This window comes from Salvelinus sp. IW2-2015, linkage group LG33 (genome assembly GCF_002910315.2).
Source record: "Salvelinus sp. IW2-2015 linkage group LG33, ASM291031v2, whole genome shotgun sequence".
NCBI classification, from domain to species: Eukaryota; Metazoa; Chordata; class Actinopteri; order Salmoniformes; family Salmonidae; genus Salvelinus; species Salvelinus sp. IW2-2015.
In genome coordinates, this window is record NC_036872.1 from 23,927,499 (window position 1) to 23,999,430 (window position 71,932).

General features: G+C 43.2%; 4 protein-coding genes and 1 pseudogene across 7 annotated transcripts in view; all 5 read right to left on the bottom strand.

Moving 5' to 3' along the window:
- Window positions 1-2,498, bottom strand: part of LOC111958174 (tricarboxylate transport protein B, mitochondrial) — a 32,941-nt gene extending 30,443 nt beyond the window's left edge. For both annotated transcript variants that reach the window (XR_011474686.1, XM_023979359.2), the window contains exon 1: window positions 1,051-2,498. Coding sequence is in view for 1 of the 2 variants with exons in the window: in XM_023979359.2 (XP_023835127.2) it covers window positions 1,051-1,171 (121 nt within the window). In the remaining variant the exon portion in view is untranslated. The remainder of the gene's footprint in view (window positions 1-1,050) is intronic.
- Window positions 2,499-6,634: 4,136 nt separating this feature from the next.
- On the bottom strand, window positions 6,635-36,444 carry LOC111957903 (clathrin heavy chain 1-like). Of its 3 annotated transcripts, none has more exons than XM_023978995.2 (32): window positions 35,988-36,444; window positions 29,945-30,152; window positions 25,508-25,776; window positions 25,150-25,311; window positions 23,634-23,747; window positions 23,086-23,259; window positions 22,640-22,837; window positions 22,155-22,355; window positions 21,659-21,811; window positions 21,291-21,413; window positions 20,442-20,579; window positions 20,201-20,365; window positions 19,943-20,123; window positions 19,100-19,263; window positions 18,883-19,008; window positions 18,574-18,716; window positions 18,159-18,393; window positions 17,948-18,070; window positions 17,709-17,854; window positions 17,364-17,547; window positions 16,967-17,159; window positions 15,964-16,121; window positions 14,068-14,232; window positions 13,860-13,967; window positions 13,558-13,725; window positions 13,299-13,448; window positions 13,020-13,151; window positions 12,776-12,886; window positions 12,524-12,637; window positions 11,655-11,876; window positions 11,063-11,086; window positions 6,635-6,852 (listed from the first exon to the last, which is right to left on the bottom strand). In XM_023978995.2, the coding sequence occupies exons 1-32, from the start codon at window positions 36,027-36,029 to the stop codon at window positions 6,754-6,756; spliced, it is 4,893 nt and encodes a 1,630-aa protein (XP_023834763.1). In that variant the 5' UTR covers window positions 36,030-36,444; the 3' UTR covers window positions 6,635-6,753. The 3 variants fall into 3 exon arrangements, with proteins under 3 accessions (XP_023834763.1, XP_023834761.1, XP_023834762.1); XM_023978993.2 differs by having other exon boundaries at window positions 12,524-12,694; window positions 35,988-36,443; XM_023978994.2 differs by lacking the exon at window positions 11,063-11,086 and having other exon boundaries at window positions 12,524-12,694; window positions 35,988-36,442.
- A 524-nt stretch (window positions 36,445-36,968) lies between these two features.
- On the bottom strand, window positions 36,969-51,577 carry LOC111957417 (B-cell linker protein). Its single transcript, XM_023978231.2, has 19 exons — window positions 51,426-51,577; window positions 47,989-48,014; window positions 47,831-47,866; window positions 47,530-47,569; window positions 47,176-47,269; window positions 46,828-46,922; window positions 46,665-46,716; window positions 46,276-46,359; window positions 45,925-45,953; window positions 45,705-45,741; window positions 45,020-45,098; window positions 42,254-42,281; window positions 42,079-42,109; window positions 41,565-41,670; window positions 40,703-40,740; window positions 39,995-40,026; window positions 39,745-39,813; window positions 37,907-38,065; window positions 36,969-37,630 (listed from the first exon to the last, which is right to left on the bottom strand). Exons 1-19 carry the CDS (start codon window positions 51,432-51,434, stop codon window positions 37,514-37,516), a joined length of 1,161 nt encoding a protein of 386 aa, XP_023833999.2. The 5' UTR covers window positions 51,435-51,577; the 3' UTR covers window positions 36,969-37,513.
- An 11,087-nt stretch (window positions 51,578-62,664) lies between these two features.
- On the bottom strand, window positions 62,665-63,176 carry LOC111957475 (myosin regulatory light chain 2, skeletal muscle pseudogene; annotated as a pseudogene).
- Window positions 63,177-71,046: 7,870 nt separating this feature from the next.
- Window positions 71,047-71,932, bottom strand: part of LOC111958175 (tissue-type plasminogen activator-like) — a 10,648-nt gene continuing 9,762 nt past the window's right edge. The window contains exons 11-12 of the mRNA XM_070436900.1: window positions 71,492-71,640; window positions 71,047-71,242 (exon numbers count right to left, since the gene is read on the bottom strand). Of these exons, the coding sequence (XP_070293001.1) occupies window positions 71,075-71,242; window positions 71,492-71,640 (317 nt within the window). The 3' untranslated portion in view covers window positions 71,047-71,074. The remainder of the gene's footprint in view (window positions 71,243-71,491; window positions 71,641-71,932) is intronic.

Here is a 71,932-nt window from a genome sequence, read left to right on the forward strand (position 1 = left end):
TTGGGTGGTTTTACTTCAAAGACATTCCAGTCCAATTTCAGGGTTATTCATTTTAATTTCACTGTGTGGAGGGGGCAGTCCAGAGGAGAAACATGTAATTTCAGAGAAGGATACACCCGAGAAAGATGACTGTGTCTGCTGCCTAAAAGAACAGGGCTGCAGAGTGGGGAATACATGCCTTGGCCTGCTAAAAGTCGACCTGTTAATTCCTCTGAACCAGATGGAGATGCAACAGATGCTCTTTGTCATCTCAGGTAAATTGCACAGTAACATGAATGAAGGATCTGTATATCCTAACATATGCAGGAGGTAAACATTTCAGCATTCCCCAGTCCTTCTACCTGAGTAACTACTGTCTGCCGCTAAGGGGGGGAAATGAGGGGTGTTGGCTTTGTGGTGTCCTTTCATAACCAGGCAGTTGTTTTGCAATACAGTATTAGAAGGCTAGTGTTACGACAGTCAGTTACAGAAAAGATCATAAGATAATTTCATAATCATCTATGTTAAAGTATATTCGAAATCGTATTCATTAGAATCTAAATAATATTAAGTGAATAATAATAAAGCCTACAATTCAACAGTTCCATGTAGCCTACTAGTCTAAAAAGAGTTCCACTATTTTGTCATGCGCTCTACAGGCAGCTAAGCAAATCGCCTCTTTATTGAAATGCAAACATACAGCGCATGTTAAACTGACAATAATAACACCGAAGACTAGCATATTCCAGTTTTTGTTGTGAATTAACTGTTGAACACAATACAACACATGACAGTTGACAGTTCTAACTTATTCAAATGGACGCTCTCGCTTCGTGCACGGCTTCCAATGAAACATCATCAGTACATAATTTACAACAACCCCTGGCTGTCAAGTGAAAGTGACATGATCAGAAACAATGTTACTTTATTCAGAAACAATGTTACTTTATTATACAGGCTAATGCTTTCTCTCCACGACGATGCGCTATACAGTAAAGTCACTTTAGTGTGTATCTGAAAAATGTTAAGTCATCTCTATTGGCAATAGGTGGTGTCTGAACAAAGGATGACAAAACTTACCTGCTAGAATTGCCTTCCCTGGGTGAGTTAATTTCGCTTTTCCTCCAGGTGCCGCCGCCGCCAGACACCTGGGTCTGTGAAATAGGCTGGTGAATTTACTGTTTCCTTCCATTGTCAAGAAATAATTAAACCAATATCTATCTAGATATAAACTAAGTCTACGAAAGTCCTTAAACTAGTTTCTAGTTGATATAACGTTCAGTGCATACCATGGATATCATGTCAGACATCCACTGTATGTGGACAGTAAGCTACTACACAGCTCGCAGTTGCGGGGAGAAAGCCTATCTATCCCTGGAGCCGAGGGAGGAGAGACGGGGCATTTTCGTTCCACACCACGAGAAGGGCGGGGCTGTGTCTCTCTCTCTCTCTAGTCTAGGCGCGTCACATCCTTGTACGCGTCAACCCGCAAAAAGGAATACATTAGCAAAGCAATACATTTCTCAGTTCAGCAAACAAACACACAGCGATGTAAATTAAAGTATCAGCCCCAGTAGAGAGCGTCATGTTGAAATAGCACCTTCCTCCACCCTGCTCCCACCAGAGCAAGAGCGAGCCGTGGTACAAAGGCGCCTCAGACCCAAAACACCATCAATCAAGTGGTGTGCCTCAGTGACATCCATCCCCCTTATAGGCTACATCCATGAGAAGACTGCATCCACAACAATATTCATACAGATTGCTGTCTTGCTATGAATAGAAAAATCATATCAAAATAAAGTTTAAACCATCAACCATTTTCTTTTGTTCCAAACCTCATTTACAAATAAGACCTATGCTTACATCATTTTTTATTTTGTTACCATAACCAATTTTTCACTTATCTATTCTGATTATCAAGTTGAATAGATGCTGCTTTGCATTGATGTAGCCTGTACAGAAGGCCTAGTACAACAAGTGTACAAAAAGGCAGTTTCTCCATCAGTAGTAGTTCCCAGAATGAGGACAAAGTGCAGCAGTACATTTCAKCTCCACTGATCCAGGGCCAGTTTCTCCYTCWGTAGTWGTTCCCAGGATGAGGACAAAGTGCAGCAGTACATTTCAKCTCCACTGATCCAGGGCCAGTTTCTCKGTCWGTAGTWGTTCCCAGGATGAGGACAAAGTGCAGCAGTACATTTCAACTCCACTGATCCAGGGCCAGTTTCTCCATCAGTAGTAGTTCCCAGGATGAGGACAAAGTGCAGCAGTACATTTCAACTCCACTGATCCAGGGCCAGTTTTGCTCCTCAGCTTCAGCTGGTGATCCTCAGGACTGTGGCATCAGAAGTTGAGGGCACAAGTCACAACACTCTCTCCACTATTTATTGTAAATCCAAAGTTAAAAACATAGCCTGACGTATCGGTCAGAGACCTTCATCAGACAGACCCTCAGGACTGGTCCTGGAACAGTTCTAGTAGAGTGAAGTCTTGCCATGGAGTAGTCTGGCCTGGTTACAGACCTATATGTGCTTTTACAAACTCCCCTGACTTGTCATTTCATAGGAGTAGCTAGGCTGCTAGAGGATTTCTGCAGTGCAAGACAAAGACCAGTTGGATAGAACAGAAACAGGTACGTTCTGGAGATATACAGTCCATTGTATAGTATTGATTGCATTGTCAGAACTAAAAGAAGCAAGAACATCCTTGAAGTGGAGAAAACCGCTCAACACCAAACCTGATCTCAGACGTTTGCTAATGACCAATGCCCCCCAAGGCAGTAAGTCAGATTGCATTGTCAACTTACTCCATACACTTTGCTTGCACTATTCATCATAAGGGCCACACAACATATCAATGACATAACACTTCATGAACAGCCGGGAGGGAGTGTTATAAGCTGAGATTAACCATTGTGACAGTCTGTGTCAGTGTTATGTAGGCCTTATGACCAAAGGTTCTTAGGAAAACCCGGAGTTAATAGTATGACAATGCAAACACATGGTATTACCAGACATCCAAGTTCCCTCTGGGGTTACTACTAGGAGCATTGTGAAATGATCAAAGCCAGATAATGTGTGTGTAAACTTTATTATCCTTGAGAGGTCAGATTTCAGTGTTTTCTACAAACCTCAATTCAACATTTGTACAATGTCGTGGCACAGCTCCGGATGCATGAGGCCAGATTTACCCATAAACTGTGGCGGTAGTTTTCCAGAACATTCTCACTAGCCATGTGCTACTTGAACAGGAAGAAAACAAACCCCAGAATGATGGCTGCTGCAAGCAATCGTGCTGAAGAGTTTAATGTTTGTATTCTGCTCTTTTTGTATATTGTCAATTTAATTTTTAAAAAGTATCATGTTTATGACTAACTACAACAATACACTATAGACAATGCATACTGTATGGTATTCCATCATACTGAACTTCTTTCCTTAAGTATCACAACATATCTTAAATTCTACAATGTTTTTTCAGTACATTAAATAGCTCTGGACCACTGGCCCAGGGATATACAGGAGTTCTATTCCCTCATATGTTTTTATTCTCCTTTGTGTAATATTGGCATTTCTTCACCATTCTGTTAGTTGGTGTCAGTGGTGGGACAGTAAAGGCTTCAAAATACATTTGTTCAGCCTTGAACACAACATAGGTAATACTTATTATTAAATGAATAACATGGAAATTGTGCTCCTGGTTGCATTGTTACAGCATTATATGTTTGGCAGCACATGCACAGACATCAGCATATAGCAGTTATGTTTCACATCATCATCATCAACTCCAGAGCTGTGGGATCGTGTACCATACATCACAGTGTTAAGTGGAAAGACCCAAACGTCCATGTTGACTTGGATATTATCAGCTAGCACAAGAGCATTGGAGAGGAGAATCAATGCAAACCTTCCCAGTCTTGGTGTTGTCAACAGATCCCAACATGCTTGATAAACTACACACAGTAAGTACACCATAATCCCAATAACGAGTGTTCCTAGTCCATAGTACTGTATAGTGTTGCATCTTCAACATAGTACCTGTTCAGATGGACAAACAAAAACTATTGAACAGAAACAGTTGTGAAACAAACGTAGGAGACAGTCGTGAAACAAACGTAGGAGACAGTCGTGAAACAAACGTAGGAGACAGTCGTGAAACAAACGTAGGAGACAGTCGTGAAACAAATGTGAAAAATGACTCAAAGTTGACACCTCCTGTACAAGGCCTAGCTGTGCTCAGAGGGCGGGGGCACTCCGTGATGAGCCCCTCACCCACTCCCTCTCTGGCTCCTCAGTAACAAAGTCTTCACTACCAGTACTCTATCATCTCTATAAAAACAAATATTTAAAAAATATGCTCTATGGTTGATACAGTCTATGGAACAGTGATAGAATATACCTGGACAGAGTGGTGTACGTTAGCTTTTATCTGTTAGCTATTTTCTCTAGGAGCTAAGAGCTGTCGCCATGCTGTGCAGTGGTGAATGGGGGGGGCTGGTCAGGCCAGCCTAAGTAGAGGGGTCAGTTAGCCTTGCTCTAGTCCATTGGAGAGGGAGGGGGAGCAAGAGGAGGTGGGGATTGAGAGGAGATGGGAGCAAAGTGGAGGTCTTTTCGGTTGAGAGAGTTGGGTATGGTGGTGTTGAGGTTTGGAGTGTTCAGAGGTGGACTAGGTGTGTCTCAGAGTAGAGAGATTGTGTATCAGGGGTTTCAAGGCAGGGAATCCATATTGAATCCGAAAGCAAGCTGCATCTGTAATGTATTTGATCCCCGTGTAGGGTAAGTGTGATTCAGGTTGGGTAAGAGGGGTTGGGATGTGGGGTTACTGGGGCCTTATGCTCTACATAATCTGCAACCCAAATGGACACCTTATAGCCTATATAGTGCACTACTTCTGACTGGAGCACTATTGGCCCTGGTCAAACGTAGTGCACAAAACAGAGAATAGGGGGCCCCATAAGGGGGCTGGGTGGGGTAGAGGTGGTCTACATGTTGTAGCTGTAGGGAGGCTGGGTGGGGTAGAGGTGGTCTACATGTTGTAGCTGTAGGGGGGCTGGGGTGAGAGGATAGGAGGTGGTCAAGATCAAGTTGTAAGCGTAAGGGGGGGCAGGGGGGGAGGGAGAGTGGTCGGACATCGTAGCTGTCAAGAGGGGTGTGGTGGGAGGGGTCTACATGTTTAGCTGTAGGGCTGGGGTGGGGTGACATAGCACATGTGACAGCTGGTAAAGAGAACGTAGGGGGAGGGTGCTAAACGAGAGGTGTGTGAGGAGCAGTAAAGCGTGGGGCGTAGGGTGTAGAGTAGCGAGGGTGTCTAACATGTTGTAGCTGTAACGGTGGCTGGGTGGATCTACAGCCTGCGAGCTTGTAGCTTAGGTGGGCTTGGTTGTGGGATAGTCTACAGTTGTACCGCTGTAGCGGAGCTCTGGTGGGGTAGTCTACAGTTGTAGGCTGGATGGGGGGCTGGGGGGGGTTGAGGTGTCTACATGTTGTAGCTGTAGGAGGCCTGGGCTGGGGTAGAAGTGGTCCTACAGTTGTAGCGGTAGGGGGCTGGGTGGGGGTAGCTACATGTTGTAGCTGCTAAGGGAGGCTGGTGGTAGAGGTGGTCTAGATGTTGTAGCTGAGGGGCTGGGGGGTAAGCTGAGCAGCGTATCCATAGCCTCCTGGATATCCTGGCTGGGGAGCCACTGGAGCGGAACCTGCTGTCAAGCATCAGCTGTGCGACACTGTATGTGTACACACACACACAGTATCATACATCACACACACAGTATATACATACATCACAGTTATACACACACAGTTATCACATTACACATACACAAGTTATAACATACCAACTATTCACGTCATAATGACATCACACACACAGTTATACATATCACATCACACAGATAAATAACACACACAGTTATACATACACAACAAGTTAACATACACACAGTTATACATACACCAGCATCTACCAACATTATACATACACACATACAACAACACCAGTTATACCACACACAGTTATACATACACACAGTTAATATATACATCAAACACACAGTTATACATACACACACACACACTATAAATACATACACACACACACAACAACACAGTTATACACACAGTTACATACACACACAGTTATACATACACACACACACAGTTATACATACACACACACAGTATACATACAACACACATTACATAACAACAGTTTATACATACACCACACACACAGTTATACATAAACACACACACACAGTTTATACATACCACACAGCACACAGTTATACTCATACACACCACACAGTTTATACATACACACACAGTTATACATACACACACACAGTATATACCAACACACACACAGTTATATCATACACACACACAGTATACATACATACACACACTACATACACACACACAGTAAATACATACATACACAACCACACAGTTATACATAACAACACACACACGTTTATACAACTACATACACACACACACAGTTATAACATACATAACACACACACACACAGTTATATCATACACACACACAGTTAATAATACATACACCACACGTTATACATACATACAACACACCCACACAGTTGATACAACACACACAGTTATATACATAGCAGGTTGTCTACATCAGTTCAGTAAACACAGCCTGCTTTCTAGCGGTACATTCAGATTCCCTGACTCATCCCCACCACAGAGGATTCCTTTAACAGGCTAGAAGGAACCGGAGCAGAAGGACTGGAGACAGTTTGGGATTTTAGAAGCATCAGACTGCACTACCGAACCTACCAAACACTATGGGGGTGGGTTCTGTGACTTTTTCCTCAGTCTTCCTTTGGCTTTCTGACACCTCCAGTTTCTCCACCTGACAACAAGACAGGGGTCAGAGAGAGGAGTCCGTCAGTCGCCTAATGGGTGGGCTCACTAGACAAACAATTTTTCATCAACAAAAAAAAGACAAATCTTAATGTTCTGCAGACAGAAATTAGGACAATTTATTGGTGTTAAATTTTTGTCATGAAGACAACACTACACACAATATTATACACTACACCTTATAGACTAGTATCAATCTCTACAGTTTGGATGCCTTAGAGAAGATGTCATGCGGAATTGGTGAGAAGCTTTCTTTACAGGTGAGGAAGTGTCTTTAAAACTACTCTAAAAGCACTGTTTACAGCAGGGCTTGTGTAAATGTACTTCTTATTAGCATTTCATTGCGTCTCCTGTTGAGGAGAAGCTCAGTCCATGCCAAGATACTGACAGTCCACTTTAATCCAATCTTAGAAAACACATCTCAGTCCAGGAGCAAAACAGACAAACCTAATTCATAACTTAGCATGCTTCTACTACAGGACACTCCTCCTTGCCTAGCAAAATGCTAGATGTCATCAACGCATCTAGAGCTGTTTATCAAAGATATTTTGCTTGGTTAAGAGCATGCATCTTTTTTTTAAACTGTAAGTGGTACACTTAACTGCTATCTTATCCAAGGCTAGTTTGTGGTCATTATGTTAAAGTAAAATGTGCTGCGATCTTCCCAGGCAATGCTTTAGAAGTGTGAGAAGCACATGGTCAAATAAAGGCTAATATAACATAAATCAAGCAAGGTTTCTGATGTATTCAAGAGTCAAACAGAAATGTTTAATTTACYTCATGTAATACTCTTTGTATACGTCTTAGAAATCACTCCATCTACAGTTAGTTCAAAATGCTGCAGCTCAGCTTTTAACAGGCACCAGGAAATGTAACCATATCACACCTGTTTTAGCTTTTCTATAGTGGCTACCAGTCACTTTTAGAATCGATTTTCAAATTGTATTAATCACGTTTAAGGCTAGGAGTGGTTTAGCCCAATCCTATATCTTAGATCATTCATCTCCCTACGAGCCAGGACACAGCCTGAGATCCTCTMGCAGGGCAACGTTGACCATTCCAAAGTCTAGGTTGAACATAAAAAAAACTGGGCATTTGCCATTAGGGCCCTTAGACTTTGGAATCTGCCAGAGATCAGATTTGCAGATTCAGTGCCTCTTTCTAAATCCCCACTGAAGACKCTTTCATAAAGATACTTTTCACGTATGATTTATTAGCTATCTTGTTTCATTGTCCTTCCTCCGGTCTTTGTTTCTTTGTTAGTACTTTTATTGTATTATTTTATGATGGGAAGGACTTTGTTGCCTCCATTGAAAAGCGCTATACAAATAAAAGTATTATTAATAATAAATTCATGCAATTAAATAATTTTGAAGTTATTCCAAACAGGAAAGGCCATTTGGAATCTCTTACGAGTAATAGCTCCAAGTGATGAAGATGTGCCTTGTCTGAACAGCCAATTAACTAAAACCAACTGAACAATTACATTGGAATAACTACAACAAACTGCCAAAATCAAACTGATTCAAATCATTAGTGTAGAAAGCTAGTAGGGAATATGGTGCATTTGGTTGTCTGTATACCTAGCGGATGCTTCTCACCATGTGGTACTGTGCACTACACTGTTACTGTACATAGCTGTTAAAGCTATATGAGAATAGTCCTACAGATCTGCAGCAGGGATCTGCGACTCCAGTCATCCAGGAAGCGTCACTGTGTCTGTGACACTTCATCTGCTGCCCATCTAACCAGGTGAGTACATTGAAAACCAGCAGACCCTGCAGCCCTGGAGCTGCTGACTAGCCTGGTCCCAGATCTGTTAGTACTATTGCCAACTCCATTGCTGTCATTGTCAGGCCAATACATGACAAGGGGTTGGCATGATAGAACAAACAGATTGACACTCAGGCTAGCTGACTACTGATGTGGAGGATTACAGCACAGCACCTTCCAGAGTTATGGACTGGAGTCACAAATTTGATGACTCGAGACTTGACAGAAAATATAAATAACTTGACTCAAGACTCGACTTTGACTTGAGACTGATGACTAGAACTTATCTGGCCAGATTTTGTCTCACTCATTTTGTGGAAGAGTCTGTGGATTATTCTACACACAGCCAGAGGCAGTAGCCGCAGCTACGCACTTGCAAAAAACTGCAAAAGATTGGCTAGTGAAATGTACACTGATTGGAGCTAGTGAACAGATTGCTGAACAAATGTCAAATTGTGGGGAGAGAGGATTGCCATATTAAAAGAAAATAAATATGTATCTTCAAAAATTGTTTGGTGATCAAGAATATTAACTGTTTACTTTGCAAGCTCACCAGCAATGGGGCAACAATTACTAGCATAGGCCTACTGGTCTTTTGGTATGTAACAATTGCTTGAAATTGATCATTTACTTATGAAGCTTGCATTTGGAATTTGTTTTTAAAATGAATTATTACTGTGGCGAAGACGCACCATAGTCGCGTTCTTCACTTGCACTCTCCAAACTCCCGTAAGTGAAGTGCTTTTTCTCTTGTTGAAAATGTTTGCTTTTTCTTTCACACATTTAAATGCATTGGTCCTATGTGGTCAATCTATATTACATCTAATACCACAATAATTGCTAGCGTTTCATCATTCCATCCCTGTACAGTTTATTGCAACACGTAGACATTTCTATTTCATGTTTGATAGGCCTTTCATTTAGCCAACCATTTCTTACCCTCCGAGTGGCGTGATGTTTATTGTGCACACGAACGTTCACAAGATTCATGAGGTACAAGTTCTCTTTTATTTAATGTATGGTTTCCTTTGTTCAAATTTCCCAGAGTTGCGTGTGTCTGTGTCCTACTGCCGCGTTCAAAACAACTGGAAACTCGGAAATCTCCGACTTCGGTACATTCAAGACAACTGGGAACTTGAAAAAAAGAGAGGTCCGACTCAACGATCATCCAACTAGGGGACTCGGGACTCTATCTAGAGCTCCGACTTTCCAACGTGATATCACTCACGTCATGATTTGACCCTGTACTTTTCAGAGTTCCCAGTAGTCTTGAAAGCACCATTAGTCTCGTTCATTCTGGTTGTGCGTAACAGGAGCGTGCACACCTCAGTGCCCATAGAAATAGGCCTGTGCTCCACGCTTTGGAGTCAGAACGTTGAATAAGAGAATTGTTCCATGTATGCATGGTGTTGAAATACCATTAAGAATCATTACGTCTGATTAAGAGGAATGTACCAATGGATGTGGAAATTGCCTTTTACATTGTAGAACCAGTTTATTGGTTGTAATTGCCAATTGGGAAATTTTATTGTCCTAGGCCAAGTGCTTTTATTATTTATGTAGACCTACCTGTTCAAGCTTTGGTTTCTCAAGGCGAGTCTGTACAGTCTTGCCCTCTACCTGTGTCTGTTCAGATAGGACAGGTTAAGCCTGATACAGAGGATATTTATTTTGGGCTATTGCTTGTGTATATTTGGTAAATCTACGTATACCTTTTGTAGGATATGGCACTTTCACCATTGGATTACCAAGGCCTGTAAATAAATCTACACTGAGCACGTCAACCTGCCTTGCCTTCTGCTGATGTCATGCCCTCACGACTGATACATGTCCCTATTTTACAATTACATTGACTAGTCAAAATGTGATATATATGTATTTTACTTGACAACTTGTGACTCGAATAATAGTGACTTCCATCATGTGTTACTGTTCTATCACACTGTTCTACCACACTGTTCTACCACACTGTTCTACCATGTGTTACTGTTAACTAGGAGCAAGCAGTCAGGGATTAGCAGTTAGAGGAGAGACTCGGGGGTGGCCAACCCTGGTCCTAGAGCACAGGAGGTTGGTGGCACCTTAATTGGGGAGGACAGGCTTGTGGTAATGACTGGAGTGGAATCAAACATATGGTTTCTATGTGCTTGATGCCTAGAGGTTTTTGTTTCGGCCCTGCACTTACACGCCTCATTCAGTCTTCAATCTAGAAACACAATTTGCTGAATCAGGTGTGTTGGTGCTGGGCTGGAACATAAGTTCACAGGGGGTGCAGGGTTCTCGAGGACCAGGGCTGACCAGCACTCCCTCCATTATTCTCAGTCTACAGTACATGCCCATGGTAGGTTCCTACATCAAAAACCCAGGGTCTATGTTACAACAGAAAACAGACAGAACAAAAAGGAAAGAAATAAAGAGCKAGAGACCGTCACCTTCTCCGCAACCTCAACCTGGAAGAGAACCAAAAGTTATTTGACCTCATATGGCTTGGGGTCAAAGGAAGTGATGTCATGAGAGATTACTTTAATGCTAGGGTTCCCCACTTAAGTAGTGACTCATGTTTTTAAACTTAGTGAAGAAATACAAAATAATCAAGTTGTATAATTGTACAGAATCTTTTAGCCTTTGAAAAGAAACCGAGTGAAAGCGTTCCCTAGCAGCATTATCACATCTTTAAGTAAACGTTCCACTACTTTCCTCTTCATTTGTATTGCTTCATTTCGAAACCCTGTCTGCTTTTCAATACCTACAGGACAACTGTCTGTCTGTCTCTTACAGGAAGATAAATCAATAATTATGGAAAAATAAAACAGTCTAGTTAGCAGGAAGAGATTGATTATTTATATTTTACAACATTTTCACCCACTGAAAACAAATGTGATATGTGTCCCAAATTGCACCTTATTCTCTATATAGTGCACTAATTTGATTAATTTGATCAAAAGCTGTGCAGTATATAGGAAACAGGGTGCCATTTGGGACACAGCCTGTGCTTGCTGTGTTTGCAGCAGGACTGACCTTGGTGAGATACTCCCTCATGACCTGGATGAAGTATGGCATGGCAAAGTCCATGATGTTGTGTCTCCAGGCCAGCTCCAGCACCACATCAGGGTGCAGCAGGTCATAGGAGGCAAACAGACAGGCAGCGAAACACTCCTTCCTGCCCTCCTCCAGGAACCACTGCAGCAGGGTCTCAGCCAATTCTGCATCCTTAGACTCGGCAGCATACAGCATTGCATCCTGACGAACACACACAGGAAGAGGGGGCTTTATTGACTGATTGATTGGTGGATTGATTTGGGATCGATTAAAAGATTGATTGATTTGAAACTACAGACAGGCTGACAGGGGAAGGTATGGATATTTTTTATTTTAAACTTTATTTAACTTGGCAAGTCAGTTAAGAACAAATTCTTATTTACAATGACGGTCTACCCCGGCCAAACCCTAACACGGACGATGCTGGGCCAATTGTGCGACGCCCTATGGGACGCCGAATCACAGCCGGTTGTGAAATCGAACCAGTCTGTAGTGATGCCTCTAGAACTGCGATGCAGTACCTTAGACCGCTGCGCCACTCAGGAACATTTTGATTCTCATAGATGTTGCACCAGTGGTTACATACCATTGCAAAGCTGAAAAGCTACTGAGGAGAAAACTGAAGACACTTATTTCAACAGGTTGCAGTTGGCCAAAAATATTCACTAGAATTTCCCTCCTACAAAGCGAAACAGTGTCCACATCAGGCTATAGTCAGAGTAGAGTAAAATGTGAAAGGGTCCAACAACAAAAATGTTTAGTGCAAAAAGATGAAAACCCTGTGCACAGCAGTGTGTCTGCATCCAGACGCTGGTTTGGCAGGAACAGCTAGTATCTAAAATGTTTACCTTGTATAATTTGTCTTTCTTGCAGAGTTCCACGCTCTGTCTCCAGCGGTTGTTGCCTTTGTAGAGGTATGCTGCGATGCGTCTGAACTCAATCAGCTCATGCTTCTCCAGTCTCTGGGCCAGAACAATGGTGTCAAAGTTACCATACACATCGATCGATGCCCTCAGACCCTATAGACAACACAGGCAGACAAATCAGGCTCAGAGTCTATGGACAAAAACACACACAGTACACACACACAACTCCCTCACCTGGTAGTCCTCCTCCTCTGTCAGCAGGTTATTGAGGGCCTCGTTGACTCCCTTGTTGTTGTGACTCTGGACTGACCGCAGGTAAGGCTTTACCAACTTCAACTGGTTCATCTGGAGACAGATGTCACATTATTTGGTCTTGTGTTGCTGCTAAATATAAAGTGTTCTATTGTGCGATTCAGTTTATTTTTTATTTACATTCATTCAATTCCTGGTTTAAATGACAGTTTTTTTGATTGATTACCTTGGTGAAGTATGTGACCGCTCGGCTGTGGTCTAACCGTGGTGACAGTACGGTCAGAAGGTCGTTTGTCAGCAGAGGTTTGTAATCCAGGTAAAAGGAAAGGGATTTGTAGTACAGCTCCACATTGGCCACCTAGAAAGAGTCATACAACACAATGAAGTTCCTTGTGAAGAGAGGTGAAAGAACTAGAAAATGAGAGCGATTGGCTAGAGTTGTGGTTAGTATACTTTTAGCCCTTCAGTGAGGTTCTCAACTGTTTTGTGAGAGAGGGCATGTTACCTTGGCGATGATGTCCTTGAACTGCACCTCCTTCCATGCGTCAGTAGGGTGTGACATCATCGTGAGGACAGCATTGTCATACTCCTCGTATTTATCATACAGAAACACTAGCTCCGCCCACAGGTGGGACTGCTCCGCCGCTCGCAGCACCTGATTGGAAAACCGCAGGAAGTGAGGTAACAGACATGACCGATATGGGAGAGAGAAATATTTACTTCCAATAAATATTTTCAGAGCCACACATACAGATGCATCACACCTTAGGGATGTTGACACGGGACCAGAAGAGTTCCAGATGTTCTCTCATCTTCTGGGGTTTGAATTTGGAGTAGAGGATGGCCAGCTCTGTGAACATGCCCATGTGAGCACGCTCCAAACCTAATGCTGCCTCCAACAGGGCTATCAGCTCCTCATAGTAGCCCCGGTCCTGATACAGAGACACAAACGTGAGTTAACCACAAAACATAGATACTGTACAGACACCTGAAATATCTGAAAACAGTAAACACCTGACAATAAACTATGGAGGGCCTCATCAGGTGAATGATAAAGGGTAATTACCTGATAGTCACTGATGAGCTCCTCCAGTTCATCAGCGTGGATGACGATGTGAAGACCACAGATCTGAGCCAACCGAAACTCCTCCCCAGCCACACACGCAAAACACACCTGGGGGGGGAGAAAGAGAATGATACACAGCCCAACAAATGGAGCTTCCATCCATCTCTTCCACATAGAGCAGAATGTGTGTAGAAATGTAAAGGTGTACCTCCTTCCAGGTGCGTGTGCTGTTGGCTTTCCTGGCGCTGTCCACAGCAGCCTGGTACTCTCCTAGGTGTACCAGCGTGGACGCCAGGCGGGCAAAGTTGGACACATTATTATACAGCAGCTTGGCAGCATCATACATGCCCTCCTCAAAACACCTATCTCCCACCTGGATGAGGAGAAGAACAGGAAGAGAGAGAAAGGGAGGAATGAGTGGAAAGGGAGAAAGAGGAGTTGAGACTAAGAGTCTCAGTGACAAAATGTTGCATGTTAATATACAGTTACTTCGGAAAGTATTCAGTACCCTTGACTTTTCCACATTTTGTTACTTGACAGCCTTATTCTAAAATGGATGAAATAACATTGTTTTAAATAACAATATACAAACACAATACCCCATAATGACAAAGCAAAAACAGGMTTAGACATTTTTGCAAATTTATCCCCAAAAAAACAGAAATACTTTATTTACATAAGTATTCAGACTCTTTGCTATGAGACTAAATTGAGCTCAGGTGCATCCTGTTTCCATTGATTATCCTTGAGATGTTTCTACAACTTAATTCTTATTTGAAGTCTACTTATGGTAAATTCAATTGATTGGACATGATTTGGAAAGGCACACACCTGTCTATATAAAAGGTCACACAGTTGAGAGTGCATGTCAGAGCAAAAACCAAGCCATGTGGTCGAAGGAATTGTCCGTAGAGCTCCGAGACAGGATTGTGTCAACGCACAGATCTGGGGAAGGGTACCAAAACATTTCTGCAGCATTGAAGGTCCCCAAGAACATAGTGGCCTCCATCATTGTTAAATGGAAGAAGTTTGGAACCACCAAGACTCTTCCTAGAGCTGGCAGCCCATCCAAACTGAGCAATCGGGGGAGAAGGGCCTTGGTCAGGGAGGTGAACGAGAACCCGATGGTCACTCTGACAGAGCTCCAGAGTTCCTCTGCAGAGATGGGAGAACCTTTCAAAAGGACAACCATCTCTGCAGCACTCCACCAATCAGGCCTTTATGGTAGAGTGGCCAGACGGAAGCCACTCATCAGTAAAGGGCACATGACATCCCGCTTGGAGTTTGCCAAAAGGAACCTAAAGGACTCTCAAACCATGAGAAACAAGATTCTCTGGTCTGATGAAACCAAGATTGAACTCTTTGGCCTGAATGCCAAGCGTCACATCTGGAGGAAACATGGCACCATCCCTATGGTGAAGCATGGTGGGGGCAGCATCATGTGGGGGTGGGGGGGGGTTCAGCTGCAGGGACTGGGAGACTAGTCAGGATCGAAGCAAAGAAGAACGGAGCCAAGTACAGAGAGATCATTGATGAAGTCCTGAGCGACCTGGAGCAGGTTCTCAGACTGGGGCGAAGGTTCACCTTCCAACAGGACAACGACCCTAAGCACACAGCCAAGAGAGTGGCTTCGGGACAAGTCTCTGAATGTCCTTCAGTGGCCCAGCTACAGCCCGGACTTGAACCCGATCAAACGTCACTGGAGAGACCTGAAAATAACTGTGCAGCAACGCTTGAGAAGATGCAGAGAAGAATAGGAGAAACTCCCCAAATACAGGTATGCCAAGCTTGTAGCGTCATACCCAAGAAGACTCGATGCTGTAATCGCTGCCAAAGGTGCTTCAACAAAGTATTGAGTAAAGGGTCTGAATACTTATATAAATTTGATCAGATAAAAAAAAAGAAAAAAAAAAGTTTGCAAACATTTCTAAAAAACATTTTTTGGTTTGTCATTATGGGGTATTATATGTAGATTGATGAGAAAAATAAACTATTTAATCTATTTTAAAATAAGGCTATAATGTAACAAAATGTGGAAAAAGTCAAGGGGTCTGAATACTTTCAGGCACTGTATATGCATTTTGTACGTATTTGACACCTTTACCTGTTGTACATGGGCATTGTTAGGGCCGCTAACAAACTCATCTAGTTCGGCCAGTCTGCCAGTTTTAGCCAGAGCAAAGATGAGTTCTGTCTCTACGTACGACTCCCGGGCCTTCTTACGAGCCATCTGAAGGAACTTCACCAGATCCTCCCAGTTATCTACAATGCACACATCACATACACACAAACATCATACACTACATGACCAAAAGTATGTGGACACCTGCTTGTCGAACATCTCATTCCAAAATCATGGAGTTGGTCCCAACTTTGCTGCTATAACAGCCTCCACTCTTCTGGGAAGGCTTTCCACTAGATGTTGAAACATTGCTGCGGGGACTTGCTTTCATTCAGCCACAAGAGCATTAGTGAGGTCGGGCACTGATGTTGGGCGATTAGGCCTGGCTCACAGTGGGCATTCCAATTCATCCCAAAGGTCTTCGATGGGGTTGAGGTCAGGGCTCTGTGCAGGCCAGTCAAGTTCTGCCACACCGATCTCGACAAACCATTTCTGTATGGACCTCGCTTTGTGCACAGGGGCATTGTCATGCTGAAACAGGAAAGGGCCTTCCCCAAACTGTTGCCACAAAGTTTGAAGTACAGAATCATCTAGAATTTTATTGTATGCTTCAGCGTTAAGATTTCCCTAGCCCGAACCACGAAAACCAGCCCCAGAATATTATTCCTCTTCCACCAAACTTTGCAGTTGGCAATATGCATTCAGGCAGGTAGCGTTCTCCTAGCATCCTTCAAACCCAGATTCTTCCGACTGCCAGATGGTGAAGCGGATTCGTCACTCCATAGAACATGTTTCCACTGCTCCAGAGTCCAATGGCGACGCTTGGCATTGCACATGGTGATCTAAGGCTTGTGTGCAGCTGCTCGGCCACGGAAACCCATTTCATGAAGCTCCTGACGAACAGTTCTTGTGCTGACGTTGCTTCCAGAGGCAGTTTGGAACTCMGTGGTGAGTGTAGCTTGGTTATGGTGATGTGTTGTCTTACCGTTCTTGCTGGCCGCGCTGACCACCTCCATGTAGGCTGACGGGTCGTCAGCTTTGATGTAGGAGTCGATGGCCTCTTTAACCAGGTCTCTCTGGAGCTGGGCTCTGGCCAGCTGACTCCATACAGCAGCCTCATTACAACGCTCTGCAAACTCATAGGCTCTGTCCAGGTTACTGATATGCTCGATCAGAACCTAGAGACACAGGTGGACGGTATGGTTACGCTGTGTGAATGAGTAAATGGCACAAAGAAAAAGTATTATTGGTATTAAATAGAGGGTACCATGATAAAATATTTGTAAGGAGCACAAAGTAAAGCAAAGCATTATTGGCGCATTGAAATAAAGCAGATACAATGATTAGTTAAATATTTGGATCATCTTCAGACTCTTGTTTACCTGAATGGCTGAGGTGTTGACGTCAAACTTTTTGAAGATGGCGAAGGCCTCCTCGAAGAGCTCATTGCTGATGGCGATGTTAGCGATGTCTGGAGCGTCGTAGTTGTCTAGGCGGTTGATGTACTCCATCACACGCGTCCGGTCTGCCTTGATGGCCGTCAGGATCAACAGGTTCTGGAGGTTTCTGGGGGAGAAACAGAAGATAAAGACGCTAGATAAGACATCAACTACAGGTATTAGTAGAACTTCTGAAATATTTTTGTCTTTTCAACCTCAAAGCTTAACTGTGGTGCCAAGTAGTGTGTGTATGAGTGTGAGAGAGAGAGAAAACGTGTGGTGACTGACCGGTGCTCGCTGAAGACTGAGTTGTCCAGTACAATCTTCTCCAGTAGTTCGATGAGCTCATTGGGCAGGTCAGCTGTCATGAAGGCCTTGACCGTCACAGACACCTCCTCTGGGTCCTGGGTCTCTGACAGAGCTGTCTGCACCACCTGGCAAACACAAGGAACAACACAGGGAACCACAGGTCAGAACACAAGGAAGTAGGTAAACCACATTATACCAACACAGGGTATTCTACTGACCTGGTCTATGAGTTGGCGTCTATAAGGGTTGTTCTCCTCTAGAACATTGGCCCATAGTTCTGGGTCTTTCCGTCTGACCAGGTAGCGAGCCTCACTCTTGAACAGGGAGTTCTCATTGCACACCTACAACAGAGCACAATGAAACCACATCAATCAATGCATCATAGTTGTGTGTGTGGGTGGGTGTACGAGCGCGTGTGCGTGCTCAGACCTTGATAAGGTCCAGGTCACACTGGCCCCTCTCGTAGGCGACACAGGCGAGGTGGGGGTCTCTCTTCTCACAATACTTCCCCACTACAGTGCTGTCGTAGAAGGTGTTCTCCTTCAGGAAGCGCTCCGGGTTGTTGTTACTGTCTATGTAGATCTTAGCCAAGGCATTGTGGGTAGCCGGCTCCTCACAGCCTTCGTGGATACGAGACTCCAGCCACGGCAACAACAGCTTCAGTCTGGGGGACACACGAAAATGTACTTCTGAGAACCCCTTTTGAAAACCTAAGTCACACACAATACTTGGACTTCGAAGCACTGCCTCACAGGGGGGAAAAGAGGCCTGAAAGACTAAATGTTGAGGAAGTACAGGAGCAGACAGTGTTGGAGACCATGTGTGTAAGTGGTGTGTCCTGTACCTGTTCCTCTTCTCCACCTCTGCCACCAGCTCGTCTGTGGAGAACTGTCCTCTCACCACCATGATCAGGTTCTTAATGACGTCTTCAGCACAGTCTACATCCAACAGACCTCCTATCACCACCGGCAGCCGGCTGGGGTTCACCTACAAAACACACATCAATGCGAGGCAATGACAGCAGAAAATATTTCTAGGATAGCTAATGCGATTGGTAAAACCAACAATAAGGTATCTTGACATGTTTCATCTTCCTTCCCTGCAGTGCTGTGTTCCTCCTCACTGTGCCTACGGCCAGACTGATGACTCTTACCTTCTGAACATAGATCTCAATGTACTTCTGCAGAGTGTTGCGGTAGAGGTAGAGAACCAGGTCATGGACAAAGTCAAAGCGGTCACACACTATGATCAGAGGCAGCTGGTCTGTCAGTTTAGCCTCCTGATGGGAAAGAAAGAGAGATTGTAGTCTGCTAGACTAACGACTGTGCTAAACGTTCCCCCAACCAACCCTGCTAGGGTCGCCCTGGTACCTTGAGGAAATTCTTGACCCTGTCCGGGTCGTAACAGTTGCTCTCTCTACAGATGCGTTCCACCTCCTTGATCTGTCCGGTCTTACAGGCCGCCTGGATGTATTTAAAATGGACGTCAGGGTCCTGGCTGAAGTTCACTATGGAACCCAGGAAGTAGAACACACCTGGGAGAGGAAGAACACCGTTTCACATTGGATACGTTTCCTAGTTTCCCTGTGAATGCCGCCCAGGTAAACCGACACATAACAACAAAAAAGGGGGGGGGGGGGTTTAATATGTATTTTTTGGGCGATAGGACCATAAAGAGAGGACAGCAAAGGGAGGACAGCAAAGGTAGGAGATGTAAACCCATGGTACACCCCTTTTGTGTTAGCAAATTCATCAGGGACCCCTTCATAATCAGACTCAAGTACAATAAAAAAATAACCTACAAGGAGTTTTACTTTGGCTTCTACAGTACATGGCTGATGAACCAAGTCTCAGGCACGGGAAAATATACATTTTAAAAGGCCCGCCTCTTGGCATCGGAGAGAAAATGTTGCAGTTTTCAAGCTACTTTCCTGCAATTCTACACATTTTGCCATGAGGCAGATAACACTTTACAGTTCGCAAGCTTAAATTACAGTGCATTCATGTAAAATAATTATAAAATGGGGAATAGTATTGAGTTTAACAATTTATAAATTGGGAGTGCTGTGGATACCAATATCCCTGTGAGCCTCCCTGGCCCATGTTGCCCAGAGTTAAGAACATACATTGTAGATAATAATAGTACATTGTATTGTATTACACAGGCCACAAGCTGACACGTTTTAAAACATAATAGGCCAGATCCAGACATACCCTCAAAGCTCTTGAAGGACTCGAAGAGATCCACCAGGGCATTTGTTCCCAGCTGTTCGTGGTATTTAGATGCCACCTGGACACACAGCTGAAGGTTCTGTCGGATGTTGGCTGATAACATGGCCCGAAGACACTCTATAGAGTCCTCTACTGACAGGGCGCCAAAGAAGTTCACCAGCCACTGCAGGGAGAGAGGAAAGGGTTACTACAACACACCCCACACAGAGGATACATTTAAACACACCTACAGGTACGTACCTCAGGGTTGAGCAGGTGTGTGTGTACGAGAGTCCTTTTGATGTCGAACAGGTCAGTGTAGTGTTCTAGAGCCCTCTGCAGCAGCCCAGCCTTCTCACACAGCTGGGCGATGTGGGCTCGGTCATAGTGAGTAAACATCTGGTTTCCCAGGATTGCATCGGCCACCTGGATACACGCACAAGTTATAACACAACGGACCAATAGAAATACAACTGACATAATGAAAGGTGTGTGTGTTTACCTGGGGAGCATGGAGGAGGTTCATTTCCAGTAGGCGTGTCTGTAGGTGTCCCTCGGCTGGCTGGTTGTTCTTCAGAGCGTCCAATAGGAATGAGGTGCACTGCTGGATCAGACTGCCCTCCATGAACACATCCACTATCTACACCAATTAGGAGAGAGAGCGAGGGGACATCAGCAACCAATCACAGGAGAGAAAGAGGTAATCAAGTGTCACTACTGGATCAGATTGCTCTCGATGTTCAACCCTAATACAACCTCTAGTGCCATAGACACTGTGTAGATCCCAAAACAATCGTTTAGGTATGATAAGTAATATGGTAATTGCGCCACTTTCTGATATGCTACGGTATACATTTTGAACCTCTCCAATCTGCTATACTTTAGTATCTAAGAGCTAAGGGTTAGAGGGGAATTTGCTCTCAAAGGAGCAGCTTATAAGAAACCAACAGGAAGACAGTATAATATTAAATTTGAAAGAATTCCATTCAGAATGTGGGAATCATCAGGTAGCATGAAATTACCTCTAAACTCATGATTCTAGGTGTGTGTCCAAAAAGGCATCTTATTCCCTATATAGCGCACTAAAGTTGACCAGGGCCCATAGGGCTTTGGTTGAAAGTAGTGCACCATGTTGGAAATAGGCAACCTAAATCTGTGGTTGTGGGCAACTTGTACCCAGAGCCAGTTCAGACAGGAGGAATGGAAAGTTGATATGCCATTAAAGGGAGGACGGCTCACTCAGAGAATTCCTGGCATTGCTCTCCCACATGGAATAACAAACCGGGAGGCTCCCACACTGTGCAGTGTGTGCGGGCGTGCGTGACTGTCTGTGTGTGTGTGTGTGTGTTACCTGGTTGATGTTGGCCAGGGGCTCCTCATCTGCAACCAGCATCTGAGAGAACTGTAGACCCTGGTCTGGACTGACCCGCATCACATTCCTCAACAGAAAAACCCAGTCTGGAGAGTAGCCCACCTACACCAGGGAGAGAGAGGGAGGCCACATCACAACACCGTCATCTGATGAGACAAGCAGGATCCCATGCCAACTCTGTATTCATAGAGGAAAATGCTATGAGATACTATGAGAGTTGTGCATCCCAAATGGCACCATATTCCCTTCATAGTGCGTTACTTTTGACCAGGGCACTATACTGGGAATAGGGTGCAATTTTCAACACATCCAAAGAGATGTCCGTCCACTCTGGAAGTGAATTGTACCTTCTTGGCGTAAAGCACTATCTTCTGGAACTGTCCGGTCTCAGCGAAGCACTGGATCACCTTGCTGGGTACGTTGGCCCTGAGGTAGACGCTGAGGGCTAGAGTAGGATCTACTGCCTTAACCAGGTCACCAAGCTCCTCAGAACACTCCAGCTACACACACACACAGTACATCAACTATAGCTATACTGCAATTTCAGGGTAAATATACAAAAGGGAACAGATTGAAAGTCTATGGACCCTGTTAAAGGACTCCTGTTTACATAGTCAGTGTGTGTGAGCATTGTACACCCCCTTTCTAGCTCAGACTTTGCTGATAGCTACTTTATTGACACAAAGTGTACTTACTATGACAGATATGTGGTTGTCCCACCTAGCTATCTTAAGATGAATTCACTAACTGTAAGTCTCTCTGGATAAGAGCATCTGCTAAATGACTACCATGTCAATGTGGCAAAACTGTCCAGTCCACAGCTGAATCTCCAGTCAGTCCTACCTTGTCCTCTTTCAGCCACTTCTCCAGCAGCTGCTTGCGTCCCTGCTGTAGCACAGGCCTGCACAGCTCCAGAGACTCAAACTTGTTGAGCTGGCCTTCGTCCAGCAGGATGCCAAAGTACTGAAGCAGGGGAGAGGCCTGGCCCGGCTGGCCTGGCACACTCTGGAACTTACGGATGGTCTCCGCTGTACGCAGGATACCCTGGAGGAGGGAGGGGGAGTATAGGAGAGGAAGAGGACAAAATAGTGTTATTGTGTATAACAAAGCTAAGGAGGATATATTCAAAGACAATTGTCTCCTCTTAGGTTTGCAAAATTCCAGTAACTTTCCCCAAATTCCTAGGTCTTCCAGAAATTCTGGTTGGGGGTTTCTGGATTTCCTGCTTATTCTGGGAATCCTCCAACTGGAATTTCAGGAAAGTTACTGTAATTTTGCAACCCTCCTCCAGACCATCTCCTCTTCCCTGACCCTGGGGTCTGACCTACCTTTGGTGTGGAGGCAGCAACCTTGGCAGCCTCAGAGTAGGAGCCCTGGGCGAACAGCGTGTTGAACTTCCTGGCAAACAACTCATCTGCCCCGGCCAGGTTAGAACGCATGGCCATCCTCAGGCCCAGGTCTGGGTTCTGCAGCACGTTGGTGGCATAGTTAACTATGTTCTCCTCCTCCACACACACTGACAACACCTGAGTGGGGATGCATCAAATTAATTGTCTACTACTGAACAAAGCCCTATTCAAAGTACAGCACAACATAAGGAATAGGCTGCAATTTGGTACACAYCCCAAATAAAATCAATCAATCAATGGATGATTAACTCTGAATAGCTTGTTATGTGTATATGCTTTCACATGTATCCACTAAAAACAAAATAACTCTAGTGTTCCTGTAGCATACAGACGGTAAATCTGATGGGATTTAGAGGAGTTCTTACCTGTCCCTTCTTGTTAACCCCGATGATGCCGGAGGTGGGTTCGTGGGGGGCAGTGACGAAGATGGTCTCAGCGCTGATGCGGTTCATATAGATACACACTCCCGACTCCAGATCATACAGGTGGATGTAGCCATACTTAGTGATCAAGTAGATCACGCCATGCTTGGTGCCAATCTGAAGTCAGAATCATGGGGTACAGCTATTACACCCTGTGTATGGGCCAAAGACAACTATGGGTTCTCTTAGCAGTGTACAACACCAAGACAAATTCCTATCAACATTGTTGAACGGCAGTTAAGGTTTTTAATAGTTAAAGAAGCCTGAACCGAGAGGTGTGTGTGCAGGTTGTTGATAAGTGAATAAGATAAGGGAAAACACAACCCGAACACAAACAGCTTCAGTTGTATTGGTTAAATACACAGAAAGAAAACCTCCCAGCCAACAGAGTCAGTCTGACCCTTCTGATATACTGCACAACTCATTCATTTCATTCAGGAATTGTGAGAACCACCCTAAGCCTTCCCTGCTGGGTCTTATGGGGTCCTTACCTGCATGGCGACGGGGAAGTCTGTCTGCGCCTCGGGAGGGAAGAACACATCAACCGCCTTCTTGGTAAATGGCTGGTTCCCTGTAGCCGGGTGACCCACCTCTATGATATGCAGCTGGAACACAACACGACCACACGTCAACATACTGACCGCATACTAACCACCCATGACCACAGTAACATATTGACCGCATACTAACCACCCATGACCACAGTAACATATTGACCGCATACTAACCACAGTAACTATGGAACCGCATACTTAACCACCATGACCACAGTATCATACTAACCACAGTAACAAATTGACCACAACAAATATTGACCGCATACTAACCACCCATGACCACAGTAACATACTAACCACAGTAACATATTGACCGCATACTAACCACCCATGACCACAGTAACATACTGACCACAGTAACATATTGACCGCATACTAACCACCCATGACCACAGAACATATTGACCGACATACTAACCACAGTAAATATTGACCACATACTAACACACCCATGACCACAGTAACATACTGACCACAGTAACATATTGACCGCATACTAACCACAGTACATAATTTGACCGCATACTAACCACCCATGACCACAGTAACATATTGACCACATACTAACCACAGTAACATACATGCCAACATACTTACTGCATACTAACCACACATGACCACAGTAACATACTGACTGCATACTAACCACACATGACCACAGTAACATACTGACCACAGTAACATATTGACCGCATACTAACCACAGTAACATATTGACCGCATACTAACCACCCATGACCACAGTAACATATTGACCACATACTAACCACAGAACATACATGCCAACATACTACTGCATACTAACCACACATGACCACAGTAACATACTGACTGATACTACCAACACATGACCACAGTAACATACTGACTGCATACTAACCACACATGACCACAGTAACATACTGACCAAGTAACATATTGACCACATAACATACTTACTGCATACTAACCACAGTAACATATTGACCACAGTAACATACTGACCGCAACTACCCACACATGACCACAGTAACATACTGACCGCATACTACCCACACATGACACAGTAACATACTGACCAAGTAAACATACTTGACCACATAAATACTTACTGCATTACTAACCACAGTAACATATTGACCACAGTAACATACTTACTGCATACTAACCACACATGACCACAGTAACATACTGACCACACATAACATACTGACCACACATAACATACTGACCACACATAACATACTGACCACACATAACATACTGACCACACATAACATACTGACCACACACGACCGTATGCATTTTGCATTATGACCACATAGTAACATATAGTAACCACAAAACAACAAGTCCACACAAGTCTTAACAGTGATTGGCATTAATATTTCACATGCATATAGGGTGAGTCCTGGTTTGAACTGGAACTAGGTTCACCATGCCTGTATATCCCCCAGTGTCCTCTTCTCACCTTGCCACCAGCCTGGCTGCGCACAGCAAAGCAGAAGAGAGTGGAGGCTTTGGTGTTGCCCTCCACCTTAAACTCTCCGAAGGCTGCAGCATGTCCCTCGATGGGCTGGGACACCTTCCTGTCCACAGAGTACAGCTGCATGGCCCCCACCACACGGTTTTGCTGCAGGATAGAGGAGAGAGAATAGGGGATGTCATCACTGTCTGAACATGCTAGAAAAGGACCAAAGTACAGTGCTTTTAGAACACAAACCCTCCCTAACTTACAACGTATGTCTGATGTGTGTGCTGTGAACTATGGGTGTGTATGTATATAGAATAGAATGCTGTTCATAAGACGTGCGTGAGCGTGAGCATACTTGTGCCGAGATCCCGATAAGCAGAAGCCACTTCTGCTGTTCGTCTGTTCTGTAGTTTATGATCTGGCAACCGGCCAGACTGACGTGCCGATCAAACACTTTGATTGGCTGAGAGTCCCCCTCCATGCTCCAATGGTAGACGGCCGCTTCAGTCACCAATGCGACGGTGTTGACAGAAATCCACTTCCAGAACATGACTTCCTCTGTCATGGTGTGAGCCTTCATCTTACTCTTCATCTCAATGTTGAAGATCTGCAGGCACTTAGCAGCTGAGGACAAAGGGAGGGCAAGAGGAGACCAATATAACAATTCATAATATTGTTCTATCTCTATGGGAGATACAGTGAGACACTGAATGAAGCTAATGCTAAACTGTAGCTAGTGAACTGAATCTTTGGGTAGCTAGCTGACTATCCAGGACAATGGACTTCCTTCTAGGTATACATGAGATTTGTACTTTGTATGAACAATCCCTTTAAGTTCCCAGCAAACTGGCCAAACTGGATTTCCATGATGGGTCAAAAGTGTGCTATTTCCCTGTCCAGTGAAAGAGCGTGACCCGAGTGGGGATAAAGAGAGGCCGATAGGTAGATAACACACTCAATGTCCTAATATATAGTATCTAGCAGACAGATCCTCCAGAACAACTGTGGAACTCTTCCCCAGGTTGTTTCTGTAAAGGAGAACATGTTCTGAATCTCTTAATTACATGGACGGTGAAATAAAAAGGTAAATAAATAGACATACGTCACAAATTCCAGGACCAAGTACTCTAACAGAGACATAGAACTCAGTGTTTTCCTGTAGACGTATACAAAAAATATATATATAGGTGGCGCAGCGGTCTAAGGCACTGTATCGCAGTGCTAGAGGCATCACTACAGACCCTGGTTTGTTCCGGGCTGTATCACAACCAGCTGTGATCGGAGTCCCATAGGGCGGTGCACAATTGGACCAGCGTCGTCCAGGTTAGGGGAGGGTTTGGCCGGGGGGGCTTTACTTGGCACATTGCGCTCTAGCGACTCCTTGTGGGGGGCCGGGCGCCTGCAGGCTGACCTTGGTCATCAGGTGAACGTTGTTTCCTCCGACACATTGGTGAGGCTGGCTTCCGGGTTAAGCGGGCGGGTGTTAAGAAGCGCGGTTTGGCGGGTCATGATTCGGAGGACGCATGACTCGACATTCGCCTCCCGAGCTTGTTGGGGAGTTGCAGCGATGAGACACGGTCGAAATTGGAGAGAGAAAAAAATATTTGGGAGTGGTGGCAACGTTTTAGCAGTGGCGGGACGACACTGCTAAATCAATATAGGGGAAACACTTGAACTAGCAGGCTATTTAGAGGATAGTGAGAGAGAGCTACTATAATCAGTGTTGGCTACTATGGAACTGTTGTAGTCTCTGGCATGCTGAGAGAAATTAGTGAGGAAATAAAACTCCATCCTTTACTAACCTCCCATATGACAACCAGTGTAAATGGAACTAAGCCCAAAGGACATCATTTGAAGATTAAACTAGACCAGTACTGACAGCATGTCCTATAGTTTCAGATTTAGACAGTGAGAGAGGAATAGATCCGGGTTTCAGAGACCACCACATGTAGGTGAAGAGGTACAACATACCTGGTACGCTGCAGAGAGAGATCTAGAGATGGAGGAATACCTCACACACACACCTCCTAGTGTGTATGATATCTGATGAGGCATACCACACACACGTTCAACCAGCATACAACAGGTCATGCTAGCATGTACGGTTCTCATAAAAGCATGTGTGGGTGTCTGTGTTTATGGGGGGGGAGTGACAAACTGAAAAGTTCCATACTTGAGATGTCACAGTCAGGAGACAGTTACAAAGTGTGGATTCAAATGTACAGAATCGAATGCTCATCCAAACAATCTCATCGATTTGGTTACTTTTCAGAAGGAATCTGAATACTGTGCCTGCAAAGTATTTACACCCCTTGACTTTATCAAAATGTTGTTGTTACAGCACAAATTTTAAATTGATTAAATTGAGATTGTGTCACTGGCCTACACACAATACCCATAATGTCAAAGTTGGAATTATGTTTTTATAAATGTTTACAAATGAAACGCTGAAATGTTTAGAGTCAATAAGTATTCAACCCCTTCGTTATGGAATGCCTAAATAAGTCACATAATAAGTTGCATGGACTCACTTTGTGCAATAACAGTGTTAACATGATTTTTGAAAGACTACCCCATCTCTGTACCCCACACATACAGATAATTGTAATGTCCCTCAGCCGAGCAGTGAATTTCAAAAACAAAGACCAAGGAGGTTTTCTAATGCCTCGCAAAAAAGGGCACCTTTTGGTAGATGGGTAAAAAAAAGCACACATTGAATATCGCTTTGAGCATGGTGAAGTTATTAATTAGCCTACACTTTGGATTGTGTATCAATACACCCAGTCACTACAAAGATACAGGCCTCCTACCTAACTCAGTTGCAGGAGAGGAAGGAAAACCACTCAGGGATTTCACCATGATGCCAATCGTGACTTTAAAACAGTTAGAGTTTAATGGCTGTGATAGGAGAAAACTGAGGATGGATCAACAACATTCTAGTTACTCCACAATACTAAATTACAAAGTGAAAAGGAAGCATGCAACAAAAAAACAAAAAAAATTGCATCCTGTTTACAATAAGGCCCTAAACTAAAACTGCAAAAAACGTGGCAAAGAAATGTACTTTATGTCCTGAATACAAAGTGTTATGTTTGAGGCAAATCCAACATCACTGAGTAGCACTCTTCATATTTTCAAGCATAGTAATTGCTGTATCATGTTATGGGTATGCTTGTCAATGGCAAGGACTAGAGAATTTTGGGGGGATAAAAACAAATGGAATAAAAATAAGCACAGGGCAAAATCCTAGAGAAAAACCTAGTTCAATCTGCTTTCAGACACTGGGAGACAAATTCACCTTTCAGTAGGACAATAACCTAAAACACAATGCCAAATATGCACTGGAGTTGCTTACCAAGACGACATTGAATGTTCCTGAGTGGCTAGTAACGGTTTTGACTAACTTCTACTTGAAAATCTATGGCAATACTTGAAAATGGCTGTCTAACAATGATCAACAACCAACCTGACAGAGCTTGAAGAATTTTTGAAGAATAATGTGCTAATATTGTACAGTCCAGATGTGCAAAGCTCTTAAAGAGACTTACCCAGAAAGACTCACAGCTGTAATCGCTGCCAAAGGTGATTCTAACATGTATTGACTCAGGGGTGTGAATACTTATGTAAATTAGATAATTAATGTTTTTAATTTTTTATAAATTGGGTTAAGAAGGAGGGGAAGCTTTTATGAGAGACATGATGATGACCAGACACAAAGACAACACCACAGACAGAGTGACAGGCAGGAACTCACCGTCTGAGAGAAGGTGACAAGAAAGCAAACAAGGGAAAGAAAGCCAGTCAGAGAAAGTCAGTCAGAGAAAAATAGGTTGAGAGCAAAGCAGACATCTCAGAGATAGAAGAAGTGAGAGAAAAAAAGGTATAAAGAAAAAGAGTGAGACGAGATGAGACGAGAGAGAGAGGGAGAGGAACACTCACCCTCTGATAGATGACAGAAAGCAAGGGAAAGAAAGGTAAGAGTCAGTCAAAGAAAAAACGAGGGGGAAAGAGAGAGGTAAAAAGAGATGTGTAAAGCCTGAAGAGATTGCATTAGAAGGCAAACCGATACAGACAGAAGCCTAAATGCGCCTGTGTTTTGACAAAGGGGTATAAGCAGTGGCGGAAAATCGAGTTACATGACCAATTTAGTACATTTAGGCAATGTGTCTGAGTGCACTGACTTTGTTTTTACAGCACGGGAGGAAATAGTGCATTATAACACAGATACACCCAACACTGCATTTGACAGCTATGTTAAAGTTGGAGTTACATAAACAGCAATCCTGTGTGCTATACTTAAGCAATAAGACACCTGGGGGTGTGGTATATTGGCCATATACCACAAAACCCAGAGGTAACTTATTGCTATTATAAACTGGTTATCAGCATAAATAGAGCAGTAAAAATAAACATTTTGTCACACGGTCTGATATTCAAACCACCCAGTTTATAATGCTAAATAACACACCATTGCTTTTAGATAACTTTTTCAACAAACATGTTGAAATAGGTTTCTCATATACCCATGTAGTAATGACTCAATTACTCTAGTAACAGCCTTGGATTAACAAGTAACTACGTAGTAAGTGCATTGCAACAGAGCGTTTTTGGTTGGTTGTATTACACCAGTGGAATAAGGAGCAGTGAGGGCAGGGATCATGGGTGTCCCAAATAGCACCCTATTCCCTACACAGTGTGCCATGGGCCCTAGTCAAAAGTAGTGCGCTACATAGGGAACAGGGTGCCATTTGGGACGCACCCACAAGGATGTGGGGCCGTGGTGGTAGCCTACCTTTCAGGGCAATGACCTTGCTTGTAGGGTTCATGATGGCGCTGTCAGCGGAAATGGGTCGCCTGCTGGGGTTATTGGGGTCAGCCATGTCTATGATCACCACCTGGTCTTGCTCACCCACCTTCTCCCGGATGCAGATGAATTTGTCAGACTCCATGGTCAGGTAGCTGAACCCGATGTTGGCCGGATTCACCCCCAGGTTCTGCAGCTGAAACACACCGCAACACACACAGCCATTAGATCGCGTTTAAGTATTTCAGAGGCAACTGCTGTAGTCAACCAATAACCCTAGACACGTGTAGTACAGATCAATGGATTTGAAATTAGCAATGTGGGTATTTGACTTCTTTTGGGCTAGTTGAAATGTGTGCCATTATTGCTCATATCTAACCAATCCTTTAGGACTACACCAGAGCGTAGGTGTACAGTATGGGCTACAGTACAGACTAGGGGTCAATTGGGCAGTGCAGTCAGTGGCACAATGTAAAGATATGAGTCTACAACTGATATTTCCTGGAGTCGTACAAGGATGAAAAAAAAACAGAAGTTGCCAGTTGATAACATTTGCCTTGGGTCAGGGAAAACAATTCTCTAAAAACGCTCACTCTATTAAAATAACTGCTGTTCTGGTCCAATTTTCCAGAAGGATATTCTTAAAGGTTGTTTTACAAGGAGAAGGTTAGGTGTTTGTGGCACCCAGCACAGTCTGGCCTGAGAAACAACATGGGCATGGCATAGGGCAGGCAGACAACAGGATGACTCTGGAAAGCTTTATTTGCTGTGACAGCTGCTATTAATCTAGCTTTTACTGAGGCATTATACCATAACATACAGTAACAGTAATTTTCTGCTACTTATTTAATTCAAATAACCCAACACTCCCAAATACCAAACTCTACATAGTAGTGCTTGAGAGAATCTCAAACGCCAAACAGTAATTACTATTTAATTACCATGCTATTATGTTATTTCTTAGTAAATACAATGTAAACAGCAGACTAAAATACATGTGCAGTGTAACCATAAACACTGGCTGATTCAGGCCATGCCTCTGCTAGTGGTTTCAGACTCAGAGGGGAGGGCTTCCCGGGTAGGCCTAGAATGTGCCCTGATCTCCAGTGTCCCCCCCCCCGAATGGCACCCTATTCCCTCGTTCATGCAAGGTCCTATGACCTATAGGGAATAGGGTGCCAATTGGGACACATATCTGACCTAGAGTGAGATTAGATGTGATCTTTCCCAGCAGGTCATACTCTTCAAACAGAGATAGATCTCCAGATAGGAATACGTGATCCTCAGTAGTAAATGATATCCATCATTGAGCTCATTGTTGTCCTAATGAGGAGATGACTCTTGATCTGAAGACGTAGCCAATATAATTGAGTACTGAACATGGTCAGTTACAACCACCTGAAGGTTTTCAACCATTTTCAGTACTAGTATTCACTGATACTAGTTCCAGCTAAAAGTTGTCCTTGAACATAGACACAGATCTAGAATCAGTTTGCCCTCCCCATATCCTAACCATTATGGTGGGAAAACACTGAACTGACTCGTGTCTATAGGTCTCCTCTAGCCCTATGACAGCACTGTGAGGTGGTCAAGGGTTAGTCCGGGTGGAGCGCCAATCAGCCGATAACGAGAGGCCAGAGGAGATATCTTTACTGGCTGCCAGAAATCTCTGAGGAGGATAAAGGGAGGTGAAGGAAAAGAAGGAGGTAATGTTAGGGGAAGAAGGACCAGGGGAGTAGCTGCCAGCTGGGCTGAAGAGGGGAGGCAGTATGGCAGTCCTATAGAACCCTATTCCCTAAATGTAGTGCACTAGAGGGAATAGGATGTAATTTAGCCCAGAATGACAGAGAAAGATGGATTAAGATGGGGGGAAGGTGAGTAAGCTAAGGCAATAGGGGAGGGAGGACATACCATGTCTAGAGAGAGAGGAGTTCCTATAATACAGTGCTTGTGAAAGGCCTGGGGAGGGGTGGCTGAGTCACAGGAAGCATCTCCCCACTGCCCTCCTTCATAGAACATTCCAAACTAAATCACTCGCAACCACAACCCAGTGTCTTCAGAACCCAATCTCTGTGCACACATTGACACACAGTTTCCACAGCCCAGTGCACGCACACGCGTGCGTTTTGACCAATCATATCAGCTCTGAAAAAGACCCGATTGGTCAAAAGACCAATTAGTAATTAGTGGGAAAAAAGATCAGAATTAGGCTGCCTGTCTAAACGCAGCATCTGAGGCGACAGGCCTGCCTAAATGTGTATGTACTCTAGTCCTAAGTGTATTGTATTAGCTAATAACACAGCTCAGATTTGTTCTCTGCATTCCTCTGGCTTTACATTTTCTAAAAACGGGCAATAATGAATATTAACTGAGACATTACCTGATCTAGTAGAGCAGGGACGATACCAGTATTGCGATACTCGTTAGTATAGTGGCAAGGAAACAAAACACCAAGTGGATTTAACCTTTTTAGGAAAACAGCCTTAATGTTGGAAACAAACATTATGTTGTCATCTAGAGTTACATTTACAGAACACAATAGTTTGCATGTTTTTAAAAGGGACCGAAGAGTTTGGTCTGCTTTGTGTTCTCATTTTTGCCAAAGAAAAAAAATGTGCAATACTGTATCGTCACAGCCCTATTAGGCTTATCTAGTCTCTTGCAATAGCGCTCTATGACTTTAAAGAATATTTCTCTCAAAACTGATTCCTAAAATATGTGTCCAGAAATTTGGTCAACGCTGTCAGATTTCTCTACAATCATAAATAAATCAGGAACGAACTACACCATAATGACCTCTTCTTCATGTCTTCCTCACATGTAGTACAACAAGACTACTCATGGTCTGTCAAGATATATAATTGAGAGATTTAAACAATATTGAAATCACCTTGGTCACAACCATAAACTGTCAACGCCATCTCCGTGATAGGATATACATTTTGGTTCAAATATGTTTATTTTAAATGAGGTTTTAGAGTCAAAGCAACTGAGGCAAAACTACATTTCTACTTTGACTACCACTGGAATAAGGGGATCTTTTTTGACAACTTCGTAAAACATCAACTCCGTCAGATTTTTGTCTAACGTCAATTCCATCAGAGTGCTGAAAGAATTGTTAGATTTTTTTGGGAGGATTTTCAAATGAATAATATTCTATATTTGAAAATTGTTGAACTTTGAAAGGCAAAAATAGGTCTGTTAGTATTTGTTGTCAAGTCCGTCAGTGATGGCTAACCCCCTTAAGATCAATTTGTTAATATTGAGAAAAAAATATTTATATTACTGTTCTGCAACATACTTAAACGCATTTGCTGTGCTAGATGTAACAGATAATGTTTGCTTTATAAAATGTTTTATGTGCTGAATCTAGACAAACATGCCAAAATGCAAACGAAATGAGTGCTGGAGCATTATATAGCGTTATAAAATAAAAAATAACTTGAGATCTATATGACATATTTGAATAATCTAATGTTAGAATTACACAATCAAGTCCTTTAAACGCTTGAAAACAAATGTGAAAATTTTAATGCCTTTAAATGGTGTCTGACAGAGTTGACATGGGCTTAAATCCAGTTCATTGCATTTTATGAAGAAATTAAAGAGTTAGGTAGTTCCTTTACATGGTGTGATAGCTGATACTTTGATCTCTCAAAATAAATATTTTAATATAAATGAATTAAGAAAAATATAAGTATCAGAAAGATTCTCATCTTTCAAAAATTCCTGAGCTGTCAGTTTAATGGCATGTTACCCTGCCATACTCAGTATCACCACTGTTGCTATAAAAAAAAAGTCATCATAATATAGACTAACAAAAATAGACTATAGTTGAGGACAGCTCCTTCCAGTTAGGTGTATTGTTTCAGCTGAGAGAGGCTGGTGTGGGTGTGTTATTTTTAGAGTTTCATTACTTAGGCTTTGTCCATATCAATGTGTTGTGCAGGGGGGTAGTAAGCAGTAATATGACTGACTGGTTGGCTGGACACCAGCCATTAGTTCCGGTGCAGACAGAGCTGTTCCAGCCGACAGCAGTGCTGTCAGAGGTGCTCTGCTGGGCATTATGATCATGATCTCACTTCCCCTTCCTGCCCTGATGTGATTTTATGGGTTAAATTGGCCTGCTTACCTAATCTGTCTATTAGTGGAGACAACAGCAACAGCCCTGAGCAGGGAGCTGCTCTTCTGTTAGTACTGGAGAGTAATATCCCAAAGCAGGGAGCTGACAGGCAACCAGCTGATGAACAGGCAACAGAGACTGACTGGGACCAGAAATCAACCCAGGCATTTAACACACCAGGCAATTTTTTTGCCAAATAATGGTAATTATTTATGTGCAAAAACACACAAAACTGGCCCAAAGATGGACCAGCCATCTGGCATTTGCTCAAAGTTCCCTATGGCCAATCTGTTTATGACTGGCTACATACCTCACAGGTCTCTCCCTCTCACTAGGGCAGTCTCAGGCTAAGGCTAAACTACAAGGTATTGAACTTGGGACTTCTGTGAGACTCATGGACTCCATTAGCCCACTGAGCTAAAGCAAAAGGTTGGGTGTTTTCAGCAACATCTGGCCTACATAATGCAGAACCTAATTTGTCAAAGACAGAACCCCAAAATAAATCATTAATCTGCTAATAGACTAACAAACACAATGTATCATAAATGAAATACTGAAGGGCACAGATCACTGACCCATTTACATTAAATACATCTCCACACACACACACACACACACGAGTAGGGTCAGTCAGTCAAGCCTGGGAAAAAGGAGTATTAGACTAAACACAGCTTAGTGTTATTGACATGTTTAAGAACACACAATGCGACACTGGCAATGTTAATTTACAGTGTGCGTGCCTATGTATATTAGGGGTGCTCTGTTTATGGATAACCTTATACATTTGGGATAAGTCCAGCAGTAGTTGTACATAAAGCAAAAACAACAAAGCCAGTCTTATCTGTGTCTAAATGGCAGTGTATGTCAACCCAGACCTAACCAAACCAGACTATACTGTTTAATGCGTAGAGGCTGTAAATACCAAGACAGGAGAAAAAAGAAGAAAAAAAATTCAGGGCCAAAGTCCTCAGTTGGCAAATTCCTGGCATTTCTCTCTCAGCTGGAGCCATGACTGATCACAGCGGCCTACCAATCAGAGCAGGCCCAAAAATAAATCACACATGGAATAAAAATAAAGGGATACACTATCAATCAATTTGTCTGGTAAAATCTTGCTCAAATAATGTTGTGTTGCCTTTCAATATATCCATTTGTAGCAATGGAGGGGGAACAACCAGAGTAGGGCTTGAACCAGCAACCCTATAAAGGTAAAAGGAAAGCATGCCACCTGTGCTATAGAGGTTCAGATCTCGACCCTGTTCCCAGATCTGTTAGTGCTGTTTTGCCAACTCCTCATATAAAAGGGGAATGAATGTGAATGTTGGTGGGCTCTGTTGGCTGCATTGGAACGAGTGGGTAGTAGACATGGCAAATGGTAATTTGCTGGGGAGTGTCCAGAGAGAAAGAGGTCTTTAGTGAAAGGCAATTTCAGTCTTGATGTTGCCACAGCAACGAGCCACTGAAGGGGAGGGAGGTGGGCACGTCACAAACTTTCTCTTTGGCCCCAAGAAACCGATGGATAGTTGGTGTTCTCCAACATGGCCTACTAATTAAAAAATATGACGGCATCTAATCTAGCCACATCTAAACACCGTTGAGCCATAGTTTATCTAACTGCATACATGTATCGTAAATCACTCAATTCCAACAAGAGTTCATTGCTTAGTCCAGTCACTGGCTGTATTGTCGCGTCCGCTGATGGCAGACTATAGGCTACCAATACGATCTGACTGTTACATTTTTACAAGTCATCATCTGCCCCACAGAAACTAGCTAGGCCTGTGTCTATATTGAGCACTCTCCATGCAGCCCTGTCAGATTCCATTTAATTGCGGTATGGTGTTTCTATGTCTGAAAAACTGCGCGAAAATGCAGCCTGTGTCTTTTCGGTTGTTAGCGTCTTCTTACCTGCAGATGTTCCTGAAATCGTATCGGCAGTATCTGAGCCATTTTTGAGGCTTTTTGTGTTTCAAGTGTCCGGAGAAAAGGAAAGGGGAAGGGGACACGAGGAGTAATGAATGTTGTCTTGTATTAAAAGTGCCCAAAAAGCTCTCAAAGGTAAAATACGATGTACAATGAAAGGCGTCTTGCCGGCTTACGTTGATATCACCCGAATTCAGTGCTGCACTCATTTAGTAGCCTAACACCCAAACAACACTCCTGAACCAAAACTCTACGCTTCCGCTAAGTAAAATAGTCCACAACAATTAGACTTTAAAGCTCTGAGAGAAAACAAAAAAATTGCTGGAGCTCAAATGTTTATGGTATTCTACAAAATAATACATTTGCTATTCATAAGCCCTACAGTCGGCCAATGGGATTCCCCCACAAATACCAATGCAGATGGCTAAAACATCGATGTCCTCAATGTACCCCTCCGCAGCCCCTTCCCCCTTAATTTTTTCTAACTTCGAAATAAAAGGCACGTGACAAGCCCCCTCCCATTCTGATTTCTAAAAACTCCAATGCTGTGACGTCGGGAATGTGCCTTTACCCACCCGCTGAAAAGAGACCAGAAGTGAGAAAACATGTTAAGATTGTAAAAGAGGAACTGAAATAGTGTATGAGACAAGGTAATAGTATGCTTTTAGGCTATGTATGTGTACATCGCTACCACCACACCTCAACTAGTCAGCACCTACATCATTCACCTATCCCTTTGTCATTATCATCAAGGTTTTTATTTTCTGCCACAAATCCACATTTCTGAACTGCTCACTGGTGAGTTGTGCTATGGAAAGACATGTCGATTATGGTCTTATCTCGGTGGGTTGAAATAGGGTGAAACCTTACAATTTTGGAAATCTAAACAACTTCAACTTTGAGGGAAAATAAAATGCTATTCATGCTGTGGTGTTCCAAATGCAACAGAATGAAACAACACAGACCGGATGTCAGAACATTTCAGTCTATATTATTATAAATAGAAACATACAGATGACCAACACTTATACAGTATTCACAACACAGGTGTGGACCCAAAAGTGAATCCAACATCACTGAAACAAAACTGCAAGAATGAAGTATTGAATATTTATTTTCATAGTCTACTCACTATTCTATTCAGGTGCAAGCGTATTCAAATCAAATCCCCCCCTAAAAAAGTGTTGCTAAGGTCATACAGGCATAATTACAGCATACTTTAAAACACTCAAACATATACAGTACACAGATATACTGTAATACACTTCCAGCCATTTTCATCACAAAACAAAAGAGGGGTTGTAATGGACATGTTGTGGGTGAGGAATATGACTATTGAAAGTAGTATTTCCAAGTTTGTAAAATGTATTTAGTTATTAATGGCAGCATTTAATGTACTTTATGGACGGGCTGGTATAGATACATTTTGTGGGTTAAGGGTAGTGTAGTTTATGGTCAGGCTGGGTGGGTGAGACATTGTGTGGGGGGGGGGGGGGTATGGGTAATGTAGTTTATGGACAAGCAGGGTGAGTGAGATATGTGGTGTGCTTGGCCTGACTCTTGCTATCGATCAGCAGCAGTTGGTTATTCTTGTGGTGAGAGATGATCTCCTGGAGACTACAGAAAAACTGAGAGGGAGGGAGTAGCGAGGGACAGAGAGAGAAAGGGAGAGAGAGTTACTACAGTAGTTAATGCAGAGGTTACAGTATAATACTAAGTTGCATTCCTTAGTCTCTTTTCCACACAGCCTCTGTTCCTCCCACATCCTCCCTCTATCATCTCCTCTCTCACCTGACCTCTTCATTATTTTTTCAAATCCTCCTTTCCTCCTGCAGCCTCTTGTCTTTTCCCCTCATCCCACCATACCCTTTTACCCCTCTCTCTCCTTCCCCCTGCCTCTTCACCTCCTCATTCTTCTTGCCCTCCTTTCCGAGGGCGTAGCCGCGCGTCTCCTCCAGAAAGCGGATGGGGATGTTATAGACCTTCTGTCTGTATAGGACAGCCAGTGTGTAGGGCTGACGGGCATTCTGGGCTGAACTGTGACGTATCAGGAATGCCCCGTCCTACAAGAGGGAGAGTGGTAGGAGAGGTGAGAGGGAGAAGAGGGTGAGGGACGAGGGGAGCGGAGGAGAGATACAGTGGATATCAGTATCAAAACCCACATGACCTCTGAATCAGCACAGATGACTCAGACTCACTGATGGTGTGTGTGTGTGTGTGTGTGTGTGTGTCAGCTAAACCCAGAAGCTATACACACACACACACACCTGGAAGAATACTTTATTACCCTCTGCACTGCCCTGTGCCTTTCCTGTCAACCTGTGTCTGATAGAACCTCCCTGCAAACCTGTGTGTCTGCAGTCAAATAAAAGGGGAGTTATGACTGAGATTACTCTCACATCATTGCTTGTCCATTTCAGCGTGAAATTAAACAGGTCGGCTGTGTTAGTGAAGACAAAGGACCAGAGACAGAAACACTCATATAGCCAGCAGCATTATAACACATAAAACAGCAGCAGCTACTGAGCAGCACAGAGAGAAGAGGGGAGAGAACAAAAGAGAAACAGGTGGATGTATTTGACAGGCTAATGACAGGCTAATGCACTAATGATGCCGGACTAACTATACTGAACAAAAACGCAACATGAAACAATTTCAAAATTTGAGTTACAGCTCATATAAGAAAATGTGTCAACTGAAATAAATTCAATAGGCCCTAATCTATGGATTTCACATGACTGGGAATACAGATATGCATCTGTTGGTCACAGATACCTTGCTGCCGGTAGAGGCGTGGATCAGAAAACCAGTCAGTATCTGTTGTTACCAACATTTGCCTCATGCAGCACGACATCTTCGCATAGAGTTGATCAGGCTGTTGATTGTGGCCTGTGGAATGTTGTCCCCTTCCTCTTCAATGGTTGTGCAAAGTTGCTGGATATTGGCAGGAACACGCTGTCACACACGTTGATCCAGAGCATCCCAAACATGCTTAACGGGAGACATGTCGAGTGAGTATGCAGGCCATGGAAGAACTGGGACATTTTCAGCTTCCAGGAATTGTGTACAGATCCTTGCGACATGGGGCTGTGCATTATCATGCTGAAACATGAGGTGATGGAGGTGGATGAAGGGCACGACAATGGGCCTCAGGAGATCATCACGGTATCTCCATGCAGGCAAATTGTCATCGATAAAATGCAATTATGTTCATTGTCCGTAGCTTATGCCTGTCCATACCATAACCCCACCATGGGGCACTTTGTTGTGCCCACAGGTACACCTGTGTAATGATCATGCTGTTTAATCAGCTTGTTGATATCCCACACCTGTCAGGTGGATGGATTATCTTGGCAAAGGAGAAATACTCACTAACAGGGATGTAAACAAATTTGTGCAAAACATTTGAGAGAAATAAGATTTTTGTGCGTATGGAACATTTCTTTGATATTTTATTTAAGCTCATGAAACATGGGACCAACACTTTACATGCTGAGTTTATATATTTTTGTTTAGTGTATAACTAATCATATTGATTCGCCTGGTGTGCTTCAGAGCTGGAGATTCTACATCTACATGCATTGTTATTGTGGAACTTCAAGAAAGGAAAAGGAAAGGGGGATACCTAGTCAGTTGTACAACTAAATGCATTCAACTGAAATGTGTCTTCCGCATTTAACCCAACCCCAAGAACTGTATGTCTGTGTCCATGCTCATCTCCAGTTTGTTATTGTTTCCCCACCTTGTTGATCTGCAGTAAGAAGTCCTCGGCAGTCTTTCTATCGCAGTTTCCAGCGAACCACTCTTTCTCCTGTAACACACCACAGTTCTCTATGACACCCTGCCCTATCTGTCATGATACTTTACCCAAGGGCAGCCCATACATCAGGTATATCACTACTCAACTAAGAATTGCAGCAACATTTGTAGCACTTTAACACTGTATTACACAACTATATGAGAGGTGCAGTATGAGATGGAATGACGCATACCTGCATGGTCGTCTTCATACCAGGGGGAGAAACTTTGACAGATAAAAATTAGTGTCGACCAATGTGTTGATTGCTCTACAGTCTACTCATAATAAAGCAAGTTCACTAGTATACTGGATAGCACTACTGACGAAAACCACAGTGACCCTAGATTACCCAGGGGTTAAAACATGTTGTTATAATTCACGTTATAATGAAAATGGCTTCCAGTTTATGAAAGTATAGAAAAACAAACAATATGCACCTCCAACTTGTTCATGCAAAAAAACTAACCTAAAGGAATGAAGGGTGCCCACAACTCTGATAGGCAAACCATAGTTGGAGCCGAGCGGTGAGAGAGGTGAGCCAGCAACCAGAGGGTTGCCAGTTCGAATCCCGGGTACGAAAATCTGGCGGGAAGTGAGTGTTGCTGGTATAAAATCCTAGATGCCATTGCCTGCCGTTGTGCCCTTGAGCAAGGCACCTAACCCCCCCCACAACAACAGCTCCCCAGGCACCCAGTGTGGCAGCCCCCCAAACCTCTCCAAAACCTGTATATGTATGTGTCGTTCAGAGCAGTTTGGGTTAAAAGCGTAACTTTGTTGGACTTTGTGTGCAATTGACCAATAAAGTGATCTTAATTTCAGAGTTCCGGGCATCCTTCCATTCTTCCCATTTCAATCTTTCAGCTGTGACCCAAAACTGGTCCTGTTCCCAGCAGGCTCTTACCTGCTGCAGTAGAATGTACAACAGGAGGGGGAGGAGGGCTGCAACAAACACACCAAGTCCAACAATAGCCAACATGCTTACTATAATATGAGCAATATAGTCCAGTGGCTACATTATTTATACGCAAGAACAGTAGGCCTTTATAATCCAAAGACTTACATTATGATAGATACACACACTTATCAAATATAATCTTTATAGACCACAAAGTTAACACTGTATGGATAACTATAAACAGAATGGAAATCATTATCAGGCAATACTAAGTGGTATCTATGTGTGTTTGATTGTTGCTGCTTGTACAAGATTGACTGTTCATAAAGCATCAACCTGCTAAACATGTTTAACACATAAAACATGCATGTTGTGTGTAGCATGGTCTCATCCAGCGTGTACATGCATGTTGTGTGTAGCATGGTCTCATCCAGCGTGTGCATGCATGTTGTTGTAGCATGTCTCATCCAGCGTGTAACATGCATGTTGTGTGTAGCATGGTCTCATCCAGCTGTAGTGCATGCATGTTGTGTGTAGCATGGTCTCATCCAGCGTGTACATGCATGTTGTGTGTAGCATGTCTCATCCAGCGGTGTACATGCATGTTGTGTGTAGCATGTCTCATCCAGCTGTTGCATGCATGTTGTGTGTAGCATGTCTCATCCAGCGTTGCATGCATGTTGTGTGTAGCATGGCTCATCCAGCGTGTACATGCATTTGTGTGTAGCATGGTCTCATCCAGCGTGTACATGCATGTTGTGTGTAGCATGGTCTCATCCAGCGTGTACATGCATGTTGTGTGTAGCATGGTCTCATCCAGCGTGTACATGCATGGTGCTGTGAGCGTGGCTGTGCTCTCAAGCCTCACCTTGGTTTGGGTTCCTTTAGTGATGCAGGGAGGGGGGGTTTGATGCCCAGGGTGGGTGGGGGCAATTTGCCAAGGAACATGGAGCGCCTGATATCAGGGGGAGGAGCTAGGGGTGGGGTGGTCACAGAAACACAGCAATGGAGCCGTTTCTGCATTTTCACTTAAAGATACACTCCAGGATCTTAAGCACAACAAATTGATAACATATAGTACAAATTGGATTCGTAACATATAATACGAATTGTTAAAAAGGTATACAAACTTGGACGTAACATATAAGAAATGGATGACATAGTACACAAAAGACAGAGACCACTTTTGGGTCGTGAGCTCCACTATTGGCTTAAATTATGCTAAAGTTCGAGAGTGCATCTTTGATGCTTGCATTCCAAATGGCACCCACCCAGTTCCCTATGTAGGGCTCTGGTCAAAAGTAGTGCGTGTAGGTAATAGGCCATTTGGGATGCAGACATGATCTCTTTTCAATGCAGATGGAAGGTAGTGTGTCACGTACCTGTCTTTGCCTCATTGACCAATAGAGAACTCTGGAATGGAGCAAAAAGTTAAACTAATACAAACATATGGGCATAGATTAAGCCTATACTCCTGCACTAAAAAACATGTTCAGTGGAGAATGTGTGAAACAGGCCAGTGTTGTGTTAAAACGTGGGAACCATGGAGAAACTTACAGACTTGGCTCTGGGCACTGGAGGTTTTCTACAGAGAGACAGGCAGAAAGGGTGGGACTGATATCGCATGTCAAACAACAGTACTCAAATACAATATTTAAAATATATTTATATTTTTTTCACCTTTATTTAACCAGATAGGCAAGTTGAGAACAAGTTCTCATTTACAATTGCGATCTGGCCATATCTGGCTTCTCTCAAGACATACAACGGTACTAGTAACTGGGATGGTGTAAAGGCCAGTTTAACCCAGTCCAATCAAATTTTTCCATTTACATAACTATAAACGGAATGGAAGTGAGGATATACACAGGGGTGAAAGTAAGGCGGTTCGGTCTGGTACGACGTCCCATCTAAATAAATAGTGGGGGTACGCCGTACTGGTAAAACGTGAGCCTATCACAATTAATACAGCATGCCCATAGCATTCCCAAAAAACTAGAGGCTACTACATCATTATTTAACATTACCGCATGTCAGCCGCATAACAAATTAGTGAATTGACTGGAAAATGGGATGTATACGCTCCAATTTCCGTTGTGGTTTGAGAACACTTACATTTTGTCAAAGCAGAGACGAGTGGTCGAGATGTTCATGGACAAGGTGGAGATGAGTGGCCGAGACCAAGGCGCGCGTGGACAACAGTGGATGCATTAATTCAGGCTACATGTGTATATGCTGTAAGCCTAATGCCAACTGCAGAATGTCATTACACTACACGTAGGTGTTTTACAGTGGTGTAAAGTACTTCAGTAAAAATACTTGAAAGTACTACTTAAGTAGTTTTTTTGGAGTATCTATACTTTACTATTTATATTTTTGACAACTCTTACTTCACTACATTGCTAAACAAAATTATGTATTTTTTACTACATACATTTTCCCTGACACCCAACAGTACTCGTTACATTTTGAATGCTCAGCAGGACAGGAAAATGGTCTAATTCACACACTTAATAAGAGAACATCCCTGGTCATCCTTATTGCGTCTGATCTGGCGGACTCACTAAACACATGATTTGTTTGTAAATTATGTCTAGAGTGTTGGAGCGTGCCCCCGGCTATCCATAAAAAAAAGAAAATGGTGGCATCTGGTTTGCTTAATAAGGAATTTGAAATTATTTATACTTTTGATACTTAAGTATATTTTAGCATTTACATTTACTTTTGATACTTAAGTATATTTAAAATCAAATACTTTTAGACTTTTACTGGGTGACTCACTTTTACTTGTCATTTTCTATTAAGGTATATTTACTTTTACTCAAGTATGACAATTGGGTACTTTTTCCACCACTGGTGTTTTATAACAGATGTCTCTTTCCATTCATCAAATTGCGGGTGCACAGTACACTTGCGGTTTGGATGCTTAAATTATTTTCTGAGTGGAACGAATGTACGCGGGTACCCTACAGAAGCACCTTTGTTAAGTGATTGTTTGACAATCAGATGAAAACATCATGACTGGTTGTGTTTATACCACATTAAAAAGGCATAGGCAGTGTGTCCAGGCTATGGGAAGCTTTCCCTAAAGTAAATTGAATAGAAAAAAATATAAATCCTAATTAGCTTACTCCTTATACAGAAAGAAAGAAAATAATAAAAAATAAGCTACTACACCAGAAAGCATGATTTGGCTACAGAGGATCATTTGCTTCTGAGGCCTCCCAAGTGGTGCAGCGGTCTAGGACACTGCATTGCAGCGTTTGAGGCATCACTACAGACCCGGGTTCGATCCAAGGCTGTGTTACAGCCGGCCGTGACCGGGAGACCCATGAGGTGGAGCACAATTGGCCCAGCGTCGTCCGGGTTAGTGAAGGGTTTGGCCAGCTGGGATTCCTTGTCCCATCGCGCTCTAGCGACTACTTGTGGCAGGCCGGGCGCCTGCAAAGTGACTTGGGTCACCAACTAGATGGTGTTTCCTCCGACACATTGGTGCGGCTGGCTTCTGGGTTAAGGGAGCAGTAGGTCAAAAAGCTTGGCAGGGTCGTGTTTTGGGGGACGCATGGCTTTCGACCTTCGCCTCTCCCAAGTCTGTAGGGGAGTTGCAGCGATGGGACAAGACTAACTACCAATTGGGGAGAAAAAGGGGTAAAAGTTAAATCGCATAGCCTACACTCGTACACTCGGAAAGGCCCGCAATTTGGGCAGCGGGCGCTGCAAATACCAAATAGATGATTGTTGAGTTGCGACTGTCAGTGAAAAGCAGAGATCCAGGCAGGCAAATGACAATATTTAAAAAAAAATACAATTGCAGAAAAACTGTTTGTCATCTCTATACAGCAATAGCCATTTGCAATGAAAAGACTCCAATCTGTCTTTTAGTTATCAAAATTGTTAACTTAATTGAGTGAACAGTAAGTAGCCTATCTTATTGGCACCAGCAGAGAACATCAGCCTTATGCATCCCTAGTGAGTGTGCATATTGACTGTCTTTATCATTGGGCCAGTGCCACTTTTGTTTGTTTTTGGACAATAATTTCCTCCTCCAGGTTATATGGTTGTCATATTGTATGTGCGTCTCCCCTTTTCGTAGGCCGATTATATGGATCAGACAACATCATTTTTATTGATCTGTTTGTCAGTGTCAGCAGAGTAGTCTACCGTCTAATTTTTGTAGTATAAAAATAAATGTGTGCGTGCGCTTGGGTGTCCCATACCATTAAGAAATGCCATTTCTTTTTACTCCTGGATAAGATATACACTTATGTTACACCATGAATAGTTTAAGCATTTGTCATCTCATGTCTTGACAGGTGTACTCACATGGGCATGGGGGGAGGGGTGGCTGCTGTCTTGGGTGGGAGGGGCATCCTCATGGGCCCACGAGGAGCAGGGGGGCAAGCTGGAGATAGAGGAGAGACAGTAGTATATCTTTTTTTCTCAAAATAAGCCATTGACTTGTATAATTTGGAATGAATGTCCTGTCTCTATCTCATAAAAGATAGTCTCTCTGAAGTTATAACCAATCAATCAACCAACCAATCAAACCAGTAGCTACAGGATTGTAATGTGATATGTGAATGTTTACATCTACATCACAGCTTAGGTAGTGTTAAGCACCGGCAGCAATTTTTCAACTAACCTTTACATGACAATACTTCCTTAGTTCTCTAACTTGGAAGTTACCTGTGTCTTCTCCACTCTCATCGCTAGTTGTAGGTGAAACGTTTGAATTTAGAAAATGCTCTGTTATTAAATTAAATAAATGCTCCATGAGGTAATCTAACAATGTGTACGCATATTGTCTATTTCAGATCTTCTCTCACTGATCGAGACAGGTGTGTGTCATTCAAAGCGACGCTTGATTTCTGATTCGTGTTCATGATGTCCAGCATTTTTGGGTGGACACCCAACTGTCTCGAATACAATCACATTACAATCCTGCAATACACATACTAGTCAAAGCCTCATTATAAATGCACTGGGTGGCCCTACGGGAGTAACTGACCCGCTGTGGGCTCTAGATACAGGTCATCACTGTCTTCCTGAAACAGAGACACAACACACATATTAATCACCTCTCTCTGGCTGAATTAGAAACCACTGAATATACGGAGTATACATTGTGACTGTGTTAAAAGGGTACAGCAGATGCAAAGGCTTAAGCTTTGGGGCTGGAGGTAGGGGGTTAGGGGTGAGGCTGTTTGTTAATGATGTGTTGGACTCACCTGTCCTTCATTAGGATCCAGGTAGACATCTGCAGAGAAGAAAGAAAAGAGGCTGATGTAGAAACAGTTGCAGTATCACACATCCCTCTAGTGGTCATTTGATGTAATAGCACACTGATATCAGTCCAGGGTTCCAGGGTATTATTTTGGTCAAGTTCAGCCTGAATACATTACAGACGGATGCCAGATATTACAACACCTGGATAGGTATTTAACATATCAGCTCCACATCATGTGCTATAGCCATCTGATAACTGACTGCATAGTTGATAACGTGGCATGCAACCATTGGTAGATGCAATGCAACGTATCTAGTCAGGTAGGAACTAGACTTATGACTGTAGAGTTTACCTTCCTCTGCAGGTGGTGGGGGAGAGGCAAACTTCTTAGGAGTAGACCTCTTCCCTGGCTTCTCCTTCCTATCTACCTCAGGCGCTAGAGAGGGAGAGAGAGGGAATTCTCCTGTACAATAAATGCGTCAAGAATTATACTAACTGTTACACCTTTTCATGAATCAACATTCACATCTATGTATAGGGCACAATGTGTTCATATTCAAAATACACAATCAAATAGGATGTCATGGATTAAGAGGGGAGGGTAGAGAGCAGCGGATAGGAGGATAGAGAGCAGAGGATAGGAGGATAGAAAGAGGAGGATAAGAGTATAGAGAGAGGGGAGAATAGGAAGATAAGAGAGCGGAGGAAAGAGAGGGGGGATGATAGAGCGGGAAGTCTCACGTTTCTTGGTGTTGGGGTCAATGTAGAACTCCTCAGGGTGAGGCTGCTGTTTCTATAAAGGGGAAAGACGACATTAAATAACACTAAAATAATGCACACAGAGAGGTAGGCACACAGGCTAAAGTGAAAAATAGATATGGGCAGTGCTACTCTGATAGTTTACCAATGCTTTGCCCATGGGCGCCATCTTGGTTGGCCTTGGGGGTGGAGCTGCCTGCCTTTTGGGGAGAACAGGATTGGACCGCTCTGACGTCCTCTCTGTGGAACCCAAAAACAGCCAATCAGAGCGCTACGTCCTGTTCTACAAAGCCAAGAGCTATAGTCCCTCTGAAAAAGTTTACACATAAATGCACACCTCAATACAATAGATACAGGGATAAAATCTAAATTGGAGATCCACGCACCAAACTTAAGTTTTCAAGCAAATCTCCAATTGGCACGAATGCATGATTTACATGAAAGTCAGATTAGCGGATCTCAAATGAGAATGATATTCTACAGTGGTGGTTACCCAAATAGACATTCTCCTCCACATGTCTGGAAGGAACCTTCATGGCGGGTCTCTCACAGGGGGGTGCCTCATATGTGTCCCCATCCTCTTCATCCTGTCATCCACACACAAACACACCAAGATGACTACACAGGACCTCTCACAACAAAATATCCATTGGTGTATCTGTCGTGTGTGTGACATTTCGCCAGTCACTGTGGGAAAAGGCTATTTTAGGGTTAGGGTTCCAATTAGGGTTAGGTTTAGGAGTTATGGGTTAGGGAAAATAGAATTCTGCATGGGAATCAATTGTGTGATCCCCACAAGGATAGTAAAACAAAAGTGTGTGTGTGTGTTGTGTATTCTCCTACTTACAAACTCATCTTCTGGCCACCCACCATACCCCGTATTTTCTCTGAAACAAAGAAATAGAGAGAGGAGAGAGCGAGAGAGCGAGAGAGCGAGAGAGCGAGAGAGAGAGAGAGCGAGAGAGAGAGAGAGAGAGAGAGAGAGAGAGAGAGAGAGAGAGAGAGAGAGAGAGAGAGAGAGAGAGAGAGAGAGAGAGAGAGAGAGAGAGAGAGAGAGACGAGCAGAATAAGCACTTCACACTATAACTTTCCATAAAGAGGAACCATATATTCCAATAGCATAATAAGGGGATTTCCTGAAGGCTCACCTATCCTTTTGGGTGGAGTTGGGAGGCCCACTGTGTCTGTAATGAAAAAGAGAAATGTTACTTGCGTGTGGTGTCATGTCAGTGGCTTACATTTCTGGTCAGAGGAAGGCATATAAGACTGACGAACAAAACGTTTATCTACACTGTAGGCTACTTACAGGTTCTTGAATTTTCCAAAGAAACTCTGAAAAAGAAAAGAAAACAGAAGGACTAAAATCTCTCTCACACACACACAGGATCTAAACACTAACCTTTTCAAACCGTTTGTGTGACACTATACAATAAAGGGCACCCTCAGTTATACTGTATGTCTAGGCCATCCCAGACATTTACATGTAGTTAACCCTCTCCCGTCAGCCTCGCTATCAGACCTATTACACAGGCTGCGTCAATGACTGCTTTAAGTACCGAAGGTCACTAAGCCAGGCAACAGCGTTTTAATCAAAAGACAAGACCTCAGGTCACAATAAATGAAAACAACTTTGATGAAGACTTAAACTATCACAAACTACAACAGGGGAATATTGATAATTGAAAATTCCCCAAATTAAAAATAAACACTACCATTCTTTTGAGGGTTTGGGGTCATTTAGAAATGTCCTTGTTTTTGAAAAAAAAGCACATTTTTTGTCCCTTAAAATAACATAAAATTGATCAGAAATACAGTGTAGACATTGTTAATGTTGTAAATGACTATAGTAGCTGGAAACTACTGATTTTTTAATGGAATATCTACATAGGCGTTATCAGCAACCATCACTCCTGTGTTCCAATGGCACGTTATGTTAGCTAATCCAAGTTTATCATTTTAAAAAGAGCAAAAAAAGTTGCTTTTCTTTCAAAAACAAGGACATTTCTAAGTGACCCCAAACGTATGAATGGTTGTGTATATTTCTTATACACTAGTCTTGCATGCAGAAATAAACTATTTACACAATTTAACAAATTATCTAGTGAAGCCACACACATTGTTGTATCTGGGAGGGGAGGTTAAGGGAGGCACACTGTACCTATGATGAAACAGAGATAAAAACAGGTGACTAAAATCAGGAAGTGAACTTGGCTGTGTTTTCCCACAAGGCTGATTCTCAGCAGGGCTGGTCAGAGAGGAGAAGGATTGATGTAAATTATCACAAAAATAGAGAGAGGGGGAGGGACAGGGGAGAATGAGACTGGGAGAATAGAGAAATGGCAAGAGAAGCACAGTTTGAGTTGATTCATCTGTTTAATATTTAGATTTCCTGTGCGTGAACATCGTTAATGAACAAAGCCACCCCCCATAACATGGTCTTTTCTGTTCTACAGTATCCTAATTCTTAAAAACAGTGTGTCATTGTCAATCAATCAATTTCAAGTAATCAATCAATGAACATTTGATAGACTTCAGGGATTCTTTGGCATTATGGTTAGCAAGGTGAAGGTTTGTGTATTCAGTGTAAAGGAAGATATCATGACTGATATGTATGCCTCAGGTCGACAAAACCTTGAATATAATTTCCCCAATTATTACAGTCCTAGGCTCCATCTTTAACATATTTAAGTCCTGCCACATTGTCTTAAATCATTAGCATGTCACGTTTAGTGTTGAACGAGTTAATTTAAAAATGTGTGTTTTTTCTACCTTAGAAGTAGTAGTTGGTTATTAGCAAGAGTCACTGAAACATGTCGATGGCCAAATATAGAAAAGCACAGCAAGTAAGCTGAGGAATCCTTACTTTGTTATTGTTTGTGTCCAAGGAATCTAAATCTGTCATTTCAGAATGCATGTTCCTTATCCAACCAACAGTATCTGTGGAAGCTCTTTCAAATAGCAACCTCTTGCTTTTCACGCAGTCTGAAACACCCGCAGTCTAATATAAGAACAGCCAACTTCTTTAAAAAGGTTTATAGCTCACCCCATATTCAAACTTTGTCAGATGTTTCCATACGTCATGTGGTCCAAAGTCAAACTGACTTTAACAAGACAACAATACACACAAGACCTCATATCTTGTTGGGATCTTTACTATCTGCATTAGGAGAGATATGTACTGTAGGTTTCAATCCCATAAAGATGCTGCCAATATTTCCCATTCTTTAGGGATCGAGGTTGCAGATTTTAATAATATCTACAATGAAATCTACAAAACAGAGGGTGTTGTGTCCCAAATAAAATGGCACCCTGTGCCCTATATATTGGGCCCTGGTCAAAAGTTCACTACAAGTGCACTACAAAGGGAGGGAGCAGGCAATGTGTTCAATAATGAGCTTGGCTTGACTTTAGACCACATCTGAGGTATGAAAACCATACCTCTAAGCCAGGGTGAGTAGTCACCAAAAAGAAGGACATTGTTACGGACCCTGGGAAACCATAAGCCGCAGGAGGAAAAGGGAAATGACCTTGTGACTGTGAACCTTATCTGATGCAAACAGGGACAGTGGTGTCTGGTCCTGTCAACACCTGGTTAAAGTGCAATGGTACAGCCATACATGTATTGGGTATCTCTTTCTTGAGATTTCTCTTAGTCTATTTCACATCATGGCGCATTACTATTGTACAAGCATAACCATAAGCTATCATGGATATCTTCCTAGTATGTGTGCATAGCTACTACGACCACTTCCAAGAGGTCTGGACCTTTATGGAACAGGTCAGGTGGTTGTGGCTCTCCATGTGCATTTGTTCACTTCCCTTCAATGATTTAAAAGAAAATGACTAATATTAGAAATATAGTGGAATCTCTCTAGCCCATGCACACCAATCCTAGGCTTTTAAAAGTGTGGGAAGTATCCTAGTGAACGAGTGTACAGAAAGGAAATTAGACATTATTGGCAGTGGCACGTACCAAGCCATGCTTCAACTTCCCTTTCAATCACTGCACTATCATGATTTAATAACAAATACATCATTAACACACACGGAAATAACAACAATTGATGCACATGGACATGTTGCTATGGAACCCTTTAATTTAGGGAATTATTTTTTATGAAACATTCCTTAACATAATCCAATAGGCATTACACTGTGTTGGTGTTTATATTGGGAACTTGTGTAGACAGTGGTTGAACGCAATAACTGGGAACACTTATCAACAATAAAGCCACTGTACGAAAAGTTGAAAGTCCACGCTGCCTTTATAAAAGTATGACGAATCATTATAACAATAATCACAGTCTTCCATACTGTAATGAAGGTAGCAGGCCTACTACAGTATTTCCAATAGCTTGCGAACAAGATCAGAAGATGTAACGTTATAGACCAGCATTTCCTAAACTCGGTGCACGTTTTGGTTTTTGCCCTAACACTACACAGCTGACAGGTGCACGTTTTGTTTTTTGCCCTAATATTACACAGCTGATTCGAATTATCAAAGCTTGATGATGAGATGATTATTTGAATCAGCTGTGTTATGCTAGGGCAAAAAAACTAAATGTGCACCCCTTGGGGTCCCTAGGACCGAGTTTGAGAAACCCTGTTATAGGCAAATAGGCCTAGGTGCAACTTCCTTTTATCAACACGAAGTGAGAAGTCTCTATACGAATAGAAAAGTGTATATGCTCCATTACTGTCTGATTCTTTTGAGAAGGTAAAAAAATTCAAACTGTACATTACCATTGTCATGATTCAGGTGTCTCTCTCTTCTCAAATCATGAGGAAATTAATTTGTTGCTGGCCTCACATGCAAATAGGCTATAGAGAAAGAGAGGGACAAGGGATACAGAAGAGAGTGTGAACAGGTAGGCCAGCACACTAGTATTCTGCCAGCAGCACAAACGATGAAGTCAAATTGATATGGTAATGAGAAAACCTTCAAAATAAAAGGCTGCTTTTCAAAACATTGCAATGTGGATAACTAATTCAAATGATATGGAATTTTAATCAGTTGCCACTTTCATTGTGCCAATAAGAAAATACAATAAGTAATTTATGAAAACAAATACAAAATATGGTTTAAAAATATATTCCTTAAGACCAATAATGAAAAAATACAATGTTGACGCAGGTATATTGAGAATATTGGAGAGAACATTTCTACCTGTCTCAGCTAAAGTGGGGTGGAAAATATTCAGTGGGGTCTCTACTAACCAAATATGGTTCGTTTTGAAGGGGGACTGTGTCACACGGCCTGCTGCTGGCTTTTCACTCCGCCCCCTCTATAGTGCCTAATGCAAAACACTGTAATAGACTGTACATGTGATACATATTGGCTTGTAGAGAACTGTTCTACCTGTCTCAGCTAAAGTGGAGTGGAAAATGCTCAGTAGTCTCTACTAACTAAATATGGTTAGTTTTGGAGGAGCACTGTGTTGTAGACATGCATTTAGTCCTGCATGTTATAATAATTCCAAAACCATTAATGATTGTACTGTTGTGTTGAATATCAGTTGTAAATACAACACACTTTAATACCTTGCTTTGTTTGTTTCCAGTGTGAAATACAATATAAAAWWWTTTTACATTTACATTTTAGTCATTTAGCAGACGCTCTTATCCAGAGCGACTTACAGTAGAGTGCATACATTTTATTAAATTTTTTACATACTGAGACAAGGATATCCCTACCGGCCAAGAGCAGACGCTCTTATCCAGAGCGACTTACAGTAGAGTGCATACATTTTATTACATTTTTACATACTGAGACAAGGATATCCCTACCGGCCAAACCCTCCCTACCGGCCAAACCCTCCCTAACCCGGACGACGCTATGCCAATTGTGCGTCACCCCACGGATCTCCCGGTTGCGGCCGGCTGCAACAGAGCCTGGGCGCGAACCCAGCCCAGCCTGGGCGCGAACCCAGAGACTCTGGTGGCGCAGCTAGCACTGCGATGCAGTGCCCTAGACCACTGCGCCACCCGGGAGACGAAGACACAATATGAACCATGATGGACTGGCATACCTGTTAACAACCTAGATCAACCTAATGGTGATCAAATCAATTCCACTTCTAAACATAAAAGGGAGAAGCACCACGCACATGTAGTAAATGTGCAGCAGAACTCAGTAGACAAACAATTTGGACCTGCATTCCAGATATTCTTGTACTTTATGTTTCTCGTGTAAGGTCAAAAGTCACCACTGTAATGCGAAAACCTGTATCCCCATCTCGCTTTATTGATCTTCCAGCAGTTGGCAATGAAAGGTTGACCTACAGATTGAGCTCAGCTAATTTCTTCGCCCATGATCTCCTCCACAATCACAGATTATACTCTCAAAATTGCAGTCAGAATGAAGTGCTGCTGGGTATGTACAACACAGTCCCCCTCCAAAACACATATTTGGTTAGTAGAGACACTACTGAGTATTTCCCACCCCACTTTAGCTGAGACAGGTAGAAAAGTAATCTCTACAAGCCAATAAGTATCCCATATACCTGTGTATAGCATTCCAGTGAGTGGAGTCACTAGTACTCTGTATTAAACCCGTTGCCCAGCACAAGAGACCCATTTATGTTTTGCAGACTCTGAGTAATTCCAATAACATAAATGTGTATTTTATTAAAAGTGTATTTCTTTAAATATAGCCTAATTGAAAGAGATCCATCACGCTCTCCCAGAAGCTTGGCTGATGCGTAAAACCCACAGTGGTAGGCTATCTCATGAATTGATATGATGTAGTCAGGTGAGCGGACACCTTGGGCGGTTGATTCATGAGTTGCCCTTCATGCCTGCTCCCATACCCTTTAATTCTGTATTTCTTTGTGTCTAATTTGTATACAGGTAGACSAGAAAAGCCACATCCCTGATTGGCAGATGAGTGGCAACCCTGATTAGAAGCACCTGCTGCTCATCGGTTGTTCTTTGCAAATGTTGTTTTGAATTAAAATAAAATTGTACCTACACATTGAAGAAGGCTGTAAAGCTGAAATGTCTGTGTACACTATCCCTGATCCAGRGAAGAAAAAAAAACATTACACCTTTTTGTTTGATTAAATATAGCCTACACAAAAGCTTTCAACATACCAGTATTTTTGTAAACTTTCAAAATAAACAATATTACAAATAAAAATTATCAATACATTTTTTCAAAGGTGGTTGCAATGCTGTGAAAAACAGTTTTTCACTGCACGAGAGTGAAAAAGAATCGATATTCCCAAATGTCTTTGCAGGGGGACTCTTATTTTGAAAAATATATAATATACTGCTGCTTGGAAACCCATCTATGCTATCACTCGGAACATGCTTGATTTTCGTTTGCAAGATAGGTTGACCAGCAGTGCTGCAAAGGTCCTGATGTGCCTCTTTTTCCCTCTGAGAATTTGCATACTACCTGGTCACTGACTTGTATGTGCCACCTGCTTTCACAGCCTAGCCTTCCTGTTGCCTGTCTGTCGCAAAAAAACATTAAATGTTAATATTAAATTCTTCCCCAGCAAAATGTTGAATCAGTAAAATGTTATGGCCCTATACAGTATAAGAAAGAGCGCACTTTACTTCTGAGACCAGGCAGATTGGGCTGCTCCTCAATAGTCTAAAGTTACCTCCTCTCCTCATCTTCTCTCCTTTATCTGCACATAGACTGAACTGAAAACTAAGACGACATGGTATACTGTAGGTGAAAGCAACATGGTGGATGTCTCTTCAGAATCTGTAAGGAGAGGAAACAAATGAGACAAGAAGAGGAAGCTCATTGGAATAGTGGGATGCACCCTGCACTGGCCTTTGCTCTCACACTGTAGGGAAGCACTCTAACTGGGACAGAGAGGAAGAGGCGAAGCGAGGGGCTCTACTCCCATCAATATCCATCTATGTGCATCCTGAGTGGCGCAGTGGTCTAAGGCACTGCATTGCAGTGCGACTAGAGATCCTGGTTCGAGTTCCAGCTCTGTCGCAGCCGGCCGCGACCGGGAAACCCATGGGGCGGAGCACAATTGTCCCAGCGTCGGGAGGGTTTGGCCGGCAAGGATGTCCTTGTCCCATCGTGCTCTAGCGACTCCTGTGGCGGGCCGGGCGCATGCACGGTCGCCAGGTGTACAGTGTTTCCTCTGACACATTGGTGTGGCTGGCTTCTGGGTTAAGCAGTGTGGCTTGGTTTGGTTGTGTTTTTTCATATGGATCCCTCTGTGTCTATGACCGTGTTGGATTTGGTCAACAAAAAATGTGATTGCTAATTTGCTAAGTGAGGCTTATTTGATTGAATAGAAATGTTGTAATATTTAGTACTGATATAAGTGGGTGCGGTGGCTTCTTGGCAACAATTTTATATCAGAGTTGTGTCTGTCTGTTGTTCTCATCTGATCTCGCCGCCTCCTAACTTTCCCCTTTTGCGACAACGACTCCTATTGTTAGGGCAGAGACAAGACCATCTGGGGCGGCAGTGTAGCCTAGTGGTTAGAGRGTTGGACTAGTAACCGAAAGGTTGCAAGTTCAAATCCCCAAGCTGACAAGGTACAAATCTGTCGTTCTGCCCCTGAACAGGCAGTTAACCCACTGTTCCTAGGCRGTCATTGAAAATCAGAATTTGTTCTTAACTGACTTGCCTAGTTAAACAAAGGTAAAATAAAAAATCTCATCATTATACAGTGCATCATTCTACAGTGCATTCGGAAAGTATTCAGATCCTTTGACTTTTTCCACATTTTGTTATGATACAGCCTTATTGTAAAATACATTTTTCATCGGGTTCAAGTCTGGCTCTGGCTGGGCCACTCAAGGACATTCAGAGACTTGTCCCGAAGCCACTCGTGCCTTGTCTTGGCTGTGTGCTTAGGGTCGTTGTCCTGTTGAAAGGTGAACCTTTGCCCCAGCCTGAGGTCCTGAGCTCTCTGGAGCAGGCTTTCATCAAGGATCCCTCTGTACAATGCTCCGTTCGTCTTTCCCTCGATCTTGACTACTCTCCCAGTCCCTGCCTCTGAAAAAGATCCCCCCCAGCATGATGCTGCCATCATCGTGCTTCACCGTAGAGATGGTGACAGGTTTTCTCCAGACGTGACACTTGGCATTCAGGCCAAAGAGTTCAATCTTGGTTTCGTCAGACCAGAGAATCTTGCTTCTCATGGTCTGAGGGTCTTTCGGTGCCTTTCAGCAAACTCCAAGCGGACTGTCATGTGCCTTTCACTGAGGAGTGGTTTCCATCTGGCCACTCCACCATAAAGGCCTGATGGTGGAGTGCTGCAGAGATGGTTGTCCTTCTGGAAGGTTCTCCCATCTCCACAGTGGAACTCTGGAGCTCTGTCAGAGTGACCATCAGGTTCTTGGACACCCACCTGACCAAGGCCCTTCTCCCCCGATTGCTCAGTTTGGCCGGGCGGCCAGCTCTAGGAAGAGTCTTGGTGGTTCCAAGCTTCTTCCATTTAAGAATGATGGAGGCCACTGTGTTCTTGCGAACCTTCAATGGTGCAGACATTTTTGGTACCCTTCCCCAGATCTGTGCCTCAACAACCCTGTTTCGGAGCTCTACGAACAATTCCTTCGACCTGATGGCTTGGTTTTTGCTCTGACATGCACTCTCAACTGGACCTTATATAAAGTTGAAGTCGGAAGTTTACATACACTTAGATTGSAGTCATTAAAACTAGTTTTTCAACCACTCCACAAATTTCTTGTTAACAAACTATAGTTTTGGCAAGTCAGTTAGGACATCTTCTTTGTGCATGACAGAAGTAATTTTTTAAACAACCGTTTACAGACAGATTATTTCACTGTATCACAATTCCAGTGGGTCAGATGTTTAGATACAGTAAGTTGACTGTGCCTTTAAACAGCTTAGGAAATTCCAGAAAATTATGTAATGGCTTTAGAAGCTTCTGGTAAGCTAATTGACATAATTTGAGTCAATTGGAGGTGTACCCGTGGATGTATTTCCAGGCCTACCTTCAAAATCAGTGCCTCTTTGCTTGACATCATGGGAAAATCTAAATCCATCAGCCAAGACCTCAGAAAAAAACAACAGCAAAGGACCTTGTGAACATGCTGGAGGAAACAGGTACAAAAGTATCTATATCTACAGTATAACGAGTCGTATATCGACATAACCTGAAAGGCAGCTCAGCAAGGAAGAAGCCACTGCTCCAAAACTGCCATAAAAAAAGCCAGACTACAGTTTGCAACGCACGTGGGGACAAAGATCGTAGTTTTTGGAGAAATGTCCTCTGGTTTGATGAAACAAAAATAGAGCTGTTTGGCCATAATGACCATCGTTATGTTTGGAGGAAAAAGGGGGAGGCTTGCAAGCCAAAGAACACCATCCCAACCGTGACGCACGGGGGTGGCAGCATCATGTTGTGAGAGTGCTTTGCTGCAGGAGGGACTGGTGCACTTCACAAAATAGATGGCATCATGAGGGACGAAAATAATGTGGATATATTGAAGCAACATCTCAGGACATCAGTCAGGAAGTTAAAGCTTGGTCGCAAATGGGTCTTCCAAATGGACAATGACCCCAAGCATTCTTCCAAAGTTGTGGCGTAATGGCTTAAGGACAACAAAGTCAAGGTATTGGAGTGGCCATCACAAAGTCCTGACCTCAAGCTTATATTTGTGGGCAGAACTGAAAAAGTGTGTGCGAGCAAGGAGGCCTACAAACCTGACTCAGTTACACCAACTCTGTCAGGAGGAATGGGCCAAAATTCACCCAACTTGTTGTGGGAAGCTTGTGGAAGGCTACCCGAAACATTTGACCCAAGTTAAACAATTTAAAAGCATTGCTACCAAATACTAATTGAGTGTATGTAAACTTCTGACCCACTGGGAATGTGATGAAAGAAATAAAAGCTGAAATAAATCATTCTCTCTACTATTATTCTGACATTTCACATTCTTACATTCTTAAATAAAGTGGTGATCCTATCTGACCTAAAACAAGGAATGTTTACTAGGATTAAATGTCAGGAATTGTGAAAAATTGTGTTTAAATGTATTTGGCTAAGGTGTATGTAAACTTCCGACTTCAACTGTCGGCAGGTGTGTGCCTATGTCAAGCGGTGGGTGTAGCTGGTGCATGGAAGTCAAGCGCAGGAGAGCAGAGATGAGTGAACAAAGAAGCACTTTACTGAGGCAATAGTAAGAACAGAACGCAACCGCGTCACAAAAACAAATGCCCAAAGAACAAGTGAGGCAGCACAAAGTACAACAACCAAGTACAAAGTACCGGCTGCCACAAATCACGGGTACAAATAAAACCCGGCGCACCCCAGCCGGAAGCGTGCCAACCTAGACAATAAACAATACCCCACACAGACATGGAGGGAACAGAGGGCTAAATACACATAGTAATCATGAGATGTAAACCAGGTGTGTGGAAAAATGAAAGGTGGAGCGGCGATGGCTAGAAGACCGGTGACGTCGACTGCCGAACGCCGCCCGAACTAGGAGAGGGACCAACTTCGGCGGAAGTCGTGACAGCCTATCCAAATCATGTCCAATCAATTGAATTTACCACAGGTGGACACCAATCAAGTTGTAGAAACATCCCAAGGATGATCAATGGAAACAGGATGCACCTGAGCTCAATTTCGAGTCTCATAGCAAAGGGTCTGAATACTTATGTAAATAAGGTAAATATTTGTTTAAAATAAATTATATATTTGCCAAATTTCTTAAAACCCGTGCTTTGTCATTTTGGGGTATAATAACAAAGTAGTAGCTTGATCTAGAAAAATAATAATTTAATACATTTTTTTTTAATTCAAGGGGCCTGAATACTTTCCCGAATGCACTGTAGACACGACAATAAAGCAGTGCTAAAATTAAAGGATATGTTGGATATGCCATAGAAAAGGGTCAAAAAGGAAATCCCTTGTCAGTTAAACATTTTAAGGGGAAAAATGGATCCCGATTATATTAAGCAATCTATAGGCCTAACAACGCTTTACTCTGCGATGCGTTAGGCTAAAAACTTGCTGAACATTCCAAAACAAGACACGATGCACATGTGGATATCTTTGTTTCATATCTATGACATTCAGAGGCTGAGTTATGACCTAATGTCGAGGAGTAAAAAAGACTGGAAGTGTAGCACGCTGTTTGGAGAGTTCGAAGTCCAACATCAGTTTATATGAAAGATAAAACTTGGACACATGACGAGACAGCATATGGAGCTCAGCAGGACGTGGCACTGGCCTTTTCTCATTTGGGAAAAAGTCAGTCCTCCGTCCTCTCTCCTCCGTGACCTGGAAACAGATGAGTGGCCGAGGAGAATGTCACTGTCAATTCGTTAGTAGCAGAGAGGAAGAAGCGAAGCGATAGGGACAACTGGCCAAAAATCTGTGTTCTCCAGTTGGTAGGGTAGTTTTGTTTCTTTTGCTCACCAAGCAGGAGTTTTTGTATGGAAGTCAATTGCTACGTGTGGTTTATTTGATTAGGATAGAAGTTTAATAATGCTTAGATTGTTACGAGTGTACTGATATAAGTAGGAAACGTGACATCCTGGAAACTTTGAGAAAAAACACTTTATCAGAGTTGTCTCGAGATGGCTATGCATATTCATGACATGTATCTATTAGCATAGCATCTCTATCCGTTGAATACAGGCGGTTGACGTCAACACCCCTCATCAAATATTTTAAAATGTATAAAAATATTGAGCTGTATCCACCAATCCAAAGAGAGGAATAGGCGGCAGCTTGACAGCCCGCCGTTCCGCTCTGTGGACAACAAATCCCCATGTTAGGGTGGAGACAGGTATCTCGTCATTATATCCAAATCTATGTTAGTAGGCAAACGGACGACAGTCCTCACCTCCTCGATAGCCTCCTTTAGGCGAGGAAGCACAAGTGTATCCTACCTGAGTTCTTTGCAGAAGAGTATTGGAATCTGCCACACCCCCATTTGAATCAGCTATTGTTTTCTCAAAGGAATGCAAARGTTTAAAAACAACATGCTACTTATCCTTTTATCTATAAAATGTATTGGACAACTAGCTTCATTTGTTTGTATCACTTTWTGTATTTCTTTTGGGATTACATCCTGTAAATGTAATTTGCCTGATGACACGCAATTGGAGAAGAAGAGTCTTATTTCATACAGCCACATTTTTGTCCACTTTCCCTCTTCTCGCCGCCTCTCCTTGATTACTTTTGACCTTTTTCAAAAGGAGGCCAGAGATGACGGAGGAGAGAGTACGCAGGAGTTGAGCAAATTCAATTGAGAAAAGGCCTTTTATTCTGGGTCAAGCAACCACATAGAGAAAGACATAGGACTCATGTTTGTATCTGCACCATTATAGCGTCTGTGACAACATGTGCAGCGCCATTGAGGCTATCTACATTTTTTACATTTACATTTAAGTCATTTAGCAGACGCTCTTATCCAGAGCGACTTACAAATTGGTGCATTCACCTTATGATATCCAGTGGAACAACCACTTTACAATAGTGCATCTAACTCTTTTAAGGGGGGGGGGGGGGGTTAGGAGGGTTTCTTTATCCTATCCTTGGTATTCCTTAAAGAGGTGGGGTTTCAGGTGTCTCCGGAAGGTGGTGATTGACTCCGCTGACCTGGCGTCGTGAGGGAGTTTGTTCCACCATTGGGGTGCCAGAGCAGCGAACAGTTTTGACTGGGCTGAGCGGGAACTGTACTTCCTCAGAGGTAGGGAGGCGAGCAGGCCAGAGGTGGATGAACGCAGTGCCCTTGTTTGGGTGTAGGGCCTGATCAGAGCCTGAAGGTACGGAGGTGCCGTTCCCCTCACAGCTCCGTAGGCAAGCACCATGGTCTTGTAGCGGATGCGAGCTTCAACTGGAAGCCAGTGGAGAGAGCGGAGGAGCGGAGTGACGTGAGAGAACTTGGGAAGGTTGAACACCAGACGGGCTGCGGCGTTCTGGATGAGTTGTAGGGGTTTAATGGCACAGGCAGGGAGCCCAGCCAACAGCGAGTTGCAGTAATCCAGACGGGAGATGACAAGTGCCTGGATTAGGACCTGCGCCGCTTCCTGTGTGAGGCAGGGTCGTACTCTGCGAATGTTGTAGAGCATGAACCTACAGGAACGGGTCACCGCCTTGATGTTAGTTGAGAACGACAGGGTGTTGTCCAGGATCACGCCAAGGTTCTTAGCACTCTGGGAGGAGGACACAATGGAGTTGTCAACCGTGATGGCGAGATCATGGAACGGGCAGTCCTTCCCCGGGAGGAAGAGCAGCTCCGTCTTGCCGAGGTTCAGCTTGAGGTGGTGATCCGTCATCCACACTGATATGTCTGCCAGACATGCAGAGATGCGATTCGCCACCTGGTTATCAGAAGGGGGAAAGGAGAAGATTAATTGTGTGTCGTCTGCATAGCAATGATAGGAGAGARCATGTGAGGATATGACAGAGCCAAGTGACTTGGTGTATAGCGAGAATAGGAGAGGGCCTAGAACAGAGCCCTGGGGGACACCAGTGGTGAGAGCACGTGGTGCGGAGACAGATTCTCGCCACGCCACCTGGTAGGAGCGACCTGTCAGGTAGGACGCAATCCAAGCGTGGGCCGCGCCGGAGATGCCCAACTCGGAGAGTTGAAGTAGTCAATTTTCTTCTTTACAATTGGCTGATCCCTCCTGATGACCCGGTTGGACATGAGCCCAAAAGGGTCACCAGGAGGGATCAGCCAATGAAGTTGGAAGTCCCACCCAGTTGACTACATTAAAATGGTGGAAGCCCCCAATGGCGCTGCCCATGCTAATACTTATTTTGGCCATTAGACCCCTCTATCGTTCTCTATGGGCAACCACCATCTCAATTAGTTGACATGACAGACAGGAATTTATAGACACGCGTAAGGCATTACCAATAAATCATGAACATCCTATTCTCATCCTTACTGAAGTAATCTAATGTGTGACTGTTGCTATCAAATGATATGTTTAAATAAATTGATACTTGATGACTCATAAATTAAAATGTTAAAATATATTTGTTAGTGAAATAATATTTGTGAAAATATTCTAGACTTTTTCTTTATCCATATTATATGAAATATGATATGAAATTATAATGAAATAGCTTACACAAAAGATATCATGAGTCATGTTACACTACAGAAAATTGCAGGAAATTTGCTTCAAAACCCCCCAAAAATCCTAGGGACCTGAATTAAACAAACCTAACTTTTGGTGGTGTATTTAACATATCTCAATGAACAGTAATTCAAGTAAGCACAAATACAGACTTGTTCACATCTGTTGAACTTATTTGGTCTTTCACAATAGTTAATGTAGGTCATTGGAAAAATTCTCATTCCTTACAATGGGCGAAAATATAGGGTAATTACTGTCCTTGTGTCAGCAACAACACTACTGTAATTCTCCATACTTCTTCTATTATTCCACCTCTTCAAAGTTTTGCCGGTGCAACTACTTGTTTTAAGCTAAAGTATGTCCTGGACAGTCTTGTATGTCATAAAAATGAGAAAAGGCTATATTGAAATGCTTCAAGTATCTTATTTTGTACTTTTAGTACTTCAACCAAGTCGTCAAGTTTTGAATGTTCATTCAAGGGCATCCTGAATACACCTGACGTGTGATTTTATTTTATTTTAATTCCACCCTGGTTGTAGTCCTAAGCCTCCCAGGAGTCCTCCGAATAAAAATACAAAAACTGTGGGGGCATGCCCCTGGACCCCGCTAGCCGCCCTTTTGTCTCCTTTTCTCATTCCTGCCTCTCACAATCTTTGCCATCTCTCTCTCTTACAATGCACTTACAATCCACTGCTAAATCACGCTTGACTCTTTTTCAACCATGGTACAGCACTTGTCCCTTTTAAGCTCCTTCTTTCGAGTACATGAATAGGGGCAAGTCCATTGATTACGTCACGTCATGTTGAGACAAAACAATCACCTACTTGTTTCAAATAAACAATTGTGCACACACCACAGCACCCAATAGTAAAAAAGGGGGTTAGTGAGAGGGTGACGGAGAGAGGTAGAGAGATTGAGAAAGGTGAATTTACGCTTCGTCCTTTTCCTCTCCGTGTGTGATGGCATAGCAGATGTTCTTGTAGTCTACATTGCCAGCCACATCTGGGGGGGAGGCAGCCCATAGGTTGGTCATCTCCTCAGTGGTGAACCTGTCGCACTGAGTAATCAGGAGCTCCTCAAGGAATTCCTTCTTGATGAAGCCGGTAGCCTCTGGGTCCAGGACCTTGAAAGTGCTCACAATAACGTACTCGGGATCAGCACCCTTCAGCTTCTCGCCGAACATAGTGAGAAAGACGGTGAAGTTGATGGGCCTGCTGGCCTCCTTGACCATGGCTTCCAGCTCCTCATTACTCATGTTCAGTTGACCCATAGTGGCCAGCACGTCCCTAAGATCGTCCTTGCTGATTATGCCATCTCTGTTCTGTTCAATGATTGTGAAAGCCTCCTTGTACTCCTGGATCTGACTCTGCTCAATCATGGAGAACACATTGGAGGATCCACCCTCTCCCTGCTGCTGCCTACTCTTGGCCTTCTTGGGTGCCTGGGGGTCAACGGTAAACATAACATCTCGTTTAACTCACGGTCAACACAGCCAAAACATCCAACATTTTACTGTAACAGCCTGTTTAGGCCATGAAAAGCCGCTCTTGGTGATTCTGGGCCAAAAGGGCTTGGACCTCCACAGTGGCAAGAGGTAAGGTAATCCAACAATATTTTGACAATGATTCCTCTGTCATAGACATCAGTTCTGCCAGAAGGGCACAAAGTATCCCCTTCTAGGAATTTACTATGTATTGTCATTGACCTCTAAGGATGCTCTGTCTCATTCTGAAAAATGGTTAACCGCCTTTCAATTAGTCACATGGCAGTGAAGCTTAGCTTTGCTTCAGATTTCTATGCCTGGGTGCTTCTAGCGTTCGTTTGAATAAATTGTACCAATCCAAGTCACACTTTCTCAGCATAAGGCTTTCATAGAAAGGTGAGTTGTTCAAGCCTACCAACAAAGTGCTATGGATGGTCTTGTGCTCTCCCTAGATGCTGAGAAGGGTCGTGTGGAGTGGTCTTACCTATTCTTTGCTCTAATTAAATTTGGTCTAGGGGACAACTTTATAAAATGGGTGAAAGTTTTATATGATGATCCTCAGGCTGCTGACCTTACTAATGGGCTAAGGTCAAATAGCTTCTCTATATACAGAGGTACCAGACAGGGCTGTCCTTTGTCCCCTCTCCTATTTGCACTCGTTATGGAACCACTGGCCGAGGCCATCAGGGTAACGCCTGCTATACAGGGGCTGCTCATTGGTGATGTTCACCATAAAATAAGCTTGTATGCTGATGATGTCCTGATATTCATCTCTAGTCCCGAGACTTCAACTACATCTCTTATTAATATTATTGAATTATTCAGCGAATTCTCAGGCTACAAGATTAACTTAACTAAATCAGAGGCTATGCCACTTGGTAACCTTCACTCTGTACCTAATACTTCTCCCCCCTTCCCTTTTAAATGGTCTCCCTCAGGTTTTACGTATCTGGGTATATTTGTAACTCCTAAATTCCAGCAAATGTATAAAGCCAATTTTGTTCCCTTGTTTGATACAATAAGACAGGATCTGGAGCGCTGGAACTCTCTCCCGATTTCTTGGTTGGGTAGAATATCCCTCTTGAAAATGAACATTTTACCTAGACTACTTTACCCAATCCAAATGATCCCAGTATTACTCTCCAATAAGGTAATAAAGGTTGTAAATGGATGGCTAAGTTTCTTTATATGGAGTAAACGCAAGCCAAGACTTAAGATGGCAATATTGCAGCTGCCAAGTTCTATGGGTGGCTTGGATCTGCCCAATATCAGGTTCTATCAGTGGTGTGCCCACCTATGTTATATTTCTGATTGGATCACAAACGATGACTCCTCTATTTGGTTAGACATTGAGACTTCTCTTTCAAAATACCCCTTACAGGATCTTTTATTTTTCAGAAGTTTCAAGTCTGTAGAAGATCACTGCAATAATCCTATTACACTTAACACACTCAAAGTATGGAGGTCAGTTCAACGTTTCCTGGGAAGGTCCAAACTAACCTCTGCTCTTACCCCAATTCTTAACAACCCAGATTTTGGTCCAGGATTGCTGGATGCGGGCTTTAACTTTTGGCTTAATAAGGGCATACGCAGACTAAATGACTTATTTGCTGATAAGATTTTATTGTCATCTGAGCAGATGGTCTAGAAATATCGACTCCCAAAGCAGGACTTTTTCCGCTTCCTACAAGTAAGACATTATATTGTGAAGAGCACCACCCTAATTGGTAACCCTGATATGTCTGTCATTGAAAGAATGCTTTTTTTCCCACAAAGAAAAATGTCTGTAAGTCTGTTTTATGATGCTTTAAGGTCCTTTTCTGCTGTCGACACACAGAGGGTGAAACAAGTGTGGGAGAAAGAATTGTCTGTTACTATTGACGAAGAGATGTGGGAGGACATTTGGAGATATGCAAAAACAATATCTATATGTAATCGTACTAGAGCAATCCAATTAAGAATAATACACAGGGCCTCCCGGGTGGCGCAGTGGTCTAGGGCACTGGTTCGCGCCCAGGCTCTGTCGCAGCCGGCCGTGACCGGGAGGTCCCGGCCGGACAATTGGCCTAGCGTCGTCCGGGTTAGGGAGGGTTTGGCCGGTAGGGATATCCTTGTCTCATCGCGTACCAGCGACTCCTGTGGCGGGCCGGGCACAGTGCGCGCTAACCAAGGGAGCCAGGTGCACGGTGTTTCCTCCGACACATTGTGTTAAGAAGCAGTGCGGCTTGGTTGGGTTGTGTTTCGGAGGACGCATGGCTTTTGACCTTCGTCTCTCCCGAACTCGTATGGGAGTTGTAGCGATGAGACAAGATAGTAATTACTAGCAATTGGATACCATGAAAATTGGGGAGAAAAGGGGGTAAAATCTATTTTTAAATAAAAAATAAAAAAAGAATAATACACAGATTGCATATATCCCCAAATCGCAGACATGCTTTTAGCCCCTCTTCCTCTTCTCCTCAGTGTCTTAAATGCAAAACTGATACAGGCACCCTAACACATTGTTTATGGTCATGTACCAAAATACAAAGATACTGGTCTGGTGTTCTGCAAGAAATTGAAAAGATCCTAGGGGTTGATCTAGATTTGGACCCAGTTTCTTTACTGTTGGGTCTCCCTAGTAGGCATGTTACTTCTGTGGGTAAGAGGAGGCTTTACAACATCCTTACCTTTGCAGCGAGGAAAAACATACTTTTACAGTGGATTAGTGATAAGGTTCCTTCTATTAAAGATTGGCATAAGATACTATTTGAATGGGTGCCTCTGGAATATCTGACATGTACATTGCATTCTAAAACAGATCAGTTCTACAAAGTATGGGAACCCTATCTAAATTACCTAGAACCTGAGGTATCCGTTATTATGCTGCAAGGATTCTCTTAGAATGGTGGTGATCTATGTATTTCAGAATTACACTGTACCTTCCATGTGTGGAACCTAACTTCTTAGTTTAAACTGAGCTTTTTTGTTTAATTTCTGTTTGTAAGTTTGTTTAAAATGTATGTATTGAGAGACGCAATGATGGTGATGGGGTGAGAGAAGTGCCGAGCGGGGAGAGGAAAATGGTGTACGTATGTATGGGTGTGTATGTGTGTATGTGTATGTATGTATGTGTATGTATATGTATATATATATATATATATGCGCAGGTATGTGTAAGTAAGTGCTGTTTTTTTTTGCTTTGTCTCTGTTGTTGTGAAATTCCAATAAAAATACTGTTACAAAAAAAAAAGGTGAGTTGTATAAAATTGTCACGCCCTGACCTTAGATATCCTTTTTATGTCTCTATTTTGGTTTGGTCAGGGCGTGAGTTGGGGTGGGCATTCTATGTTTTGTTCTATGTTGTCCTTTTCTAGGTGTTTGGCCTGGTATGGTTCCCAATCAGAGGCAGCTGTCAATCGTTGTCTCTGATTGAGAACCATACTTAGGTAGCCTGTTCCCACCTGTGTTTGTGGGTAGTTGTTTCCTGTTTTGTGTTTTTTCACCTTACAGGACTGTTTCGTGTCGTTCACTCTCTTTGTTGTTTTTTGTCATTCAGTGTTCAGTTTATTTAATTAAATTTACAATGAACACTTACCACGCTGCGTGTTGGTCCGATGATTCCTATTCCTCATCATCAGACGAAGAGGAGGAGCGTTACAAAAATACACTTGTCCTGTTCTGTTGTAGCTTCAGATTGGTTAAGATTATGTAATATCTCTAGAGCAGTGGTCCCCAAACATTCCTTGAGTATTTCCTTTTGATGCACCAATTCAACACAACCAGAGTTTTTAAGCTACAAGACGGTCTTGGGTCTTTAGTTCAGGAGGAGCCAGCTTCCACCAATGGGTCCTGAACCACCATTTGGGAAACTGTTCTAGAAGTCTCTAAATGTAATTCAGTCCATTTTTGTGCCATTATACGGTTGCTTTGGTATCCTATCAGTTTTACTGTAGACAATCCTAGATCATAAAAACTGTTGTCCAATAAGAGGTATGCGAACACACTCACCATGTCTTAAGAGTTTGTTGGGGTTTTGCTTGTTCAAGAAGAGAAGACTACGCCAAGCTAATGTGACTGACGTGGAGGTGTTGGCCCCTTGGGGCCTTATATACCAGCCCAAGGGGGCTAACTTTAGCCAAACCATCAGGTTTGGCATGGAATGAGGGAGCTGAGGAAAATAGGAGAGAGGGAGGAGCAATGAGGTGCTTGAGGTATCACCTTTCCAGCACTCCAAAATAGGCACCGGGAGTCTTGGAATGAGGTGAATTCAATCCCAACATTCAGGACTTACTTTGGTGTCAGTGTCACACGTGGACTAATATGGACAAACCTCTATTGCAGCCTTGGCGACTATTGAACCGTCCTGTTATTTCAGCACTGTAAACTAAAGTGCTTCCTTTTCTTTGTACCACTTCATTCATAGCATGCCCAGGGTATTTGGGTAGTTAATTCCTGTGTACAGCACTTTACACTGCCCATCAACAAGAGATATGTAGCCTGTGTGTTTCAAGTGCAGGCTTAGGCTTCCGGTAAACATGTTTTCAAGTCATGACTTGTGTAACTGACCTGTTGAGATCTGTGTTTACAGTATGTATGTACCCCCTACTAGTGTGGAACTTGTGCCACCTGTTTAGGAGACTTTGGACAAGTGAGTTCAGTGGTGTTGAAAAACAATTATAATTTAAATTATTTAACTACAAAGATGAAATTATTTGCAAATGTAAAAACATGTCTGATTTATTTCTTCTAAATAGTTTATATACACTGAGTGTACAAAACAATAAGAACACCTGCTCTTTCCATGACATAGACTGACCAGGTGTATCCAGGTGAAAGCTATGATCCCTTATTGATGTCATGTCTTAAATCCACTTCAATCAGTGTAGATGAAGGGGAGGAGACAGTTTAAAGAAGGATTTTTAAGCCTTGAGACAATTGAGACATGGATTGTGTAGTTGTGCCATTCAGAGGTTGAATGGGCAAGACAAAATATTTAACTGCCTTTGAACTGGGTATGGTAGTAGGTACCAGGCGCACCGGTTTGAGTGTGTCATGAACTGCAACACTGCTGGATTTTTCACACTCAACAGTTTCACGTGTATCAAGAATGGTCCACCACCACCCAAAGGACACAACTGTAGGAAGCATTGGAGTCAACATTGGCCAGCATCCCTGTGGAACGATAGACCTAAGATTTAACAATGATATGTGTGAGGACGCGCTGACCAGCTGCCTTTCCCGACTGCAATTTTCTTCTCAAAAAATGACCATGGAATAAAGTGTGTGGATGCACGGATTATGTGAGCAGCGCTACAATAGATCTGTAGCCTAAGTATTACAAACATGTTATCTGATGTGTGCCAGCATGATGATACATGAAAATGATGTATGTGCTTTTGTGTGTCTAGGCGTAGGACTCTAGGTCTACTCTAGTCGACGGCTTAGCCCCGTAGCAAGACTCTAGTCGACGGCTTAGCCACGTAGCAAGACTCTAGTCGACGGCTTAGCCCCGTAGCAGACTCTAGTCACGCTTAGCCCCGTAACAAAACTTAGTCGAGGCTTAGCCCCGTAGCAGACTCTAGTCGACGGCTTTAGCCCACGTAGCAAGACTCTAGTCGACGGCTTTAGCCCCGTAGCAAGACTCTAGTCGACGGCTTAGCCCCGGTAGCAAGACTCTAGTCGCGGCTTAGCCCCGTAGCAAAACTCTAGTCGACGGCTTAGCCCCAGTAAAAGACTCTAGTCGACGGCTTAGCCCCGTAACAAGACTTAGTCGACAGCTTAGCCCCGTAGCAAGACTCTAGTCGACGGCTTAGCCCCGTAGGCAAGACTCTAGTCGACGGCTTAGCCCGTAGCAAGACTCTAGTCGACGGCTTAGCCCCGTAGCAAGACTCTAGTCGACGGCTTAGCCCCGTAGCAAGACTCTAGTCGACGGCTTAGCCCCGTAACAAGACTCTAGTCCGACGCTTTTAGCCCCGTAGCAAGACTCTAGTCGACGGCTTCGCCCGTAAGCAAGACTCTAGTCGACGGCTTAGCCCCGTAGCAAGACTCTAGTCGACGGCTTAGCCCCGTAGCAAGACTCTAGTTCGACGGCTTAGCCCGGTAGCAAGATTCTAGTCGAGGCTTTAGCCCCGTAGCAAGACTCTAGTCGACGGCTTAGCCCGTAACAAAACTCTAGTCGATGGCTTAGCCCCGTAACAAGACTCTAGTCGAGGCTTAGCCCCGTAACAAGACTCTAGTCGACGCTAGCCCGTAACAAGACTCTAGGTCGATGGCTTAGCCCCGTAACAAGACTCTAGTCGACGGCTTAGCCCCGTAACAAAACTCTAGTCGACTGGCTTTAGCCCCGTAGCAAAGACTCTAGTCGACGGCTTAGCCCGTAACAAGACTCTAGTCAGACAGGCTTAGCCCCGCAACAAGACTCTAAGTCGACATGCCTAGGCCCCGATTAGCCAAAAGACTCTAGTCGATGCTTAGCACCGGTACAAAGACTCTAGTCGACGGGCTTAGCCCCGTAACAAGACTCTAGTCGACAGCTCAGCCCCGTAACAAGACTCTAGTCGACAGCTTAGCCCAGTAACAAGACTCTAGTCGATGGCTTAGCCCCGTAACAAGACTCTAGTCGACGGCTTAGCACCGTAACAAGACTCTAGTCGACAGCTTAGCCCAGTAACAAGAGAAATTGAAGAGGTAACCAAAAATGTTCTTTAAATGTTCTTTATTTAAAAAGATGGGTGTATGTCTTTCTCAGAAAAAGGTTATGATAGCCCCAAAAATAAATTATAAACATAAACAACTCTTTCAGAACTCTACACATTGAACTACTAAAAAAACTGCATAAACTATTACAGTAGAAAAAAACTGTAACAGGAATAGACATAAATATTAACTTAATACACACATGTAAAATACAAATATTAAACATTACTGTCCTTGAGAGGGTATATATTTTTGAGATAATAAATAATATGAACACTCACTCAAACATGAACAAATACTGTACTATGTGAGGGAGGTGGAGTCCAAAAGCTTTGCAGTGAAAGAGCTTTCGTTAGATACAAACACCTCCCAGTCCTTTTCAACATAAATCCAACTTTAAAAGACTGGATATGCTGATCGCTGGGCTCAACCCAACTCTTATGGAATGGAGACAGATAATGGTGGCTGTGTTCAGGCTTTAGCTATATTCCAATCTGACAACTCAACGCCTTAATTCGTGCCTTTCAAGCATCTGGAAGGTGGGCTCCCATATTTCTTACGCCTATTGAGAACTGTTAGGTGCTGAGGGAGTCAACAAATACAGAGGGATGGGGTTGAGTTGTCAGTTTGGAATGTAGCTGCTGTCTTAGATTGACTCTGATCCAGCAGATTGTTTTGTGGTTAGTGCTATAGTGGGGTAGGTGGGTAACATTGCAAAATTCAATTCAAACAGCAGGCCACCCATGTAAAATGAATTCTAAATGAACTGGGAAATGTTAATTGGAGTGGCTATATACATTCCTATGGAACCTTATGTGCAAAGTACATGTCCAACATTCTATAAGCTGCATATGGAGTGGTGGAAGCAGAGCCATATTCCTAAATATATACTTTACATGTAGCTCTGGGTAGAACAGGAATCAGCTGGAAGCTACTGAGCTGGACTGAGTAACAGTCTATTCTCTTTGGAGGTGTAGTGAGTTTCTTCTGACCTTACTGCATTCTCCCTCTCAGCCCAAGAGTTAAACAATGTACTGGAGGTTCCTCTTGTGCATTGAGTGGTTGTCCATTCCTCGGTTAAGACATTGTGATTGATGGACAGGAGTCAGATGAATTCTCTCACAAGTTCTCTCCGGGTGTATGTACTGTTTGTGTGTGTGTTTGTGTGTTTGTTTACTGGCTAGTTTCCTGTTTCTTGCTGCTGATCCAGTCAGTGTATTGTGTAACACGTGTGTACACCCCGGGCGTGTCTTTCTTCCCACAGCCATCACCCCAGCTGATCAGCCCCATCAGAGTCATCTTCCCATCATTGGGACAGACGAGAGGACCGCCAGAGTCCCCCTGTATAGGAGAAGAGGAGGAGGAGATGAGGGACACGTGTCAGTTGTGGTTCAGTCATGGTTCAGCAGGAGGCCTACAGTACCATTTTATAAATATTATCAGTAGCACTAACATCCAACATGACACATCCTTGGGCCTATAGGGCTATGGTAAAAAGTAGTGCACTATATAGGGAATATAGTGCTATTTGGGACACAGACAGAGAGTGTTTGGGTCTTAGGAGGGTGAAAGAAGAAGAGCCCTCTTCACCTTGCAGGCATCATCCAGACCCCGGGTGTCCCCGGCACACAGCATGTTGGAGGTGACCAGACGCCCAGATAAGACATTAGGGACACAGCGGTKCTGAGGCCACAACCTCACGTGACCCCTCTTCACCCGCTCAGAGTGCATCGCATCAACTATGGAGAGAGGGGAAAGGGAAGGTATTAAGCTCTGGACACACTATCCATGTTGTCGGCCTGTATTGCTRCATGCCCTCTCTGACACCTATAGCCTATATAACATTGTTTGTTTTACATCTCTAGACTGAATAAAAAAAGATAGCAAGGGTTATGCACCCCTTTGAGCCCCCAGGACCAGGATTAAGAAACACTGCTTTAGGTACACTATATATACAAAAGTATGTGGACACCCCTTCAAATGACTGGATATGGCTATTTCAGCCACACCTGTTGCTGACAGGTGTATAAA

What these genes read in the sequence shown, in the direction of transcription:
- LOC111957903 (XM_023978993.2), bottom strand. Translation starts at nt 36,029, where the DNA reads ATGGCTCAGATACTGCCGATACGATTTCAGGAACATCTGCAG. An exon ending in GGGTTAACAAGAAGGGACAG is followed by an intron (nt 22,838 to 23,085) that starts GTAAGAACTCCT and finishes ATCCCCACTCAG; the next exon opens with GTGTTGTCAGTGTGTGTGGA. An exon ending in CCCGTGTCAACATCCCTAAG is followed by an intron (nt 13,449 to 13,557) that starts GTGTGATGCATC and finishes TTTTCCAATCAG; the next exon opens with GTGCTGCGAGCGGCGGAGCA.
- LOC111957417 (XM_023978231.2), bottom strand. An exon ending in AACTCCACCCAAAAGGATAG is followed by an intron (nt 47,570 to 47,830) that starts GTGAGCCTTCAG and finishes TCTTTGTTTCAG; the next exon opens with AGAAAATACGGGGTATGGTG. An exon ending in GTATCTAGAGCCCACAGCGG is followed by an intron (nt 45,099 to 45,704) that starts GTCAGTTACTCC and finishes CTCTATCTCCAG; the next exon opens with CTTGCCCCCCTGCTCCTCGT.